This window comes from Triturus cristatus, chromosome 1_2 (genome assembly GCF_964204655.1).
Source record: "Triturus cristatus chromosome 1_2, aTriCri1.1, whole genome shotgun sequence".
NCBI lineage: Eukaryota > Metazoa > Chordata > Amphibia > Caudata > Salamandridae > Triturus > Triturus cristatus.
The window spans coordinates 966,827,058-966,899,146 of record NC_140580.1 but is presented as its reverse complement, the minus strand read 5'-3'; positions in this window follow the sequence as shown (position 1 = coordinate 966,899,146).

Here is a 72,089-nt window from a genome sequence, read left to right as displayed (position 1 = left end):
CAGGTGCAACTGGATGTGGTGGTTAAGACCATTTGCTATTGATGTCTTGGGGTCTATCCTATCATGGGTCTGAAAACTGGGCTAAATACAACTCTTTCCAGACTTGACTTTCAGGGTAGCGACGGCGACCAGTCCAAGGCTTCTCAGGAAAAGACCATGAGGGTCAAGCTTTTAGGACACAGCAATATAGCAACATACACAATGAATGTCCAACCTAGTGCTTGTCTTTTAGTAAACATTATTTTTTAATTGCATAACAAAGTTGAATGCTACACAATCAAATGATGAATAAAGGGTTGAATCCTTAGTTAAGTTCTTCAAATAAAGATTCACCATCCCACTCTATTGTCATTTTCCTATCCATGTGATTTCTAGGTGGTATAATCTTTAGTACATGCTGCAGAGGCATGAATTAGGTACAGGGGCAGATTTCACAGTCACTTCTTATGGCATTGAGAGATTAGCACAGTCACTCAAGTCAAGTCAAATAAACCCCTATTCAGTTTTACATCGGAAAACAATAAAAAAAGTTACACGGATACAGGTGCATAAAAACAGTAATACGTTAAAGCATGATTAAGAAGTCAGAACCTCTTACACGATTTATAGATAAAAACCCACTACCCACCCAAATTAAATCAAGGCCTTAAAGTGCAATGTGCCAAAAAAGCATGACTTCCGAATGTATTTACTTTATACCGCGAGCTAGATCAGCTGGACCAATAAAACATACCTGGAGCATCCCTTGCCTACACATCCATAAGGGCCCTAGATTTGACAGAAGCTTTTAAAAACCCTACTATAAAAATAATGTAGTCCTCTTTCAGCAGTTGGAGATACATAAGGGCAGGACGGGCCTGTCTAAAATTCATTCTTTTTAAAATGGGAACCAGAAAATGCCTACGGGGGGTTTCATACAGCTTACATAAAAACATAAAATGCAGCAGATCCTGCGGAGACTGTCCGTCGCAGCCGCAGGGAGCTAGCACTTGACCTCTCCTGCATCCCTTAGGCCTGGGTAACATGAGGTGAAACAGGTTCATCCGAAACCTAGTTAATAAAAACTTCTCGTGTGTTGATAGAAACCCCATAAGAAAAGGTTCCGTTGTCTGGGTTGTTTTGAGCATTAAAAGCATACGAACACTAGGTTTCAGCATCTCCTGCTCTTCCCTGTCCACTTTCCTTGAGGTCAAGAAGTCTACCCTGATTAATTCTACATCCTTCTTGACAATGGATTCAGGCTTACAAAATAAATCGCCACGCCCTACCCCTTCCAAACTGCTTTTAATGTACTTAAGCCAAGGGATTCGGGCTGCATTGTCGAGAGACATACACTCTCTTATAATTAAATGGTTGAGAGTTAAATCTTTGTTCAGCCAGAACTTCAACCAAAAAAACAAGGGGCACAGTGCAAGGGCATCGCTTAAGTAAGGGACCCCCAGTTCCTCATGGACCGCTAGGTTGGAGGTTCCAAGCGGAACACACAATAGGTGCTTCAGAAAGTCATTCTCCGCCACCTGAAGGGAATCTGCAGCAGTATATCCCCATAGGTAGCAATTTCCATGTTTTTGGCTTGATAGACCTTCAACATAGCTCCTGTTGGTTTCTTCCCTATTTTGGCGGAACAATTAAAAATTGCCGCATTTACCCGGGCCAGGTCCCCCTATTTCCTCAAGATTAAAGGACCCCATTTTAGTTGGTCATCAAAAAGAACCCCTAAATAGGAAACTACGTTAGTACGGGGGATCTTAACAGGGCCAACACAAAATTGGAAACTCTTTGTGGGATGTTGCCCCACTTTCATTACATAGGATTTGGAATTATTTATTGCCATGTCCCGATCAGTCATGAATCTAGAAAATGCTATTAGAAGAGATTGCAAGCCCATTGCAGTTCTGGATATAAGGACGGTGTCATCTGCATATAGCAAGACGGGAATACCACGCCGCCCAACACATGGGTAATCAACTCCAGTTGGTCTTAGTACAGTCTCCAAATCATTGATGTAAAAATTAAACAAAAATGGAGCCAAAATGCATCCTTGCCGTACACCCCTCTTTATCTCAAGGTCCCTAGTGACGCTAAGGTCCTGAGAAAACCTGACATTAGCCTTGGTTGATTTATGCAGGTCCTCTAAGAAATTAACAATACTGTTATCCACCCCCATTGCCCTCATGAACTGCCACAATTTAACCCTATTAATGCAATCAAATGCGGAGGAAAAGTCCATGAAGGCGAGGTAAATAGTGCTGGGGCATGCAACAGTATATTTGCTCAGTATCATAGATAAATTAAGACACTGAGCAGCAGTAGAACGTCCGACCGGAATTCATATAGGACATCCGACAGGATCTCATGCTCCTCCACCCAAGTTGATAATCTCTGCAGAAGAATATGTCCTACCACCTTAACCACTGAGTCAATAAGGGAGATTGGCCTGTAACGGTGGGTACTGTTCCTGTCACCCTTTTTGAAAACAGGGACTATGGTGGAAGAGGCCCAAGACTGAGGACAGCCATTCTTTGCCGCTGCGTTGAACACAGCCTCCAGTTTCGGGGCCCAGAACGGAGGATCGGACTTAAATAAGTCCGGAGGAATTTAGATTTTTCACAACCTGGTGGGCAGAAAATCTGGATTTTGTTAAAGACACGGAGGCTAATATTATGCAAATTCTCCTTTATTGCCACAGCTCAGCAGTAACAATGAAGAGAACATAGAACTTGTGAACATTCTGTAAAACAACATAAAGACCGTGAGCACACAGCCATCATCCTTCTTTGTTCAAAGCTGCGAATCCAAGAAAAGGAACAGCGAATCTCAATTTTCTAAATAACGATGAAGGAGTCATTGCATTAATCCAAAATGAGAGGATTCTATTCTGAAAGAGAGAAGTAAAAAGGTTAAAGTAACAACAGTCTCCTTAGGGAGGGTAGACATAGCAGAGGGATAATATTAGCCTCCATGTCTTTAATAAAATCCAGATATTCTGCCCACCAGGCTGTGAAAAATCTAAATTTTATGGCATGACACGGAGGCCAACATTATGCAAGTTTAAAGTGAACTGAGCACACTGTCAATGACATTATTGATAGGTCTAAAGTAGCATTTTTTAAACATATTTTCATTAGACCAGTCAGCGGCTCTAAGGATATCTTGTAGTCCACCACCAAGCATAAAGGCTTTGGAAGCAGACGCACCTCTAAGGGAATGTACGCCAAAAATAGAAGTATCGACACCACATTCACACATCACCTCTTTCACCCATCTCACGAGGGTAGGAGATGAAACAGGTTTATGAGGAGATCTATAGGAGATCAGAAGTTGTGTGTCAGTACCTCTTATGCCAAAAGTTCTTTTTTCATATTCTTTAAGACATTTAACAACACATAAACATTCATTCTCAGGAAAGAAAGGATAGAAAATGGATGAAGACATAGTTTTAGTCCTCTTTTTAAGATAGAAACAAACTCCCTCAGGTTGATAAGATCTGCAGGAGATATCTAGTGCTTTAACATCTGATGTTCTTCTAAAGGAGACCAAACAAAATAGGACAGTAAGTTTGTAGGAAATAAGTTTGAGAGAAAGAGAAGAGTTATCTCCCCAAGAGGAAATAAGCTGTAAAATATTCCTCACGTCCCATAGTGCTGTGTATTTTGGAGTTAAGGGATTGAGAACCTGCATGCTTCTCATAATCTTCTTTGTTAAAAGAGATTGGCCGACAGAAACACCATCAATTAGAGAGTGGCCAGCCGCAATCGCTGACCTATAAACATTGACGGTTCTATAACTAAGACCGGAGGCAAATCTTTCCGATAGGACATTAAGAAAGTGAACTAAATCAGCTGAAACGGGATCGTAATGTCGTTGAAGACACCAGCGAACCCATTTGTTCCATGCCAATCGATATGCCTTCCTTGTTCCAGGTGCCCAGGATTCAGATATGAGTCTACAAGCATTGAGCGAAAGGCCAGGGATCTCCCATTGTCGCCTGAAATCTTCCATGCCGTCAGGACTAGGATTCCTTGTTCTAGAAGGGGATGAAGTTCGCCCTGAGGACCTAGGAGGAGATAACTGAAAGACGGAATTAGGATTGGGAAGTCTATGGCCATCTCCAGGATGACCGGGAACCATGCTTGAGACCTCCAAAGGGGTGTTATTACTACCATGCTCTGAAGATATCTGTTAGCATGTGAGAGAAGGCGTGGGAGCATTACAAAGGGCGGGAAGGCATATGGTTTCAAACCCTGCCAGCTCTGGAGGAAGGCATCAACTCCCGATGCTAGAGGGTCCGGCTTCCAGCTGAAAAATTCCGTCATCTGAGTATTCAATCTGTCTGCGAAGAGGTCCACCTGGAAGGGGCCCCATTGTTGTTGAATGGTTAAGAATATCCTTCTGTCCAACTTCCAATTGCTCGGGTCCCTGAAGTTTCTCGAGAACCAGTCTGCTACGTGGTTGTTCAAGCCTGGGATGTGTTCTGCCGTGACCGACAGTCCTTTTTCCAGACAATAGTCCCAGAAAACCTTCCCTATTTCACTCAGACCTTTCGAACGAGGTCCCCTCATCTTGTTGACATATCTTACCGCAGAGACATTGTCCATGCAGAGCATTATAGAGCATTTGATTGAATTTATTGAAAAACTCCGAACCGCAAAGGAACCGGCTAGAAGTTCCAGGCAGTTGATATGAAGTTTCTTTTCCTTTAGAGTCCACCGCCCCCCTGTGGAAAGGTTGGCGCAAGTTGCACCCCAGCCCTCTAAACTCGCATCCGACTCAATAATACGGTCTGGTATGTCCCCGAAGATGGCTTTGCCATTCCACGCTTCTGCATTCCTCAACCAAATAAGTTCTTTCCTCGATTCTTCGTCTAAGTAAGTCATCTGGGAGTAGGAGAGGCTCGACTTCAATGCTTTCGCCTTCAGTCTCTGTAGGGCTCTGTAATGGAGAGGGCCCGGGAATATAGCCTGAATGGTCAAGGAGCCCAGAATTCTCGCTAGAAGTCTCAAAGGGAAACATTTCAGGGAAAGGATCGTTTTGAGTTCCTTTTTGAGTTTCTTTAATTTCTCCCTTGGTAACTTAATTCTGCCGAAATCGTGTTTACCATGAATCCCAAGAATTGGGTTTCTTGTAGAGGGATAGTGCATGATTTTTTCGTATTTATAATGAAGCCTAGATGCTCCAGAAGGTGAATGGTAAGGTTCATATGTTGATGGATTTGGGGTTGGACTGGGCCATGATAAGGATGTCGTCCAAGTAGATTATAAGTCTCACTCCCCTTTCTCTTAACAAGGCTACTACCAGACGTAAGACCTTGTTGAAGCACCAAGGGGCTGATGACAGACCGAAAGGAAGACTTGAGAATTCCCATAGTTTTTTCTCCCAGGTGAACTGGAGAAACTTCCTGTGAGGTGGCCAAATCGGAATTGTGAGGTAGGCGTCTTTTAAGTCTAGGCGTGTTAGCCAATCCCCTCCATCTTGAAGTGGTGATAGGAAACCCAATTGTTCAAATTTTTAAAATTTATTACGGGTCTCTGGGTTTTGTCTTTCTTTTCGACCAGAAAGATATTGCTGATGAAACCTATTTCTGAGCTCTATCTTATAGCCCCTTTGCTTAGAAGATCTTTGACTTCTTGAGACACTAGTTTTCTCTGTTCTTGTGAAAAGACTATTTCGTGTGGAATTCTCGTTTGGAAGGGGAAGTCTATAAAATCAATTTTGTAGCCTTGAACTGTTTGTAGGACCCATGGATCTTGTGTTATTAGTGTCCAATTGCCAGAGAAAAGGGCTAGTCTCCCTCCCACTTTTACAGGGGTATCTGAAGGGTCTATCGATGGACCTACCTGTTGAGAAGGTTCTGCTCCTCCTCTCGCCTCGAAATGGCCTTGTTCTGAAGCGTTGTCTTTGAGGGTAGAAGGAATGACTCCCGTAGAAATGTGTTTGCTGGAACCTATTTCCTCGTGCCAGAAAGGGTCTTGAAGTGGATTGTCCACGGCCGGGGAATCTACCCCGCATTCTCCCGGCCCAGCCAAAAATGTTATCCTGAAAGACTTTTTTGATTTCTCATTGAGATTTTTGTATGGAGCTAAATGCTCCCACGTATTTTGCCATATCACGAATAAAGTCTTCTCCAAAAAGGAGACCTTGAGAGCTTGGTCCTGCCTCTTGGTTTGCCAGTTCAATAAGTTTGGGGTCTATTTTGAGGAGTATACCCTTTCTCCTTTCAGTAGAAATGGCAGTGTTTGCATTGCCGAGAAGACAGATGCACCTTTGTATCCATTCGCGGAGTTCCTTCACGTCAACAGGGATGCCACCAACATATGCGTTTTCCGCCATGTCAAAGATTTTGGTTAGAGGACCAATAAGGTCCAGTAGGCGGTCTTGGCAAGATCTAAGACTTTTATCTATGCCTTTCCTTGGGTCCTTTGCACCTCTGGCTATGAATGCAACGACTTTAGGGTCAAGTTCGGGTGTGAAGGCAATTTTTTCTGGGAGAGATGGCCGAGGGCATTCTGATCTTAATCTTATTATTATTATTATTATTATTTGGAGTTTTATATCGCGCACGGTTACCCTTGAGCATCCCAGCGCTGTCCATAGATCAGACCACCACCCAACGCATGACACCTTAGACCGGGAACAAATGAGTTTTTAATAGTTTGCGAAAGCGCAGAGTATTGATCTCTGCCCCAACCTAAGTGGAAGCGAGTTCCAGGCGGAAGCCGTATTCACTGAGAACCTTCTCCCTCCGGTGCGGGCTCGCCTTACTCTAAAAGACTGGAGAAGAAATTTATGATCCGAGCGAAGAGCCCTTGATGCTTTATAGGGTCGGATCATGTTCCTGAGGATCGCTGGACCCTTCCCCTGCAGACTCTTCTGTGCCATGCAGAGTGCTTTAAAGGTTACTCTTTCCCGCACCGGGAGCCAGTGCAGCGCCTTCAGAGCTGGTTTGGCAGACTGTCTTCTGGGAACATTGGTCACCAGTCTGGCCGCTGCATTTTGCACCTGCTGCAATTTCTTAAATGTGGATTCCGGCGCGCCCAAGAAAAGTGCATTACTGTAGTCCAGCCTCGAAATGATGAGCCCCTGTATAAGCAACTTACGGGAGGTCTCAGGGAGGAGTGACAGAATCCTGCGGGCTGACCGGAGCATACCAAAACATACACCGGCGGTCTTTTTGGCGTGTGTTCTGAACGTCAGGTCCTGCTCCAGCCACACCCCCAGGCTCTTAATCTCCTTCTTCGGGCTGGGAGGAGCTCCCATGCAGTCGGGCCAACTACTGGGGGACAGGGCGAAGGAAGATTGACCCAAGATCATGAGCTCGGTTTTTGAGCCGTTCAGTTTAAGGGATGAATTACACATCCACCCAAACACTTCCTCCAGGCAGGAATGAAGCGCCGCAGGTTCTTTCTCTAGCTGAGAGAGCCCCACCACCATCTGCGTATCATCCGCGTAGCTGATGATGTTAAAGCCAAACGGAGACACCACATCCTCCAGGGGGGGCATATAGACGTTGAATAATGTAGGGCTCAACGACGAGCCCTGGGGAACCCCACACTGGAGGGCAAAGGGGGGAGACTTCTCATTTCCTTCCCATACTTCAAATGACCGTCCTCCTAAAAAGGAGGCAAGCCATCCCAGAGCCATCCCTGTGACACCCATCCCTTCCAGTCGCTGGAGTAGTACCTGATGATTCACGGTATCAAAAGCCGCACTCAGGTCCAGGAGGATCACTGCCACTGACCCTCCTGAATCCAGAATGCATCTGGCTTCCTCCACCACGGCCAGAAGGGCGGTGTCTGTGCCCTGTCCAGGACAGAATCCCGTCTGGGACTCCCGTAACAGACCGTTGGCCTCCAAGAAATTCGAAAGTTGGTAATTGACCAGTCTTTCAGCCACCTTGCTCACCTCTGGGAGCAGGGAAATCGGCCTAAAATTAGCCAGGTCAGTGGGGTCAAGGCTCGGCTTCTTCAGGAGGGCCTTCACAACCGCTCCTTTCCATCCAGGTGGCACCACCCCCTGCGATAGCGACAGGTTAATCAGCTCGGTCACTGGAACCACAATGGTCGACGCAACCTGTTTTAAATATCGCATCGGAACAGGGTCCTTGGGAGAGCCACTCTTCAGTCTCCCAAGCACACTCAACACTTCCTCCGTGGTCACAGGGCCAAAAAGATCCAGCTCCGCTACTCCTACCCTTTGCTGAGCAGTTGGCTCTGCCACTGCAGCTGGCTGAGGGAGTGAGCATAGGATGGTCTCAATTTTGGAATAGAAGTAAGTAGCCAACTCCAGACATTTCCCTTGGGGATTGTCGTGAATAACCAGTGGGTCGGGGGTTTTTAACAACTCTTTCATTACTTTAAAGGATTCTCTCGAGGAGCTAGTGGCTTTACAAATTCTATCATCGAAGTATTTGATCTTAGCCCGCCTTATCGCGTTCTTGTACGATCTCATAGCTGAGCGATAGTTGGTCTTACTTGTTGTCCCCCAATCCTTCCTCCACCCCCGTTCCAGCCTTTTACAGCTCTTTCTCAGTACCCTCAGCTCAGGAGAGTACCATGGGGCTGAGCCCGCTCTCTTATCCCTGATGAGCATCTTTTTCTTTAGGAGAATGGCATCTAAGGAGCTACTCAACCAGGTCTCCAGGCTGGCGTCCTCATCCACCGGGTCAGAGACCCCTTGGGGGCATGTTGACTTCAAGTGAGTCACCCATTTATCCATAGGGAGCCTCGACCAGGCTCTATCCGTCCTAAATGTCCTAGGTGTGGGGAAATCCCAATCCGCAGGGGCCCAGCTGACTAAGACCAAGAAATGGTCTGTCCACGGTAGGGCAAGGGGAGGTAGGGCGGTTAGATGCTCCATATTTGAAAAAATTGGGTCTAGCAGGTGTCCCTTTTCATGGGTCGCACCTGAGTTAATTCGTCTCATCTGCATAGTGCTCAGGTCACATTGCAGGTCAGTGGCCGGCGAGTCAATTGAGTCCTCAAAATGGAGGTTCAGATCTCCTAAAACGACAAAATTCGTAGTAGAAGAAGCTAGGCAGGTGACAGATTCCATTAATGAATCAACGAAACCGGCCACTGCCCAGGGGGGCGATAGACAAGGAGACCTGAGATGGCGACCGTGGGGGACAGCCGGAGGGAGAAATGACAGCTTTCGCAGTCCTTGACCCCGGCCTCCTGCGCTTTGCAACTGAGCGTATCCCTGTACAGAATAGCCATACCCCCTCCCCGCCCTATGGGTCTGTCGAGATGAAAAATCACAAATCCCGGCGGGAGGGCTTGGACCATATCTGGGCCAGATGTAGGCGTGATCCATGTCTCCGTTAAAAATAAGACATCAAGATCATGGTTCAAAATTAAAGAGTTAATTTCTATGGAGTGACAGGGAAGTGACCTACAGTTCAACAGACCAAATTCTAACTTTTTTCTAGCCTTATGGACCCCAAGCCCTGGGCGACACACCTTACAACTTACAAAAGGTTGCCCATCCTTCACAATGAGCCCACATGCATCCGATTTAGGGGGTCACAATAACAGGAGATCAGTCGTGGCATACCTGATGCAGCTACCCTGCGCAGATGTACCAACGGGCATAACGGCAGGCCCTAGGCCCGTCTGGGCCCGGACGGGCCCAGACGGGCTTTCCTCTGGCGCTCCTCCGGCGCGACGCTGCACGCGTGCGCGCGTGCGCTGCGCACGACCATCTCCTGCCACTAAATAGCGTATGGCAGAGGGCGTGACTCCAACCTAGAGCTCTGAGCCCGGAAGCGACGTGGGAGCGCTTCCGACCCACACCCAAGATGGCGGTCGGGGGTAGGACGGCGAGAAAAACACCAAAATGGTGAGTTCAGTGCAGTAAAGTTTTAAGTGCAGGCAGTGCGGTCGTTTGGGGAGGCAGAGGCGGTAAAAATACAATTTACAACACTTTTTAAAAACACACAAATTCAACAAACAATATTCAGCTAAAAGGCTAAATGAGGATAGCCACGAGCAATGTTACGTTTCTAGCGGGCGCGTTGATGTAACAGTCTTATCTATTGACCAGCCGGACACCAACTAGGCCCCTAAATAGAGTTTGCCAGGGGGCGTGACTCCAACCTAGAGCGCTGAGCCCGGAAGCGACATGGGAGCGCTTCCGACCCACACCCAAGATGGCGGTCGGGGGTAGGACGGCGAGAAAAACACCAAAATGGTGAGTTCAGTGCAGTAAAGTTTTAAGTGCAGGCAGTGCGGTCGTTTGGGGAGGCAGAGGCGGTAAAAATACAATTTACAACACTTTTTAAAAACACACAAATTCAACAAACAATATTCAGCTAAAAGGCTAAATGAGGATAGCCACGAGCAATGTTACGTTTCTAGCGGGCGCGTTGATGTAACAGTCTTATCTATTGACCAGCCGGACACCAACTAGGCCCCTAAATAGAGTTTGCCAGGGGGCGTGACTCCAACCTAGAGCGCTGAGCCCGGAAGCGACGTGGGAGCGCTTCCGACCCACACCCAAGATGGCGGTCGGGAGTAGGACGGCGAGAAAAAGACCAAAATGGCGAGTTCAGTGCAGTCAAGTTTTAAGTGCAGGCAGTGCGGTCGTTTGGGGAGGCAGAGGCGGTAAAAATACAATTTACAACACTTTTTAAAAACACACAAATTCAACAAACAATATTCAGCTAAAAGGCTAAATGAGGATAGCCACGAGCAATGTTACGTTTCTAGCGGGCGCGTTGATGTAACAGTCTTATCTATTGACCAGCCGGACACCAACTAGGCCCCTAAATAGAGTTTGCCAGGGGGCATGACTCCAACCTAGAGCGCTGAGCCCGAAAGCGACGTGGGAGCGCTTCCGACCCACACCCAAGATGGCGGTCGGGGGTAGGACGGCGAGAAAAACACCAAAATGGTGAGTTCAGTGCAGTAAAGTTTTAAGTGCAGGCAGTGCGGTCGTTTGGGGAGGCAGAGGCGGTAAAAATACAATTTACAACACTTTTTAAAAACACACAAATTCAACAAACAATATTCAGCTAAAAGGCTAAATGAGGATAGCCACGAGCAATGTTACGTTTCTAGCGGGCGCGTTGATGTAACAGTCTTATCTATTGACCAGCCGGACACCAACTAGGCCCCTAAATAGAGTTTGCTGGGGGGCGTGACTCCAACCTAGAGCGCTGAGCCCGGAAGCGACGTGGGAGCGCTTCCGACCCACACCCAAGATGGCGGTCGGGAGTAGGACGGCGAGAAAAAGACCAAAATGGCGAGTTCAGTGCAGTCAAGTTTTAAGTGCAGGCAGTGCGGTCGTTTGGGGAGGCAGAGGCGGTAAAAATACAATTTACAACACTTTTTAAAAACACACAAATTCAACAAACAATATTCAGCTAAAAGGCTAAATGAGGATAGCCACGAGCAATGTTACGTTTCTAGCGGGCGCGTTGATGTCTTATCTTGACCTTACTTCCTTCGGGATCTCTCTTCTTAGCCAAAAGCTAATGTAGTCTGCCACGTGCTGTGACGGTATCCATTCGGGAGATAGGGGGTGTTTAATTAGTAAAGGATCGAACATGATTTCTCTAAAGGGGTCAGTAATACCCATTTTCGATCCTGAGGCCTTGTTTGCCTCTTCTGTGTTGACAGTTGAACTCTTTTCCTGAACATCAATGTCCGAATCAAAGGACGAGGAGCATGAGAGATCTATCTCCGCCTCGTATTGCTCATCGCTGTCAACTTGTATAGGGGTTTGTAGGCCTGATTCTTGCCCTTCTGAGATGCCCTGGGCATCGTTCTGGTCTCCGCCTTGTAAGCGAGATCGATCCATATTTAATGAGACCTTTATTCTTTTAGATTTTTGATCTGGTTGTTGTATCCCGGATCTTTTCTTTGGGACCTTTACTGTCCCTTCTTTGGGGTTAAGATTATGTGCTCCGCTAGTAGAGGGCCAAGTCTTTGTGAGAATGTCAAATTTTTTATTTATAGTTTCAATAAATTTTTTATTAATACGTTCGCTGAAAGAGTCTATGGCCTTGCCCATGGCTTTAGAAACCATTAGGTCTAATTTGGTTTCTAGCGATGCGTCAGAGGAAGACATAATGGAGAAAATAAGACAAGCTTATTGAGATTGTCTTTTCCCCTTTGTATCAGACAATTTAATACTGTATTAAGAGTTAAAGAGTTGTTAAATATGTCTTCCTACCGTAGTTCTCCTCTTTTCCCCCCTTTTTTTTTTTTATATAGTGAAAGTAAACACGTGCAAAAAAATAAGGGTCCGCGTGTAAGAAATTCCTCCAGTGAACTTCAATGATACTCGTCGCTGAGGAGAGAAAAATCTTGATGACAGTTGCACTTTACCGAAGCGATACTTAGGAGCAACTGACAAGTGTTGTTTGTGAAGCTATGACAACCACGCACGTTTTTTTACGTGCGTGGTTGTTTCCAAGGGGCATTTCTCTAATTTATTCGTGCTCGTGCGTGAATCAATGCCGGCAACGCAGGGGAGGAAAGGCGCTAATGGCGTCTTCTATGAGTCGGGAGAAGCACCACAATTGCACCGGAGAGAGAAGGTAAGACCGGAGCGGTCTTCGCGCTACATGGTAGGCTTGGGAGAGGGATAGACGGGTGTACGCATATAAAAAACGGGCCCGATCGAGGCGTTTCTAGGCAACGGTTAGCGCTCGTGTTAACATTTGAAACTCGCATAAGGGAAGGCGAGAGAAAGGCTAACAGTATGAAATTCTTGCGGCAAGAGAGTATAAATGGGGATCATGACAATGACGCTTAGCAACTTTCGAAAGACCGTCGTTGACACGGAAAGAACACCCAAAAGGAAATGAAGCCCATAAGGGAGATCCAGAGAAAGAGAAAGAAAGACATGATAGGGTCAATAGGACCCAGTCATGTACAAGCATCAGTTACAAACAAATAATCATAACATTAGTCGTAAATACTTATGAAAGTAAGAGCGAATGAAATGAGGTACTTATCTCTGTGAGCAGCAGCAACAAAGAAGGATGATGGCTTTGTGCTCACGGTCTTTATGTTGTTTTACAGAATGTTCACAAGTTCTATGTTCTCTTCATTGTTACTGCTGAGCTGTGGCAATAAAGCAGAATTTGCATAATGTTGGCCTCCGTGTCATGCCATAAAATCCCATCTGAGCCCGGCGCTTTTTTAATGGATAGCCGTGCAATACCAGCCATAACCTCAACCTTTTCAAAAATTATTACGGGGACATTTATTACGGGGACATTTGTGTCCCGACTCTCTTGGCAACTACGCTCAGTAGGGCAGTCAAACATGGATTTAAAGTGAAGCACCCACTCCTCCTCAGTGATGTGTGGGTCTAAGGCCCCCTCCACTTCCTGACCAAAGAGGGGTCGATTCACAACGTTCCAGAACCTAGAGCTGTTCCTAAGAGTGCTTGAATCAATCAGCTCCCTCCACGCCTCCTCCTTCAAGGCACCCTTCTGTCTGACCAGAGCTGACTTATATTCTTTGCGACAAACGCATACCTCGGGTTGAATTCTTGGTTTGGCTGACAGAGCTTCCCTCAGCTTCTTTGCTGCCTTGGAGCACTGAGAGTCAATCCATCTGGGGCTGTGAATGGCAGTTCTACTAGCCGGGACACTTAAGATTTCACCAACTTTACATGCTATTGATTCGTATGCACCAATAATCTCATTAGGGGAGGAACCTACCGCTGTGCATAGTGCTAACTCGGGGGCCCAGGATACATTTACTTCGCTGTAAAATTTATGTGGGGAAATCTGAGACCATTTAAGTCTTCGCTTACCATCAGTTGGTCTCAGTGCACCCCTGGTTGAGACATCGCCAATTGGTAGTGATAATGGACCCAAAATGTGCACACATAGTGGGTTGTGGTCACTAAATTCACTCTCCATAATCTTAAAACCATGAAATAATGATTGCAAGGGAGAGGAAATTAGAATAAAATCTATAAATGACCCCCTACCACGCCCTTTAAAAGTTGGCACAGAGAATTTAGTTTGCGGGGCAGTTAAGAACATCAAGGCCACCATGTCCAGTTCATTTATCATATTATTCAGCAATTCCCCCTGGGCATGATGTTCAAAGTGAAACCCCCTCATACGGGGGCAACCCAACTCAGAGGTACAGGAAAGTACTCGGTTACCACAGGGATGTATGTTAAAATCACCAGAAACCAAAACATTATGAAGAATAGGGCCAAAAGATTGTCTAATATATGCTCCCAGGGTGATAATGTTGCAAGCACTGTAAGGACAGGCCACCGAATTGTAGAAGTTGACAAGGCCCCATCTAATGTCCCCTCTTTTGGCTGACAATGCCAGAATTCCTGGGTTTGTGGATGACAGAACCTGAATCTGGCAATCGACAGCCACAGAAATGTATACAGTTGACCACCCTTGGGTCTTCCACTCACCGAAGGGTTGGCTGGGACAAAAAAAGCCTTCCAAGAATAGATCGCAATCCACTGACCATGTTTCTTGAAGGCTAATTACTGAAAATTGCTTCACAAATCGGACCCACAGTGGGTCTTGAAGCTTATTAGCCAGCCCTGTGATATTCCAAGACAAAAAGTTGTTAGGTCTCTCACCTGTGGGCCTCTCAACTACCTCTACTGGGGGCTGGGTAAGTAGAACAAGCTCAATCTCGGAGGGCATGGAGATCCTTAGTCAGTCACACTCTTCCAACCCGGTTAAGACAGAAAATCTATTATTTAGTTTCAGTGAGGGATCGACACCAGTCTGACCATCTGTTACAAAGGATGAGTGGGCCATAGAAGTAGGCTTTTGCCTAGGTGCTGTTCTATTTGACCACCCACCTCGGGGAAGTGCCCTGGGTGTGTTATCAAACATATCCCTGAGAGGGACTGGTTTGTAAAAAAAGCCCAGAGGAAAAACCCTGATACCAGATCCAGAAAGGGAAGCGAGGCAGGTGTCCCTAGATAAGATCCTGCCCGCAGTGTGGGGGTTGTCAAAGTTTACAATAACACAGTCACCCTCCCATTTTTCGCGTTCTCCCAATCCAACTCACCCTGCGGGCCATAAGAAGGTTTTTAGCCACATGGGCACCCAGAGTGGTGTTATATGTGAACCAATAAGTTAGTTTGTTTATCAGCTGACCATACTTCTCGCTAGCCCCTTGGGGGAGGGAGGGCACACTCCCCAAAACCACTACATAGGGGGTGGATTCCGGTGGGAGGTCGATAACTGGGAGACTCGTTGGCTGTAACTCCCTTCTTTCTAGCCTCCCAACCCTTGAAGGCACAGAGGACCCTGCTCTTGTGGGGGACTGGCGGATGCGAGCTGGAATATCAACACTACTAGGCATAATGTTGTTGGAGCTACTTTTATCTGTCACATCTCTAATTGCAGCAGAGCTCGCAGATGAACCTACCCCCGTACCTGTTCCCCTAGTAGCTAGTTGAGCTCTACTAATATTAGCACTAACTGCCGGTGTAACCGGCGCTTTGCAACTAACCGTCCCTTCTAGTTTTAATAATCTAGTTTCTACTGAGCTTATTTTCTGCAGAATAGGATCCAATAAGGTAGACATCATAGTTTCAAGCCTGCCCCAGAAGTTCCCCTCCTGGGTGCTATCAGAGAACTGCCCTAACGTCGTCTGGATCGTAGGGGTGGGGGGGCCCTCTTTGGAAACATTTACAGAGATGACAGGTGTAGTTTTCTTTCCAGTTGTTCTCTGAGCAGGTTTACTTGGTTTCAATAATCCTCTGCACTCCCTTTTTTTTGGGGGGATTCATTAGTACGGGTTGGCCTCAATTTAGCTTTCTGTCCTCTGGTCGTAACTTTAGGTTTAACAGGGCTGGATTCTTGGTCAGAAGATTAACAGGAGACAAGGTTTGTCACTGAATGCGGAGCAACATATGTGGACTGACTAAGCCAGGAAGGGGATACATCATGGTTGGATACCACCAGAGATTCAGGGATTGCAGGAGTTAAAGAGAGTCTACCTTGCGAAGGTTGGGGCTCAAGAGATAACCTTCGTTCCGTAAGCTTTATCTCATTAATGAGTGCTGATTCTGGACTCAATATGAAAGCATCTAAGGTTTCAGCCACACTTCTACCTATACTCGGCTTGCGTTTACTCATGTTAGCCGTATATGTACACGCTGTTATATTATCAAATCCCTGCTAAAGTGCTTCACAGCTTACAGGACAACGTGCAATATGCAAAATACAATACAGTACTAGATCACAAACCATAAATTGCCAAGTATTAATACTATCAGAAAGCCTTATATTATCGGTTAAAGTGCATAAAAGTTTTTAGCAGCAATAACAATAAAGGCGTTTGGAGAAAATAATGTCACTAAAGCGCAGCGTGCGGTACAGTGCCCTGCTTCGAAAAAGGCCGGACCCAAAAGCCCAATTAAATCAAATTCAGTATAATAAATTTAGTCACACCTAATCCGTTAGACCATAGTACATGTGGGTTTTGGTGATAGCAGTAGGGTACAGTTGCTGCAGGTAGGTGCAAATAATAGAGGCGGCAAGATGAGAGAGCACACAGTACCTGTTTGCCGACTCCAGATACGGAACATGAGCCCAAGGCCTGGGGCGAAAGGGGGGTGGCCCTGCCTCTTCCTGGCACTGATGGGCAAGGACGGGCCCGCCCTTGGACCCGGGCTTTGCCCGGGCGCGGCCCGTGCACGTCCTGCGCTGCGGGAGACTTGCGGCATTTAAATTGCACCTCCAGGCGCGCTATTGGGCGTCAGGGCAGGGTGCCAAGGCAGGGAATGCTGGGGGATGTAGTTTTGAAGAGCCGTTCCCCTCACGGCAGGTGAAGAGAAAGGAAAACCCTGCAGCGATGGCCGTTTCCCTCACGGCGACAATGGTGTGCTGCTGGTGCCCCTTTCGCTGCTGCCCAGAGCATAAAGCTGCTGTTTCCTCATCCCGCGCTGGTTGAGACTTGCGGCGTTTAAATCGCACCTCCAGGCGCCCTATTGGGCATCAGAGCGGGGCGCCAAGGCAGGGAATGCTACGGGATGTAGTTCTGAATAGCCGTTCCCCTCACGGCAGGTGAAGAGAAAGGAAAACCCTGCAGCGATGGCCGTTTCCCTCACGGCAACGATGGTCTGCAGCTGGTGCCCCCTTCACTGCTGCCCAGAGCGTAAAGCTGCTGTTTCCTCGTCCTTCACTGCGGGAGACTTGCGGCATTTAAATCGCGCCTCCAGGCACGCTATTGGGCATCAGAGCGGGGCACCAAGGCAGGGAATGCTAGGGGATGTAGTTCTGAAGAGCCGTTCCCCTCACGGCAGGTGAAGAGAAAGGGAAACAGCGATGGCCGTTTCCCTCACGGCAACAATGGTGTGCTGCTGGTGCCCCCTTCGCTGCTGCCCAGAGCGTAAAGCTGCTGTTTCCTCGTCCCACAGTCACTCAATCTAACCCAAGGTCTCCTTCTGGTAGCAAGTCTCAGGGCTGGGTGCAAGCTGTTTTAAGTGCCCCTTCCTACAGCAGCTCCAGTTTCTAGGCAGCCTTATTATACTTGTGTGCCAGTTCTGTTAAGTCGGGCAGAAGGTAGGAATCAGTCCGCACATGCAGGGGCTGCTTTTGGGCAGAGGGATGATGGTACTGGAAGAAGGCCGCAGGGGTCATGATACTGCCTCATCCACAGAGGCCATCCCTACGTGTGGACAAGTTCTCTTTCGTGGTGTACTAACATGGTCTCTTGGGCTGATTAGGCATTTAATGGCGATCTACAGTAGCAGTCTGCCTTGGTGATTAGACATCCAATGTCTAAGGTTATTTCCCAGGCTGATCAGGCAGTCAGAAGTAAGATGCAGTTGTGCCACATGATTCACGGCTGTGGAGGAGTATACAGCTGATGTGTTTGTTTTTCATCAAGAACTGCAATGAGAACCTGAAGAAGAACCCTCACGATATGGGTCATTCCTGTCTTCACTCTCTGTCAGTGTTTGCTTATTCTGGGTGCTCTGCACTCAGGGAACATGCTGGGTTCTCTTCCTCTGCAGAGGCGTCTCCTGCAGGCCCAGTCAACACCTTCCCTCTTTGAGCAGACAGGTATCTAGGCACTATGAAGGTCCTCCATTCCACCAACAGAAAGTGTAGATTTCATGGGATGTCCAATCGCCTATGGGAGACTGCTTGTCAGGCAGACACCAATCCTTGTTACACAGCTTTTTGAATACTCAGCGTAGCATCCCTCTCCTTGGTCAAGAAGAAATTGGCACTGGAACAAAGTGGGGTGGTTTAGATCTCACGTATATGCACATTTTCTAGACAGAAATATGCATCTTCTGTCTCAAACCTCAGAACCTGGTTAGGGTGGTTCTCTATCATTTTTCCTTCTCAGGCTGCTCTCCCTACACAGCCTTTGTGTAAAGAATGCTTCTTACAACAAGTAGCTCTGAGGCTAATTCCAAACACCCAACACATGGGCATAATGAAGTGTGAAATGTCTGCACCTGGATGTCATCAGCCTTTCTAAAACAGTAATTAGGGACAGACAAAATGGCAGGCCCGGGCCAGAAACCTGCTCACCTTAAAAAAAAGAAACTGCACTCCCAAACTTTACCTCTACCATCTACTAAATGACAGTGCCCAGGAAGACCTAATCAGAAGCTCCTTGACTAATGAGAGTTAAGCCAGTGTGCAAGCAGAGCCAAGCTAATGCTACTAACCAAATTACCACACAACATAGCAACCTTTGTTGATGATGGAAATCATGTTTGGCAAGGGAGTAGCAGTGGAGGCTCGTCTAGAAGAACCCTTCCCACAGTAGTCCCTTCGCAACCCAACTATATGATGACATCAGTATGATGACAACAACCAATTGCTAGTGATGATCTCTCATCTGTATAAAAGACTACATGAGCTCCTACAGCATGTCAGATGGTTGGGGAGCAGCAAATGGCTGCAGAGGTGACCAAATAATTTTCCATGCATTTCTTCCTGAATCCAGTGAGGAAATGGTTGACTTTTTACCTGCTTAGAGCAGATGCGAAGTGTCAGTGGAACGGGCTGTAGGAGGTGGATGTTGGGGGCAATTTGTCTGGACAGGCTTCCTCCTTCTCCCCCATGCAGGGATTGGGTGGAGTGTTGCTGCTGCCCTCAGTTACTGTTCCTAAAGCATGAAACAGAGGTCCTTTGTTTCAAAGACTAGAATTATCAGGTCTGGAATTTGTGGAACCAATATTTCTGAGCCCTCAAGATACTTGGAGATGCGGGTGCTGAAATTTCACCCAGGTTTTAGCTCCTGATGAAATTCCACCACTGGGATTAAATGCTTAATTATTTTACAATACATAAGATTCTGCAATCCCTGTACAAACAACAGACTCTGATTTCTTTATAATCAGCGACTTGTGATGCCAAGTCGCTGACTGCAAAGAAAATAAGTTTATGGGTTATTACAGTTGAGTTCTCACCTCACAATGCCTGCTGCCAGAGCCAGCACTCGAGGTGAAAGGCTGGTCAGGTCACGGAGCATAATTGAAGCAGCTGTTTAAAGCAACAGAAACAGAATGTTTTTTTTTTCCTTTGCTCTATTTTTTAGCTTACAATGACAAGCAGAGACAACAGGTTTAATTTTTTTCACTCATTAGATAGTTAGAGAAAAGCTAGCATTTTTCTGCATGTTTCTATACATTTCGAGCGAGTACAGCTTTTTTTTGTTTGTTAAAAATGACTTCTGGTGAACTGTTTCTAATATCTGTTTGCAACAAATAATACACCAGTTTTTGATGTTCATAATTTTGTTCTAGTGGTTCTGTAGAAGGCGTGTGGTGAGGGTAGATGGGAAACTACTTTATTTTCCTTTTACATCACATTTTGGACTTTCTTCAGTGCAATGGCATCCCTTCCTATAGAACATCCGAAAATAAGCTTTCTTTGAGCGGCAGTTCACCACATGTAATACATCACTTATGCCGACTTGGAGTAGGTGTGAGTTTAGAAAGGCAATGAGATCAAATGGAGGTTTTACAAATGTTTGTGAATACCCACAAAGTTGCAACTTCATGATTGTTCACCACATACATTCACAATTCTCTAACCATGGCACTTTCATTTCCCTTGCAAGACATCCCCTTCCCCTGCTTGACACGACTGCAGAGAAACCCCCATTCAATTGGAAGATGTTTGGGAGGAAGTGCCCTTCACGTATGAAACTTTTTCACAAGCAAAGGCCATGCAAACTACCTGTGAACTCTGGGTAAATGCACAGTGTGTATGTGAAGAGAGAAATACCCTGTTCTGAGGAAAGCAAAACACATGCAGTGAATTCTGTTCATATAAAAAGAAAGAAAAAGACGATTCAACTAACCCTGCGCGTAGCTTCGCAAACTGCGTAGTGCACTGTGCAAGACGCTGTTCGCACTGATTGCACAGTGCCGGATGCATGTCCGCACTGTGCAATCAGTGCAAACACCATCTTTCACAGTGCAAGCGGTCATTTTCTGCTGCTCGAGTAGATTTCTACTCGAGCGGCAGCTTTCTCATTGCGGACTGGTAGTTTCTCATCGCGAGCGGTCACGAGCATACGCGACCACTCGCAAGGAGAAACCTGACCTCCCCGCGTTGAGAAGCTCGCCGAGAGGATTATTTTCCAAGCTCGCGATCGGCAACTTGATGTTGCTGATTGCGAACGAGGAAAAAGTCTCACCGGGATGTCATTTTGCTTGCTCGCGGTCGCCAACTTGACGTTGAGGACCGCGAGGAAGCAAAAAATTACCGCTGCAAACTTCGCAAACTACGCGAGCGTAGCGTAGTGCTTTGCCCAGGCTTAGATTCAACACTGGCAAATCATTTCTTGGCAATAAAACTTCATTTCTAAATGCAAATAGTTTAACATTTTACCACTAACTGCAAAAAGAAAATAAACCACAGCATATTAGCATCATAAGCAAATTATCACTTCCTCCCTTTTTGTGGACGTGTGCTCTGAAGGTGGCAGCTTTTGCTTACGACTATTAACTCCCATTCCTGATGTGAGGGAGGAACTATGGCTCTGCTGCGTACTATAGCTACGCTATCGCTAGGAGGCAAAGCAATGAATGAAAAATAGTATACTTAATACACGTGTTGGTTGCATCTGTGTAGTTATAGTTAGGTCAGACTTTCTATAGGAATATCACTTTTGGTTTCGCTAATGACTTTGATGTCATGTGACAAATCTTCACAAAACTTTCCATAAAAAGTTCATCCACCCCAGCTCTTTCCTGGAAAGTTTCGGGGTGATCGGTCAAGTGGGGGCCAAGAAAAAGGGGACTTAAAAGATTGTTTTCCTATGTCAATATTGGTAAACTATACAGCAAAAACTGCTGAATGGAGCTGCACCAAAGTTGGCATAAAGTTAGAACTTTATTAGGAAAATGTGCTTTTCATGATTTGGTGACAATCATTCATCTGTTTTCTAGTAATTTGCAGTTAAATAGAAGCTCAGGGTGGGCTCGAAGGGTTACAAAAATAGGTTTATCTAGACGACTGCTTCCGTGGGACTGCCATAGTATATTAAATAAATAAAATAGAGCAATCTTATTAGCCAAAGGAGCTTTTTTCCTGTCTGTCATCTAGGTCCCATGGGACTGAGTGGATTGATTGGCTCGGATCGGAATTGGCCCCATAATGTTAAATGCATGACACATACCTACATATATTTTGTCAAATAGAATAAAAAATAACTTTCAAACAAAAAAATATTTTTAATTAGAAATTATTTAGAAACAAAAATATTGATTATTCCATAAGTTTACTTTTTCTATTTCCTACCCTATAGCACCACACAATTCAGAACTATCATCTAAATTTTTAAAAAACGTACTTACATGATTTACATAATTAATTACCAATGAAAGAAATATTAATAATTAAAAAACAAATTAAAACTGGTAACTATTAATAAACTTCCCACACTTTACCCCTATAACCCCCCACAAACCACAGGTAAAATTAAACTGTAAACAAATTAATTACACAATTAACACTTATTTTCAATTAAAAAACTAATAGTATTCAACAACTAATTATAAAGTAAGTAAAATTAATTTACTCCCTACCCTTTACCCCTATAACATTAAAACCCACACACAAAAACATTTAAACAATTACCCTAATTAAATATCAATTAATTATTTAATAATAATGATCAGCTAAGCTTATAAATTAAAAAATATAAATTATTTCCCACCCTTTACCCCTATAAACCCCACAACCCACACCTAAAATTAATTACAGAATTTCCATAATTAATATTCAATTAATTATTGAATATTAATTCATCAAATAATTAATAATTAATTAAAAATAAATTACTTCCCACTCTTTACCCCCATAAATATTAATAATAATAATAATACGGCATTTTATTAAGCGCGAACAGCTACCTCACGAGGAGGTGTCCCGGCGCTAGGACAAGAAACACAGTTAACCCAGAGAACAGAAGTGGGGAAGCTTAGCTTGGTTGGGCAAAGAGCCAGGTCTTTAGCAGCCGCTTGAAGCAATATTCAGAGGGGGCTTGCTTGCTAAACCCCACAACCAGCACCTAAAAAATGACACAATTACCATAATTAATTAGCAATTAATATTGCTTAACAACCAATTAATAATAAATTACTTCCCACAATTAACAATATCAAATCTCAATTAAATAAAAATTAATAAATAAATAATAATCATTAATTTATTATAATTTAATTACTCCCCACCCTAGTCCTCTATAAACCCACAACCTGCTACGGAACTAAAAAACGCAAAATGTAATTAAAATTAAAATTAATAACTACTAAAAATGTCATACATATATTAAGAACATAAAGAATTCTGATACAAAAAAATACATCACATACATTTAAAATATATACTAAAGTACATAACACTAATAAAAGCAACTATATTTTTGAAAATGATATTAATGACTTCTATATTTTGTTTAAACTATATTTCTTACCTTAAAATCGACATTCTTGACCACGATCTTCTTGCTGTTGATAGTTCTGACTCATGATGTTTAGGACTCAACATTTCTGTAGGTTGACATTTCCAACTCGATATTCTGCCTGCACACCATCTCCGCTCAGGCTTAGTGGCTTAGATGCTAGTTAGTTGGACGATTGGCCTGGGAGGGCAGGTGGCATTCGGGTCCTCTTCGTGTCTTCCAGTGGATGGTTTGGCTAGGGGGCAATGTAATAGGGGTTGCTCAGCATTTTGGCTTCCTGTTGTGACATTCTGGTTGTGGTGCATCTAGGTGTGAGGCTGTGATGAACGTATGAGATGGTTTGGCAAGGGGTGAGGGATGGAGGGCAAGGTGAGTGTTTGTGGCAGGATATGTGCTTGCCATAGATGTGTTCAGTTGGGGCAGTATGCGGCTGATCTTTGGTTTCGTGCATAGTGATGAAATCTCTCCCAGAATAGCATTGATTTTGTGTTCCAGATGGGTGTTCCATGGAGGCACAGAGCTCAGAGACGAGGCGATCAATGATGGTTAGGTTTTGTGCATGGGCTTGGACTAGTATGTTTCCATTTCTGGAGATGGTTGTGGATAGTTCTACGCTGAAGGTCTGGGATGGCAATATAGTGAGCTTAGTTCCATGCAGGATGTTGGTAGTAGTGGATACGTGCAGCTGTTGTAGGAAGTTCTTTTTCATTTGGCGGGCTTCTTGGTGTAGAAGATGAAGTCAGTTTTTAGGTCTCCATGTGCTAGACTGTTGTAGATGTCTGTTATTAGTTTCTCTGGATATTTTCTGAAGATTTTGTACTTGTAATTTTTTGCAGCAGTTTTTGAGAGATTTTGTGCTATTTTGATGCAGTATTAGTTGGGGCCATACCTTTCTATGATGGTGTTGCAGTGTGACATTATTGTATGGTCCTACTGTGGTATTGGTAATCTAGGGCCCTTCCTGGGGAAGAGGGTCTATCAAGATTGTTGCCAGTTGCAGCAGTGTGTTTTTCAGTGGGGTTCACTTTTTTGGGAGATAGAGCATCAGTGATCGGGGCGCGTTGAAGGGAGGAAGTCAGAAAGAAATTGGTGGGATACCTGTGAGGTAGAAGGGGCCTTTGATGCAGAGGAGTAGAGTTGATCCTGCTGAATTTCTCAAGTTCTTAGTGGCCATGGTGTCTATGAACTAGTGGTTATGGTAGGAATTATGGCCAATTTGTCTTAGATGCCTACGCAATTCAGGAGGTCTATGTGCTATGTATGTGCATAACATGAGTAAGTATCAGAGTAAACACGGACTAATAAGTATCAGACAGGTAAGCTCACTCCTGCTGACACGAGGTAGGATGGGTAAAGATCACAGTATAGGCAATATATTAACAGCATCAACATCCAGTCACAGTGCTATATGCAAGCATAGCATGGGCAAGGTATCACAATAAACATGGCCTAGTACACATCAGACAGGCAGGGCCACTACTGTTGGTATGAGGGAGGCTAGGTAAAATCCCAGCTTTGTTAATAGATAGCAGCATCAACATGAAATTAGAGCAACTGTACTTACAAATACACATTGACACATATATTACTATAGTACAAAGGTGAAATTCACATTTATTACCACAGTGTAGCAAAATAGATATTAGAAAACACTGTTTACTGCCTCACAGATTACATTAAACAATTACTTTACACAGGGAAAGAACTCTCCAAATAGTCATAAGGCCTCTTATACCTTACTGCACAAATGTAACCCCTTGATACCAGGTTTTGGTTCAAAATCATTTGGTAAAATGAATACATATGAAAAAATATATAATATGGTATGTATTACTGTTACCATTGTAGCGGAGGATTGAAGGTTTACCTCGTTTGAGTCATGGCCCTCCTCCCACTCCACAACGGTAACACATGGTACATTGCACAGTGGGCTGCTTCTGCTGCTGCTTAATTTAAAAAGTTGACACGTGATTACAGATTCAGAGGAACAATAGCCCTCGCTATAGAAACACCGCTCACTGGTGAATGGCACGAGATAAACCGAGCCGTTGGCCCATACATGCAATGAGCCTGAGGCTCACAAGAGAGCACCATGCCTAAGAAGTGAGCCAGATGTGTATTTGGGAACGTTTGACGCAATGAAGAATCCTACAATCTGAACTTCAGGTCTCAGATACCAGATGTCCTCTCTCCTGCTTATTTCCCCCTTCAATAGAGCCCCCCTTGGAGTGAGCTGTGCAAGCATGAATATCCTACCAACAGCGTCATTTTTATTATTTTGGGGGCCCTGGGCAAGACATAGTTAGGGACCACTGTACGCAACAAATGTGATTTGTTTTACCCATTTCCGGCGAATTCTAGTCTGCATCATGCCAAACAATTCTAAATTATTATGTTAACAGGGTCAACCAAAAACTGCTGGCATCTTGCTCTGGACTTCAACAATCCTTAAAAGGACAGTGACTCACAGGTAGTGGTGGAGAGAGACTGAGAGAGCTTTAGGATAGAGAAATAGGATGGACAGAGATCAATTAAGGAGAAAATTCACCCCTTTGAAGGGGTGGGGCTGTGTAAATACCCACTTTGCACATCCCTTAAAACGCCTCTGCCTCCTGAAGGAAGTACGGCTGATTAGCAATCTCCTGTAGTAATGAAAAGTGACAAAGACCTGGATGTTCCCTAAAACCTGTTTTCAACTGGTCTGTATATGCAGATTGCGTTACTCTCTCTCACACTCTCACTCAAGCACAGAATACTACTACATGCCTGTTGCAACAGAGAGCACCTCTGAAACTTACATGGTATTAAAACATACCACCCATAGGACACACCTCAATCAACACTTTTCCAAGTTAGGGGGGATCACTATATCACAGTTAAAATCTAGCAACTACATATGCTTACATTGACGATATATTGGTAGTTGATTCAATGTTGTTGTAAGTCTATATTTTGATTGCTGTATAGTGACATACAACCCTCTTTCAACTAATCGCACGACATAGAGTAGCCATCTACTCAACCATCTCGAAGGTTTTTGGGATCTTGTTGGAAATAGGAAAGCACTATACACATGCAACTACATTACAAAACAGTAGCAAACCCTAAGCCAAATACCTGTACAATGAGCAATAGCCGATGGAAAAATGCAATAGTGCTGCTTCAGCGATTACTTCCAAAATATAATCCTGCTATTCACAACACATAATCCACCACTTGCAGTGTAATTTGTAGATTTTAACAACTCAATTTTGTTTCTTGCTCAAATAGATGAAAAGTTATTAAAAATGTTGAACACAAGCTCTGATGACTTACTGTGAGAGAGTCAGGCACACAGTGAGATGTCTGCATAATGACCAGGGGTGTAACCAGACCCCGCCAACCCCAGCAGGCAAGTGGTCCACAACCCATCAGGGGGCCAACAACCTCCAGGCAACCACCATTCACCCTAACCCCAATGAACATATGTGAGATATGGAGGAGTCAAGGTCCCCTCATCATGTTCTGCAGGGAACTGCCTTACACCACTGATAGCGAGAAAGTCACTTCGACAGAGAAACTTTATATTTGTAAACATACGATGAAGACACACACTGCCTTGCCCAGCACGTGAGTTGTGGAAAACATCATTGACCCTTGCTTCAACACCCTGAAAATATCAGAAAATCAGAAAGTCTCTGCTTCTCTGTCTCCTGCAACTGCATAGAAACCATGGACGTCATTTAAGGATTGCCAGGGGTTACACCTGCTAATCCTAGCTAGCCCCTTGGCATTGCCTATGCCACTCCTGGCCTCAGAAGTGGCAAAATCGGTGTCTGGAACACAGAGGCAGTTCATACTTATGAACATTGTTTGAGACTCCACTTTCCTGGATGTCTGTCGATTTTTTAAATTAAAAAAATAGTGAATAAAATTATTTGCTACTAGGGTAATAAAAAATGGAGTACAATTAGCTGGAATATGACCCTATCTGGCAGTTAAGGTAGGAGAAAATGCTTTTAAATGTCTGTTGTATGCAAGCTACTGTATGGGAGTGTGTTTAGGTAAGAGGGAGAGTGTGTGAATGTGTGTGTATTTGTAAGCATTTGTGTGAGTCAAAGTAAAAGTCAAATGGCATATGATGTCATTTTCGTTACCCCTGACTTTTTTGATGAATTGACGTCCATGATTGAAACTTTCACCTAGGTGCTCACAAGTCAACAGTCAGGTGCTGTAATTTTTTGTTTATGGACCCAACCTCTAAGCCCCGCAGATCACCGAGTAGTCAGCCACCAGACTATTTTAGACAAGTCACCTGCGAATCAATATAGAACTTCTGGGACATTCACGTAATTTTTTACTCGTGTTCAGATTCAGATTGTGAACTATTAAAACAAGTTCAACAATACACACTTCCAATAGGGTTTGCTGGAATGTAAAGTGTGATTGAGAAGAAAAAGTGCGACAAATAAAACCCAATGGGGGATGAGTTAAAGTGTAATGGACAAGTAAGGCAGAAGATCTCAATTTTGCTTGCAGTAGGACAGCTCCTGGGTTAATAATCCTGCTGTATGTAAGTCTTTGGTGGCCAGAGCATTTACGGAATCCTGCATCCCACAAAGTCAGCTATTCCTCAGTCACAATTGCGTCTTAAATGTGCTACAACAAATAGGAAGAGCAGCCACACCTTGCTCTTCAATAGGAGGTAAAACCTCAATCCTAATTACAAATTCTGTAAGCACAATGAGAGAGCACTTGAGTAGTTCATAATGGATAATAAATATCAAATTCTGTATTCTACTCCACTGAGACAAACCTTCACATTCATCTGTTCTTAACTTTACAGCAACATGGTTGTTTCCAACTTTATAGATCCATAGCGAACACAACCGCCATGACTTTCTCAAGTCTAAGGAACATATACAATATTTACAATAGTTATTCTCACAAGATAAGAACACTACCCCCCTCTTTCACCCATTGTTCTTACACTGTTGTCACTTCCAGAGTTTACAAAGCAAATCCAAGCCGGCGGTACAGAAGGAACCAAAATAGAAAAAACACCAAACAATTGCACATCATCATCAGAGAGACACCAACATTGTGCAATAACACCTATCTGTGATAATATCCATTAAGTATACCCTGGACATTAATCTAAAAGGGAACGGTGCAATGAGTTATAATGTTACCAATTAAAGTGCAAATTTATAGTCCAACTCCAAGTAGTAAAAAAGAAAAAGAAAAACATCCATTAGGGTATTCATCTCAGTACATGATGCACATTGTTACCTGAAACCAATAGGTATATCCTCTGTACAGTATGAGGCATCAAAATCAATCCTTAGTCTAGAAAATTACATACATAATAGTTTGTCTTTTGAAAACATGTATTAGCCAAAGAAGCCTTTTACTACTTAATATATTCTATTTAGAGAGGCGTCCCATATATTCAGAGCTGTGGTTACACACATAGCAACTAGATCCTGTAACCCCACAAGTAATTAATCAGGGCAAGCACCCTAACAGGTCCACAACCTCACAACAATGGACTAGCACGCATAACCACCAAACATTAGCAAGTTTATTAATTACACTGTATCTCAGCTCATTTGTTAATAAATTATATTTATCAACTCCTGTGTGCCAAAATCTGTACGTTCCCCTCTATCATCCAAGTGATCACTCAAACCGAATTAGTGAAAACATCTCACCCAAATTAGAAGAGTTATTACTTTCGCAAAAGTGCATTTAATATCTTCAAATATCGGTCATAGTGTGGGTCATAATCCTGTATACCGCAGCGGATTAGTAAATAACAAATGTAGGTCCGCTTGGCACAAACCACAACTCATATCTACGTTACTTACCCTGGGCTCTTGTGATGTCATCCCTCTCAGGACATCATGTATCAGCGTCTAAGTTAACCACCATCTTAGATCCACAATGTCAATGTTAATGCAATCTCATATTCCCTAATGTGTTTGTAGCTCCAATCTTGGAGTGGAAAGCAGCATCATTTAACTCCTTTTTTTTTAAATCTCTATAAAGACACTGTACTTGATTGTTCTCCCCATGGCAACCCATTCTTACAGATCCATCTCTGGATTATCCTGTAAAGTACCAAATGCACCCGTATGTGCAAAACTGCCACAAGTCATAAGAAAATGAACCCTTCTCCTTAAAAGCACGTTCTAACTAAAACTTGAAATTCGCAAACTACAGTCATCAGCTTCCCTCAAAACACGCTATAGTTTATTCCAAGATGAATAGTGTGTTAGATAAGTGAAAGAACAAAAGGGAAGTGCAAGCTAAAGATCCATAAACTCCTAGCTTCAGAGTATGTTTGGTGAAAATCACATAAATATCCACTTGCACAACTCAGGTGGATATTGCCATCTAATGAAGCAGGTTATTGACATATATTGTCACATTGCGTATGCATCCAAGCTACCCAGTGCGATGACAAGTTACCCATGGTAATGACATGTATTGACACATGGTACAGAATCCAAATCAGACACATAAAAATAATTAAAGCCATGGAAGGATACAAATCATTTGTGTCCAGTTCTTAAGAACATAGATCAAATTCAAATAAATATTTCAACTTATTCATCAACTGACTAAGTCTCAATTTGTATTGGATACTTCACTAATTCCCCCCAAAAGTACTGCATTTCATGATCTGTGTTCAATCCTTTTCCCACCATTCTGAGTTCCTTAAAGCGCCATAGCGCCTCAGGTCTATGTAAGATCAGTTCTCTATTCCCATGTCTCGGATCAATTGACATATTCTGTATTCCATGAACCTTGATCTTCCTCATTGGGTTTTCAGTACGGGAATGGCAATGCATGGCTAGAGGGTAACGTTCATCTCTCATCCTAATCACCCCAATATGCTTTAATTTTCTTTCACGTAAGGCTCTAATTGTACTGCCCACATATATTAATCCACTTATCACACAATAATGTACACTACATATTTTCAGCACTTGCCAAATTTGTAAAATTCGATAACTTGTTGCCTATTTATATTGGAATATCACTCTGTAATCTTCTGCATATCTACATATGCTGCAGTTGCCATATTAATAAAAGCCTCTACCTGCCAAAGGGAGCCAGTTAAGAGGTACTTCTGTGCATGGGTAGCTAGGACTAAAGATGTTCTGTAATGTCCTTCCCCTGCTAAAGGTAAAGCTCAGCTTCCCTGTGACCCGTTTGAGCAACAAAGGATCACTAGTTAGTATGTTCCAATGTTTATAAATAACGTGACTCATTTTGCCCCCAGAATTACCGATTACATCATTAATCTAACAGCATCATCATTATGTACACCCTTCTTTTTATATATACTGAATTTCAGCGTGTCCCCTCTTTTTAGGTCTTTAGGTCTCTGAGCAGCATTTTCAATTAATCTCTCATCATATCCTCTGATCTTAAACCTGGCTTCCGTATCCCTGAACACATCCAAAAATGCTTGATCCTTACTACAGTTTCATCTTGCTCTAACCATTTCTCCGTAGGGAATGGATTTAAGTTATGTTTTAGGATGGGCACTACTTGCATACAGTATAGCGTTACATGCAGTCTCCTTTCTGTAAACCCTGCATTCAATTTTATTAGCTTTAATATAACTCTCTATATAAAGAAAACAAATTTTATCCGAGTTATAATTAGGAGTCAAGGAGAGATTATAGGGATTATCATTCAAATACTCTGAGAACAGTGTCAATTCCTTGATAGGGCACATCCAAATCATAAAGCTATCATCTTTAAAACATCTCCAATAGAAAATATAATGTATCCATTTTGAACCACCAAGTACCCAAACATGTCTTGCTTCGTACCATCCCATAAAAAGACAGGCATACGAGGGCGCAAATCGCTAACCCATCGCTGTTCCACACTGTTGCATTCACCAGACATTTTGACACAAAAATCATTATTTGTCAGAAATAAATAGGACATTCATTTTTCCAAAATCATTGACATATGTATATATGTATATATATAAAAATTGGCTAATCTTTTCCTTAAATGGAATCCCAAGGCTGCAAGCCCCCATTTATGCTCTATATTTGTATATAAGTATACAACGTCAAGTGTCACCAACGTCATCCCTGATTCCCAATTAAGATCACTGAGTATATTCAAATGTATTTGATGTCTTTAAAGTAGGATGGTATTCATCACATGAAGTCTTAGAAATATATCTATGTTCTCTGCTGCACAGATGAGTGTATAACATAAAAGTTACAGTGACATACAATTGACAGACAACATTGACATAACAATAAAGTGACCGTGGCATATTAGACAACTAAATAAATTAAGATTTGGCTCAGAAAAGATATGTGTGTGTAACTTGCAGATGACACATCCCAGACCCACTAAAATAACTCAATGGGTCAAGTGTCTTCTACTAAAACCTTTGTCTGTGCAACTAGCTGCGAAGAAAAAGGCAACCCCATCAAGATAGCTCAGTGGGTTAACACACAAAGATATCAATGTGTAAAGAGACAATCTGGTTTTCTATCAATGAATGGAACCTGTGGGTCAGCAATTTCATGTCTTTGTGATAGGTGCACAGCTGACTGAGCTATTTAAATGATTGTTTTGGGTACTGAATGGTAGTCTGCAATTTTATTTTATTTCTTGCAACTTGCAACAGTGTCGCAACATCCATGACACTGAGACAGTTTTCGGTGAAAGCTCCAGGCAGGAAATGCTGTGACTTTTAAACCTGGAGTTTCCTAAAACTTTTACATGTCACAACATCCTCGAAATTCATAACTCAAATTTCCCAAAATGGTTAGAAACACAGGAAAATCACAAAACCCATGGGTAAATCTACAACTGGTCAAAATAAAGTAATGCGCCCCCGAGATTGTAACTCGGCAACTATAACAGTTGCACCTAGACGTACCGTCTGTACACCATGTACAACATGGTGACATCATCATGTAAAAAAAGCATTTTATAAACAACAATTAAAAATAATTAAAGGTATAGTTGTGCCAGCTCTAGGCGAGAGGATATTTCTATGCCTGTGCAAGTCCTCTGGACAAAACAGCGTTGGCGCTACCAGGGTCCCTATTCATGTGTCATACCCCAAACCAAATCCAGCCCTTGAAGCCAAATCCTCTGTATCTTGCTACCAATGCCGTTAGAACAGGGCCACTGGAACTATATGGCTGGGAAGGATCAAATTACGCAGCAGAATTGACCAAATTATGTTGCAAGAAAAGGCAAGTTATGTGGAATAATGTGGCACATTTTCTGATAGTATTATTTCAGTATTTCGTCATCTTTTACACATAGTAACACTGTCTGGGCAAAGGTTTCACCTCAATAGTTGCAGCTTAACACGCAAATACAGCAATAAGTAACTGAGGGGCATATTCACAAGGATCTTTCGCAGCCAATGTAGCGATAAACTTAGCGCCCTAATCACAAGCTGGTTTTAACATCCCACAGCACCAGTTTACCCGCGATAGCAGCCGCAAAAAACATCGCCACAGATGACCCCCGCAACTATCGCTAATGAGATGCAGAGTAGGCGTTCCCGTGCCAAAAGCCGCGACAACACCACTCCACAACATTCACAACGACCAGCCAGAACTGCGATAAGAACACAAAACAGGCGATAAAGCACGTTAGCAGCAGGAAAATAACACCTGCTCTGACCTGTTGCAAAGACGGACCACAGCCTGCACCACAAAAGGGAGCCCAGCCCAGAGCCACACCTGAAGAACAACAGATGCACCCGGGCAACTGAACATGCATCCCGGAGGGCCGAAAGGGCAACAACACCTGCCGCCACCACACTCAGTACCCCCCCCCCCCCCCACTCCCCGGCACTTCCCTGACCAAAGACATGCCACATCAGCTACACCTAAACATGTACAAAATAATCCGCATGATGTCGCACAATCACAACTAGTGACATGCATGTGTCACAAAAATGAGCATCACACATTCACTTTCGAAGCAACAAATTAAACTTTATTAACATGAACTGAAATGAAGACACATGGCAGCACCTCTTGGGACAATCCATAGGTCACAGCCTGCAAGACAAAAATCATGATGAGAAGGTGTGTCCTGCACACATCAAAGGACAGAGAGAGAGCGAAGGGGAGAGATAACAAGAGAGGGGGAGAGAGAGAGAAGAAGAGAGGGGGTGAGAGAGAGAAGATGAGAGGGGGAGAGAGAGATAAGAAGAGAGGGGGAGAGAGAGAGAAGAAGAGAGGGGTAGAGAGAGCAAAGAAGAGAGGGGGAGAGAGAGAGAGAGAGTGCCGCCCCTGTGCACCCAGGCCACACTGCTCACCTGCTGCCACCGGTGTGTCTCCAACCACTTGCTGGTATGTATAGCAGTGCACCAGGTCACACATCTGAGACAGACCCATCATCTGGAGTGCAGACAGGAGGTCCCACCACATGCCGCTGCAAGCCACAAGCCCGGGGCCCGCAGACAATGCACCCTCCACATCATGCAGCCCTGCTCCGCAGGTCACCAGGTCTCACGTTTGGTGCCAGGTCTTGATTAATCCATGGCAGAGGACATACCAGTGCACCCGGCCTCATCCCAGGCTGCACACCCACTCAGCCCAACAGGTTCCATTAACTCTGGGATCCCAGAAGCAACGCCATATGGCAGTAGGCCCACACTGCCCGCTGGTTCTGGCCTACACTGCGGTCCAGCAGGGCACAAAAAACTTGAGTTGTCCGGACCGCCGGGACGGGACATCATCGCAGGCTGCACACCCGCTCAGCACTTAAGGTGCCCCTACCTCAGTGCACCCAAAGTCACCGTCCTGTGGTGGGGTGCCTGTGCCGGCTGCAAAGCTTCAGGTGCCACTAACCCTGTGCAACCCAGTCAGCGCCACGTGGTGGTAGGCCAGTGACGGCCGCAAGGCCTCGGGTGCCAACAACTCATGGGCCCCTTTATGATTGAGAACCGTGGAGCATCCGTCATCTAGTCACCACCGGCAGAGGGGAATGTGACGTCGTCGGCCCCTTATGTTGGCGGAGTCACATGGCCTGTGACGCCTGTGCCGGATGGGTGTGGTGTGTGTGCAAACCTGCCCTCAGGGAGTGGCTGTGACATGCTGACAGCTAGACCAGTGACCTGCACACCACCAGAGAGTACGCCTGCGACGGGTAGCAATGAGGGCCCCCCTCGGAGCGTAAGTGGAGTGGTCTGGCCTGCCGTACAATGGACCAGCGCAGGGCTTGCAAAAGTGACTCGTGGGCTCTGGGCATGGTTCAGTCCATGTCCGGACATGGAAGTGACTGATGCGTATGTCCCTGTTGTAGTGTCCACGGCACCAGGAACACAATATGCAATGTAGCACCCTCTGACTGTCATCCCACAGGATGAGCATCATTGACGCAAGGGACATCACTGTCCCTACATTCATCCACACATTCATACATGAATGATGAAAGACATAACACAGCAGTGCATTACTGGATGTTTATTGCACATCCAGTGCAGTTTTGCAGCTGGAGTGGTACAGGGCAATGTCATGCACACTACACAATATGGGCCCGTGGAGGGCCAGCCAGAGTCCATCCGGGGATGACAAGTACTGTGGAAGAGGAAGGACCAGTCCGCAGCCTGGTCGCTGTGTCATTGGTCATCAAACAGGATATGGCAGTCCATGTCGCTGTCCAAGATGAGTGCTTCGGAGTGTATCGGGGGTCAGTGGAAGGTCATGGGATGGGGCCTTGTGCGGCACCAAGCACAAACAGGACAAGTGGCGGAAATTAATGCTAGTGCCTCCTGATCACAAACCCATCCACGTCCTCGTCCCTGGATGTGTGCTCTGCCCCTCCTATGGGTGTTGCAGTACCGACTGAGGCACTGTGTGCCACTGACACATCAGGTACCGGAGTGGATATGTCTGCCACACTGTGAGGTAATGGCACACCAGGGGCGGAGATGTGGATGGTGTGGGGGCAGCAGCATTCATCATCACCATGCCTTGTGGCAGCAATGCCATGATGAGGATCTGCAGGGCATGGTAGATCCCAGCTACATTTCGCTGGTGTGCAGCGGTGGCTGCCATCCTTTCCGCCTCTATCCGCACCACGTCCTCCATGAGCCTGTGTTCCAGCTCACGGTTGGTATTGCTGGAGAACCTCTGAGCGGAGAGGTGTTCTTCTCTCTGCGTCATGACTCCAGCGATGTCAGTCAGGGCTCGTTGTAGACCATGGAGTGGACCTAGACACCCATGGATGGCATCCAGTTTGGTAGCCATGAGGTCGAATCCCACCGCACCTGCTCAGCCGTCTCCCTCTGGCCCTCCAGCACATAGTGTTGGAAGGTCATGTGTTGTTCCTGAGGGTCTTGGGAGACTGCCGGGGCTGTGGGTGCCTCCTGCTGGGTGGTTTGGTTGGTGGGTGGGGTCTCCTCGGTGCAGCTGGGCAGCCCTGGTCCTGGAGGTGAGTCGCGGATGATGTCAATGATGTCTAGGAGGGCTTGTACATCGATGCTGGGGTTGTCCTCCTCGTCATCAGAGAAGAGTAGCTGCGACTGCTCTGCAGGGAGTGTTGATGGTGGCCCTGCAATGTGAAGGGGAGCTGGTGTATTGCAATGTGTCCACATGTATGTAGCCGCATGTTACATGTTGACATTCAGGCAGCATGGCATTTTTCATTGTGACAGTCTGCAGATCTGTGCGATGACCCAGAGTCATTGAGGGTCTGCACTGTGCTCGGACTGTTGTGCATGTGTGCCATCGTGGCCATCTCCACCCGTCCCCCTAGTACCTGGTGGTCACTCACCCTGTTGCGGTTGTGTCCTGTCGAGCAGTGTCCAGGCCCCCGACTCCGGCCACAGTATCCACACCAGCTCCTCCATGTCATCCAGCACGAGCTGTGGCACTGGGCCCCCACCTCCAGTCTGCATTGCTGCCTTCTGGTTGGCTACAAGTTTCTCCTTGGTCTTTCGCTTGATATCATTCCATTGCCTCTTGACCTCGTCCATTGTCCTCGTGTGCTCTCTGATGGCATTCACCTTGTCCACGATGTCCCACCACATTCCAGTTTTGGTGCCCAATAACACGTTGGAGGTGACAAACAGTTGTTGATGGTATTTCATCACCTCCGTGACTATGATCCTGTTCGCATGCGAACTGAACTTTGTCTTCCTCTTCTTCTTGTCCTTGCCCTTCCCTGTCCCCGGGGTCCCAGGCTGGTTGTCCGGGGTGCTTGTGGAGTTGCGCTCGTCCTCTGCGCCTGTTCCGGCTGCCTCCATGGTGCTTGGGTGTTGGTCAGTTTGTGTTTGGGTGTTTTTTTACCTTTATGGTGAATTTTCCCGCCTGCCAGGTGTGTGTTGCAGGCCCGGCGCTGCTCATCGCTGATTTCCTCATCGCGCTTTGGTCCAACGCTGGTATTTTTGCGTTGGGGTTTGTGTTTTTATCTCCGTCGAGGTGGTTGTATCATGGGCATTGGCCGCGGTTTCGGCAAACTAGCGCATGGGGCCGCCTTGTTGTGAACTCCACGTTGACACAGGTTTTTTTTCTCGCGATAGGCTGCGATGTGTAAAGTTGTGTTAACATTTTTGGGTGATGTTTAGCACACGTTCTTGTGAATATACCCCTAAAAGTTGACAAGTTAACAATTGCGAAGGGCCTTCCATTCACCCCAACTCCAATGAATTTCTGTGCCATATGGGGAGTCAGAGGCCCCTCATCACATTCTGCAGGGGCCTCCATCATTTTGTATTACATGCCAGATTTTTGTAACTTTTCATCCGTTTGAGATAGAAACATTTTGTTTGACGTTAAAATCTGCAGATTATGCAGCAGGTGACTGATTATGTAGCAAATGCAGCAAATCCAAAAATATGTGGAAAATGCCATGGCCACACAATCACATAAATCTAGAGACCCTGTCTTAGACCCACAGTCCTACAGGTTAAATGCTCTCTTTCAGATCTACATATGATATTCATGTGCCTATCGCTCAGTTATCTGCCTCTGGACACTATGAGATCACCTTGGTTTCTTGCTCATGAAATATCGCATACACCCTAAATAAAATTAGCGAACATATATCAGTGCATCTTGCCAAAGGCTAAATCAGTTACCTGAGTGTTCAGAGAATAAACTTGTGTGAACACAAAGGTAATGAGTTTGGTTCCCTCCAAAGTTTATAAAATGAGGACCATTGAGTTGGTGCTATCAGCAAAGTCATACTCGTGATATTCATGCAGGCAGAGAAACAACACATTTCTGGGAAAGGGCACTCTATTTTTAACTTTTTGCATGCATTCACTAAACAAGGGGTGTATAATGTAACTATTTTTAAGAATGTTTAATTGACCCAAAATCACAAAATGGACAGTAGCCTAGTCCTAGTTATGTATTTGCCATTCTAATAGTATCTGATTAGGACAGGCTAAGGAAACCGCCCACACACCCAAACAATAAATTGCAATGCCATTTTGAATACCTATCCATTCACATAACTCATTGAGGGGCATATTATCAAGCACGGCGTTAAAATTATCGCCGCTGTAGCGGCAGAAAACTGCCGCTAAAGCGGCGATAATGGGCCTGATAATATGCCGCAGAGAATTCCAATAGAAGCCCATGTTGACACCAGAACATGGGCTACTATGGGAATTCTCAAGGGCATATTATCAAGCCCATTATCGCCGCTTAAGCAGCAGTTTTCTGCCGCTACAGCGGCGATAATTTTAACGCCGTTTCTTGATAATATGCCCCTTAGATCTTGAGCAGGATAGAACTAATTTTATTTTCAATCAAATCTTTAATTATTTAATAAGAGTTATTGTTAAGTCAGTAATTAAACAAAATCTACTAGCCATAAACAACCCAAAACAACAATTGACAACTGGGTGATAAACCCTTAGAGACATACAAAACTGCTAGACTGCCACATGAAAGATATAAGCACTACACAAAAGCCGATATATTATGATATATAGTATGTGCCCTTTGATAAATTTCGAATTTTTAAAAACAGCGCTATTCCCAGCAGGTTCCACATTTGTACGCGCACATGATTTAATCCTCAACTGTATTCTTTTTATTCAAATTGATTTAAGAGGACTACTGCAAAGGTGAAGGGTTTAGAGTACCATAAGAATTCTCTAAGGGAAATGAGAAATGCAGAATCTGTGTCTCAAGGGACCTCTGTATGGAGAGGGCCAAACACCATCCGCATAGCACTGGGCCTGCAGAATGATGAAGGGTAACTTATCATCACAATAGTTATTTTGGCAGCAGAAGCTTTCACACGGTTGGAAGATTACAGAGTTGATGGGATTTTCAAATGTTAGAAGCAATCATAGCTAAAGAGCAATGTTGTTGTAGGTTTGGACTTCCTATATAGTAGTTCCGGACTATGCATTAATATGTGTGGGGGTGTGTATTGAGGCTAGGAGGAGCAGAGAAAAGGAAGTCTGGAACGTTCCTGATGTGGTGGGAGGGATGCTGACTGGTGTGGTGGAGAGATTTCAAGAATGATGTGGTAGATGAGAGCAACAAGGGAGTGGTGAAGCCTACTGTTTTTCTTCAACAACCCACTGTAAGTACCCAGGTCCAGAAATAATAATGATAAATAATATGTCTGCTCTAGGTGGTTCTGCTAATGTAAAAAAAAACATGACCGCCAGAGACTAATTATTCTCTTATTTTCAACGTTGCTAAAACAGAGAAACATACCACTTTAAGCTGGAACACTAAATCCTATAGGCCTGAGTTTAAAGCTGCACGGTTACTTATTAGTTGCACCTCTTTTGATTGATCTCTGAGTGTCACATGCTCTTCCGCCAAATTCTATTGTGTTGTATGGTGTAAAGTTCTTCAACCCCCTGACAGGGCCCAGCCATTTAACTGCTTTCTACATTTCTGCCACCTCAGGATGAGCAATATTAAAGAATGAGGTTCTTTATATGACCACACAAATACAATGTGACATACAATATTATTTTTACATATATTAGGGATTTTTTATTCCATAAGAAACATGTTCTTTCTCAAACCACATACCTTATTTCATCACTTGTGGTCGTGCTCCCGCTTAGGTATGCTGAAAAAATACGTGCAATCATACAGCAATGTGAAATAAAGTAAAATGTAGCCTTTGTATTACTGTTGCAACACTTTAACCTAGTTTCACTGCTGGATGCCTGTTTTAAAATATTTGACTGGCTGAAAGATTTTGTCAATGGTAAAGCTTGATGTGCACCCAAACATGGCATCATTGTGCTAGTATTATTATCTAACAGGGAGGGACAGGGGGTTGGTAGGTCCAGCACACAGGCCTGAGTTACCTAAGTCATAAAAGAAGAGTATGCTGTTTCTGGGGGTGGGGAGGGAAGGAGAAGGGGGAGTTCTGGTGTTCCTTCGGACGAAGGAGAACTGAAGGTGGAGTAGCTCCGATTAGGAGCAAGGGCCCTCACACACCCTGCAGGGTGTCATGCTTCATCATTGGGCAGCTCCTCGTTGGGCCGGCACTGCAATGCCCAATGGGCCCCATGAAGGGGCTAGTTGCTGGAGTTCTTCTCTGGCTGCCGATGTGAAGCTCAATGGATGTGGTGGGTGTGTGTGTCAAGAGTAGAGGTGGGAAAAAAGGGAAATTGTGCTGCCCAATGATGAAGCATGATACCCTTGTGTGAGGGCTCTTGCTCCTAATTGGAGCTTCTCCCCCTTCAGTTCTCCTTCGCCCGAAGGAATACCTGAACTCCCCCTTCTCCACCCTCCCCCAGGAACAGCATACTCTTGTGTTTTTTATCGTTGTGCTAGTAACACTGCCGCAAAATCGGCTCAGAATGGGTTGAGAGTGAAAACAACCAAAGATGGCAATGGGCTGACAAAATACAAGGACTAGCGAAGCCAATAGGGTACACTTTTAAATTTGTGTGTGTGTGTGTGTACGCGCGTGCACACCTGTGTGTGTACCAAAGTACAATTTAGGTGTGGAAATAAATCACTTTACAAAAGGAAATTCCCCATCTAGATCCACAGATTAAAGCCTGTTGAAACGTCACCCTGTATACTCTATCCTCCATTGGGAAAATTGTTTCTTTCCTGTGGAGAAATACTTTTCCCTACACACCTATTAAGTTTAGGAGTGTCCCTTCTTTATTTCCAGCATGGATACAGATTTATTCCAGCCCTTGCTTATGTAGATTTGTCTTGCACAGCTTATCATCCATGAGGGTATCCAGGCACTGGAGCAGGAGTGTAGGTCTAGCAGTGCTCCTGGCTCAACAGACAGTACTTCAGTTTTTTGCGAAAGTTGAGAAGAGAAGTGGCAGTGGTGATGTGTTCAGGAAGTTTGTTCCAGTTTTGGGCGGCGATGAAGGATAAAGCAAGCCCTCCTGTCTTGCTTCTGTGGATGAGGGGGGATACGTGTGAGAGAGAGAGAGGTGGAGAGTAGCTGTCTGGAGGGTTGGTAGAGTTGCAGTTGGTCGTTGAGGTGCACTGGTCCTATGCTGTGAAGTGCTTTGTAAGACTGGATAAGCATCTTGAATTTGAAGCATTTCTGGATGGGTCATTGAGGTAAGGAGTGATATGAGCGCTTCTGGGGTGTCGAGAATGAGTCTGCTCTTGACAAGAGTACATTGCTGACAAATCCATTTTGAGGCTATATCATTTCATTTGGTCTTTATTTCGATAAAATTTCATCATAAAAGACAGTTTACAGCCAAGAAGAAAAAAAATACAATCAAAAGAAGTATTTAAAAAAAACATGAACAGTGAAACACAATGGATGGAGATCAAAATCACAACATCTCTCTGGTAATCAGTTGCTTCCTATTTCTAATTATGCAGACCCAGCCTAGAAATTTGGCCACTGCGATTACAACACTTTCACCGGTATCAAATCGCAGGATGTTAAGAGCAACAAATCCCTGTCTAGTTCCCAGAGTACGACATATAGGTTTGAGCCATTTGGCCCTAGGTGCAGCATATGCCGGGCAAGCAAAGAATATATGCCCAACTGTGTCAACACAGTCTGAGCACCAACTACAGGAGTCGCAGGCCCCACCCTTCCATTTTTTTGTAAATGATTTGGTAGGTAGGGAACCGACCCTGAATTGGTGATAAAGTTTCCTATCTCTGGGCCTAGTGATAGTGTCCCAATAATCTTCTAAAACAGGGACTGTTTTATGTTCAAAAAACCTGCCTGACAATGACTCAACAGGGACTAAAGAGGCTATATCATAACAAACATTGTCTTCATCTGCTCTCCAATGCATCCCGCCCTGGAACGCCCACTCTCAGCGAGTGGGTTGTTTCTTATGTAAAATTACACTATAGTCATGTCATTTTACTAATGCATAAATCACTTTATAATTTCCGGTTTTGTTTTGTTTTTAAAAAATTTCAATTTAGTTGAGCAAATTACTTTGAGGAACAGACTCTTGGAGTGTGATTCACAAAGCATTCTGCGAACTAAAGTACAATTTAGGTATGGCAATACATCACCTTTCTAAAGTAAATTCCCACTCTAGAGTCACAGATTAAGGAATGTTCACGTATATCTTTCAGGCAGTTTCCCACCTTGGAAACACGCACACAATTGCTCAACTCAGAGGCATGGTTAATTACATTTTCAGAGTGGGAACTGATAGAGAAAATCCTTAAATGTTACAGGCATGTAGGGGAATGTTTTTCTTTCTGGAGAAAAATATTTTCCCCATGGAATAAAAAAAGTTACATGTGCATACGTGTCAGGGATGTATGATGATACCGATGCCCACCTTGTGCCCCCTGAAAGTCTCAATGCAAGCACTAAGGAAAAGTGGCTAAGTATAAGACCGTAGAGAGCAATTGACATGTGGACTCGTTCTCACCACTTTAGGCTAGGAGAGGAGCTTCACAAATAGTGCAAACACTCCTGTTTCAGACTATGATGAAGTGAAACAGGATGGAGAAGTAAGACTTTATAAACTGGAATAAGTACAACTGGCTGCATGGTCTGGGAGGTAAGCAGCAAGGGAACCAAATTCAGAATCCGAAAACAACAAATGAGCACACCTGGGGTTATATTATACTAAAGATGCATTTTCATTGTTTGCGCCGGGTGCACCTTTTAAAAGGTGCACCCTGTGCAAACAATGAGAAAGCTATTACCAAGAATGCACTGCCCCCAGTGCAGCCGTGAATACGTGCTGCCCACTAGGCAGCGCATTCCTGTGAAAAACCGTGCGGCTACTTTGAAGCCGTTCCGTGTTTTCACAGTGCCGCCTGCGCGTTGAAGGGGGATTAGAGATCCCCTTGCAGGCGGGTGCAGTCAGTGACTGCACCCGCCTGCAAGGGGATGTCTGTGGGGATCCATGGGACCCACTTACCCCCCTCCATAGGGCTGCCCTCAGGGGGCGCACTTATAGTGCACCAGACTTTAGGTGGCACACTGTCAGTGCGCATCCTGAGAGCATCTTTGCCTCTGCTCACGCTGCTGGTATACGGCGAGGGTGCAGAGGCAAAGGGATTCCCTCATTTGCATGGGCCACACCCCCATGCAAAAGAGGGAACGCCCTCTGATGGTAGTGCTGGCGCTTTAAGTGCACCAGAGCTATCAGTATTACAGCAGGGGACGAACAAGTGTCTGCGGCGTCTGCTGTAATACCAAAGTGCCCCGGTGGTGTGCAAAATGGGCACAAACGCCTGTTGCGCCCCCAGGGCACTTTCATAATATGGCCCCAGTTGTGAACTGGTACACTATTGAAAGAGCCCAACAAGACTCACATTTGCCAGGCAAAGCGGATTTGCTTCAAATTGTTTACAGAGTGATACTGCAATGCTCAACTTAGAAGTAATACACCCGCCATCTTAGATAGGGAAAGTCTCATTCTCCAACCAGGAGAGACATGGACATGATGGAATAGGAAGGACCCCAACAGTCTTTGACATTTGTTGGTACAGTTTCCAGTGTGCGGCTGGCATCCATAATCTTCAATTCTTTGAGTGGTGCAGTGTGTACCTCAACCTTAGATGTTTCTAGTAAAAAGTGATGTCACAAGTGCACGTGAAGCTGCGAGGACGGCATCCAGTGGAGTAATGATGGTGAAAATCCCTTTCAGCTCTCACAATAGGCACATGTGTAGTACATTTATGCATGAAGATTTTTGTTCACCTGGAAGGAATTCGGCCTGAGTGACTAATATGCGTTGGAGTACTACATCAAATCAACAACTGTTTTAGATTTCCAGAACTACTCCCGGGAACCTTTTTTGGACACTTGGAAAATTGTAGAAAATCTGCATCAAATTAAGAAGTTGGAGCAAAGGAGAGCACCTTTCTCACTTTTCACCCTGGCATTTCACTGTTAGACCCAATTAAAAGACCAACTAATGGAGGGCAGGAAGTTAGCATGTTCTTATCTCTTACGCTCCTGACACCACCCCTAACTTCCTCCACCAATCCAGAGTGAAAAGGCGCGTTCATCATTTACTGTATTGTCCAATCGCACAAGGTCTTTCAAACGTCTGCCTCTAGTCTTTTCCACACCCTGTCTCGGGGTGGCCCCAGGATTCGACTGGAGACGAGCCATGTTTTATCCTCCTTCCCTCTCCCTTCCCCGGCAACGAAACGTCGAAGACCTACAAGGATTCGAAATGTCACCACTTCAAGAGCAGAAAATCCTCCTAATTAGTGATTAATTATTAGTTAGTTTAGGAACTAAGCAACAAGTGCCTAATTTGATTAAGAACGGCGATGTGAGATTAGAAAGGCATCTGCACTAATTAAGGGCTGATTACTTCTGAGCTATTTCATGACTAATTTAAAGAACTTGAAAACGAGTACTAAATGTGGAGTGTGTCTTTAGGCCCAGGAAGACGCGCAGAGCGGGTCTGTCGTCTCCAGGTCATAGTAGAAAAGATACACACGCCTTGTAATCTACAGACCAACCTGAAACAGCCTCTAGGCCAAGGATTTCACCATAAAAAGGAAGCAGGATCCAGGGTCGTTTAGGAATGAGACAGATTTTGCCTGCTCTGGAGTCTGTGTGATGTTCTTTCATTGGGAGTATATCTTTCCACTTCCCATAAGAGGGGCCTTTCAGTCTCTTACTAAAATTCACCTTATCAATGAAGTGACCAGACAAGGGCGGGAAGTCAAATTCCCTGAACAACATCTGTAATTTTTCTAAGGAGTGGGCAATGAATTCCACTCCAGAGTTTGAGGAGTTTTCCCTCTTGCGCGCCGTGCCAACATTAAGTTGGTGAGTGTGAGCAAGAAAAATAATATACTAGACCACCTCCAGGTGAGATTTCTCAATGCGGGCGGTCTCGGCAGGTCGCTACCGCTCGCATTGAAAAACCTGCCGCTCACGTTGAGGAAGGTGCCACTCGAGTAGAGCATATACACGAGTGGCAGAAAAACAAGCAGAGCACTCTTACGCTGTTCGTGGACAAACTCCCGGCATGAAAAAGCAGTGTGAGCAGCGCGATTTACCACACTCCACCACTCGTGGAACTCCGCGGAGCGCGGCTGAGATTTTTTGGCACTTCACAGAGTTCCTTGTAGCAGAACTTCGCAAACTGCGCCCAGGCCTAGATTTTTCCAGCTTCTTTCTGTGTTTTGTGCCTGATGCATTTCTATACCAATGATAAGGGTGAGAAGTATAACACGCTTTGACGGAGAGAGGTAGGTTTGGCATTAGGGCAGTAAGATCTACAGTAAGACATTAAGAAGTGACAAAACAACCACAAACATCAATGCTCACAGACACTAATGCCTACAGATACCAATGCCTACAGACACCTCTGCTCTAAGAGTAACATAAATATGGTTATCAATGAACACGATTCAACATACAGGAACATATGCAAACACCAATAACAGGATAATTCGGTTGAATGTGGTTTCTCCTGCTAAGAGTAACATAAATATGGTTATCAATGAACACGAATCAACATACAGGAACATATGCAAACACAAATAACAGGATAATTCCGTTGAATGTGGTTTCTCCTGCTATGCCACGTATTGGAATTATGAGCTGTGTGGACTTTATGTACTGTTAATTACTGGATGCAATAAATAGCATGGTCATTGCACCCAAAAAAATCAGACTCACCCGGGTTTAAAATTTATCAGAAGCAATAAACCTGCACCTACTCAAAGTTTTGGGGAATAACGTGTAGTTTGGTGTTTCCCACACCAAAATCGATGTAACGTTAAATACAGTACTACATTAAGCCTTTAAATACCTTCAGGTTTGACCTGCCAAAATAAAATAATGTATGAGTCCACCTCGCATCCGGTAATTACCAAGAATAGCAAACTGCGCACAATTGAGAATTTCAAGCCCTATGTAAACAGGGGTTTGCCCAGAGGTCAGAAAACTCTAGTCCACTTATAACCAGGGCCTTGCAGCTGCCTCTGTATACCGAAAAACAGACAATACACAGTAGATGACACTCAGCAGGTTCCTGGCAGGGTTGAAGAGATTTGTGAAGGACCCATGCAGTTATGGGGCTCTGCCCAGTTGTGCATGGGGGGGTGGGGTTAATTACCAAATATACATACACAGTATACGTACATATGGAACTTTTGGTCAGAAGGCTTCAACCAGTAGCAGGGACATCTTAAGTATTCTGGGGGATCTGGGCCAAAGTGTGTTTTGGGGGGCCCTGTTCTGATCAGCTTTGAATTTATGATCAAGTTTCAGCTTTTCATGCCCTCTTTAGCCACGTCAGACAGTGCAAAGGCACACTTGTCTAAATTCTAAATGTAAATAATCTATGTGACACCCTCCCATTTCTCATATACAAAACCCTGTTTGGATGTAAAAGGAACTTTTTTATGGATGTTGTATGAAAAATAAACACATTTGTCTGCAGAGTATCTGTAATAGACTCTCACACACCACCCACATTTAAAAAAATAATAAAGCAAAAGCTATTTGCAACAATCTGTTTAAGAATTATACAATGTCATCAGGGCAAAGATTCTCTGCAGAACAGAGCAGGCTGTATGAGGCGGTCCCTGCAATGCTGGGGCCTGGGCCAGAGCCCACTTTACCCATGCCTGAGTCCAGTGGGGTCATTCTCGGCTGCTTACCTCCTCTATTTGCTCAGTTTTCTCTAATGACTTGGAAAACACACTGATGCTCAGGCGAAGGTGTTTTTAACCACATTATTTGTTTCAGCGCTGCTTTCTATTGCAAAAGCACCACAGCGCTATTCTGGACGTATGACACACTCCCTTGTTGCAGGCGGGAGTTCACGATTCCATAAAGCCACGTGTGGGACCGCAGCAGCTCCTGGAATGTTCTCGATAAAAGCGCACAGCAGCTCCATTCTGAGAAGGTGCGGCTGCGGTTTGCAGCTGTCCGCGCTCTCGCTGGGTGCGCGGGTGGCACAGGAGGGATGCTGAGGCCAGCTGCAGCCTGGCCCGCCAGGCCCACCCAGGCTCCAGTCCGCTCCCCCTCCTTCTAAGGAAAATAGTTCAGCACCTCCCAGGAAATTAAAAGCATAATTTCCTTCACAAATCCTTACTTTAGAGAAGAAAGTTAAAAAAATACATTTGGCACATTGCAGTCTGACTGCAGCCTCACATAGCCAAAGAGTACAAAATTAATTTGCTTTTTGCAAGATCAAAGATTGAGCAACAAGAAAAAGATCAAAGCCATACTTTTAAATAAGCCCTACAACAATTTGCATAATGTATAACATATTATTACGTGCGCATTTGGAATATGGCAGTAAACTGTGCACCAAAGTTGACTAAAGTACGTGGCTAATAAGTGGCAAAATAAAGGCCTATTATAATGCACGGAAGTCCAACTAAAGGCAAATGGTATAGTACGTTTTATGTCATTCTTTCACCTGTTGACAAAAATTGATTCAAATAGATCATAATGCTGTTTAAAATACATATTTTGTTTTACACATTTGGCAGGTCCTAACAAATTTCTATTTAAAATCAATTAATGATTTTGTCTTGCAGGGAAGCACAGGCAATAAATTAAATTAACTCAACTCAGTCCTAGCTATCTCCTAGACTAAGGTGGTCATTTGGAGTTTGCAGAATAATGCATTTACCATAAAATGGCACATGCACTGTTCCACTAAACTTGTGGTTCCCTGGTCCCATTTAGAGGAGAGTGGCCGATGGATTTCCATATGTGGAGCCTCAGACAGCTCTTTTTGGTAGAAACACTTGATCTGACAGTCCATCTACCATGGGACTGAGTTCATTCTTGCAGAAAAAAAGACTTCAAACATGGCCCCCTCTTGGAAAGTCCTAAATAGGGTGTGTTTCCCTGGAACTCATCCTAAAAAGTTTGGATGAACATAGAGGGCCTGATTACGAGTTTGGTGGTGCTGGATGTTGGAAGGGCGTTCTCCGGGGGGCTTCGGAATGCGTTCCTGACCACCCGTTGACCCACCTCTCCCAGAGTTAGGCCGAGCACTGGCGGGGAGGCCCTTCCGGGAAGGGTCTCGTTCCTAGGATCGTACACGCTGAACTTACACTCTCTGACAGAGGGACACCACACAGTAGTTCTTAGTAAGACAGTATACTTTATCGAAAGGTCAGGGGATCTTTATGAGCCGTGATACAGCCGTTGGATCAATGCCGCAAGCGGCGGCGGTCTCGGGATGGGGGTATTGGGGTAGCGGGACAGTCTTTAAGTTCAGTGTCTCTGCGGAGTATCCTTCGCACAGCTCTCAATGCTCGAGCCGGGGGATTTGGGTTCACTCGGCAATCTCCGCCGATCTTTCTGGATAGGAGCGCCGCAAGTCTCTCAGCAGGCACAGGTGGTTCCGGGTTCTCGGGAGCCGCGACGGCGTCAGCAGGGCTCAGATGGTTCAGAGTTCGGGGAGCCGCGACAGCGTCAGCAGGGCTCAGATGGTTCAGAGTTCGGGGAGCTGCGACAGCGTCAGCAGGGCTCAGGTGGTTCAGAGATCGGGGAGCCGCGACAGCGTCAGCAGGGCTCAGATGGTTCAGAGTTCGGGGAGCCGCGACAGCGTCAGCAGGGCTCAGATGGTTCAGAGTTCGGGGAGCCGCGACAGCGTCAGCAGGGCTCAGATGGTCCAGGTCTTCTCTGCCTCCCGTCCCTTCAGCACCCCTTGTTATACTCCCCCTCCTCTTTGAAGTCCGGAGTCCTCGCGGAGAGGGGTCTTGGTGCCTGGGGGCGGTGTGTCGGGATTTCCTGCCGCTCGGCCCTTTGATCTATTCAGGTTGGTCTGGGAGGGACTCCAGACGCCCAGCATGCGAGGCGCCCGCTCACCGGGGGCCTGGTGGCCGATCGAAACCCTCCTTGGGGAGGAGATCAGAGGTGTGACCGAGACGGCGTCTCCTGGTCTTGCTTGGGGGTTTCCCGCTCCCTCGGCCGGGCATGCGTGGTAGTGTTGTGGGTTCGGCTGGGGCCCCGGCCGGCCATCGGGTTTGTTGGGTCATGGTCGCCGGAAGTCTGTGACACCGGGGAACAGGTGCGGTTGCAGGGTTGCTTGCTGGTCGGGAGGGTCCATGCCACAAGGCCGGTCTCACACGTGCCCCCCCCAGCTGAAAGGCGGGGAGAACTACCCATCCACTTGGGGGTTCTCCTCGCTGAAGCGGACAGGCTGTCAGAGTTGGCGTGGTCAGTCCCGGGGCGATGCTCCACAGTGAAGTCCATCCCCTGGAGGGAGATTGACCATCGTAGCAGCTTGGGGTTTTCTCCTCTCATTTGCATCAGCCACCGTAAGGGTCGATGATCCGTTTGAACTCGGAAGTGGGTTCCGAACAAGTAGGGCAGCAGCTTTTTGAGGGCCCAGACTACTGCGAAGGTCTCTCTTTCAATGGTGCTCCACCGTTGTTCCCGAGGTAGTAACCTTCGGCTGATGAAGGCTATGGGCTGATATATGCCTTTGTCGTTGAACTGTGAGAGGACTGCCCCGATGCCGTGCTCCGAAGCGTCCGTCTGGACCACAAACTCCTGAGAGTAGTCGGGGGCTTTGAGTACCGGAGCAGTACATATAGCGGCTTTCAAGGCGTCGAACGCTTTTTGGCACGGAGGAGTCCACTGTATTTTCTTTGGGTGCTTTTTGGAGGTTAACTCTGTGAGGGTGCCTGCGAGGCTGCCATAGTTTTTAATAAACCTCCGGTAGTAACCGGTGAGGCCCAGGAAGGCCCGGACTTCCGTTTGGGTCGTGGGGGGTTCCCAGGACAAGATGGCGTCGATCTTCGGCTGGAGGGGGGCGACCTGCCCGCTCCCCACCTGGTGTCCCAGATAGATCACTGAGCCTTGTCCAATTTGACATTTGCTGGCTTTGATGGTTAGGCCGGCCTGGCGCAGGGCCAGCAGTACTTGTCGTAGGTGCTGGAGGTGTTCGGTCCATTGGGAGCTGAATACTGCTATGTCGTCTAGGTACGCTGCGCTGAACCCCTCTAGCCCGGCTAGTACCCTGTTCACCAGTCGCTGGAAGGTGGCCGGGGCATTTTTAATTCCAAAAGGCATAACTCTGAAGCGGTAGTGTCCATCCGGGGTGGAGAAGGCGGAGCGCTCCTTGGCTCCCTCAGTGAGCGCAATTTGCCAGTATCCGCAGGTCAGGTCGAAGGTGCTGAGGTAGAGAGCGGCCCCGAGGCGGTCGATGAGCTCGTCTGCGCGGGGGATAGGGTGAGCGTCCGCTCGGGTGACCGCATTGAGTCCCCGGTAGTCCACACAGAATCTCAGCTCGGGGGCAACACCAGGGGCGGCTGCTTTCGGGACCAGGACTACCGGGCTGGCCCAGGGGCTGTCAGAGGGTTCAATCACCCCTAGGGCTAACATCTTGGCTACTTCGGTCTGGATGCAGGTCCGGACCCGGTCAGGGACTCGGTAGGCTCGGTGTCTTACCGGCGGGCTGTCGCCGGTGTCTACGTCGTGGACACACCAGTCGGTGACCCTAGGGGTGAGGGAGAAGAGGTCTGTGAATTGTCTCAATAGCTGGCGGCAGTGGTCGGACTGTTGGGGGGTGAGGGTGGATGACAGTCTCACCCCCTCTACAGAGCCATCTTTCTCTTTAGCACACAGGGGGTCCGGAAGGGGCTCTGTGTCTTCTTCCGTCCCATCGTCGGTGGCCAGAAGCAAACTCAACTCCGTCCTCACGAAGTGGGGTTTGAGGCGGTTCACGTGGAGGACCCGGAGGGGGTTCCGAGGAGACTGAACATCAACCAGATACGTGACTTGACTCTTCCGCTCGACCACTTTGAAGGGTCCAGTCCATCTGTCTTGGAGGGCGCAGGTTTTCACCGGGGCCATTACCCAGACCTGTTGGCCCGGCTGAAACTCGACCAGCGTGGCATTCTGGTCATACCAGCGCTTCATCTCTTCTTGGCTAGCCTCGAGGTTTGCCTCGGCGAGCTCCCGGAACTTCCGGGTCTAGTTGCGGAGCGTCAGGATATAGCGGAATACATCGGGAGGGGTTCCTCGGGGAGCCGTTTCCCAGCCCTCTTTGACCAGGCTCAGGGGTCCCCGGACGGGGTGTCCGTAGAGTAATTCGAATGGGCTGAACCCCAGAGATTTTTGGGGAACTTCCTGGTAGGCGAACAGGAGGCAAGGGAGGAGGACGTCCCATCTCCGGCGAAGGGGTTCTTCGAGGCCCATGATCATCCCTTTCAGGGTCCGGTTAAATCATTCGACTAGGCCATTGCCTTGGGGGTGGTAGGGGGTGGTGAATTTGTACGACACCCTGCATTGTTGCCATAGGGACCTCATGTACTTGGAGATAAATGTCGTGCCACGATCACTCACGACTTCGCGAGGGAACCCCACGTGGGAGAAGATCCCCATCAAGGCCCGGCTCACCACGGGGGCCCTCACGGTGCGGAGGGGAATGGCCTCTGGGTAGCGGGTGGCATGGTCCACCAGGACGAGGATGAACCGGTGGCCCTGGGCGGTCCTGGGATCCAGGGGTCCCACGATGTCAATCCCCACCCGCTCAAAAGGGGTACTAACAACGGGGAAGGGTTGTAGCGGAGCCTTGCGCTTCCCACCACTTTTTACGCTGGCCTGACACGTGAGACATGACTTGCAGTGGGCCTCTACATTCGCTCGCATCTTGGGCCAATAGAAGTGTGTCACCAAGCGATGATAGGTTTTGTCTTGGCCTAAGTGTCCTGCCAGGGGTACATCATGGGCTAGGCCTAGGAGGAAACTTCGGAAGCGCAGGGGTACCACCAGTACCCGGGCCGATCCCAGCTCGGCCGACTTCTGTTCGCTGTACAGGAGGCCGTTGTCCCAATATACCCAGTGGGTTCTGGACTGGACGCCTGCTGCCTGGGCGTCGGCCTGCTGTCGGGGTCCAATGAGGGAAGGGCAGGTGGCTTGTTCCCGGCAGAACTCTTCTCGAGCGGGACCTCCCTCGCAGTGCCAATGGGCCATCTCGGGTAGGTCCCCGAGCTCGGTCGGTTGTTCGGGGTCTGGATGCACTGACCCGTTATTGGGAACGGGTTCTTCTTCCGGAAGAGGGTCGTCGGGCTCGGGTAGCGCGTCCCGGTCCTCGGGGACGACGACTGGGTTCAGGGGTAAGGCCTCAACTCTCTCGGGGGAAGGCGATCGGGCAGCCATGGAGCGCGTGGTGGCGCATACCCACTCGGGTAGGCCCATCATCTCCAGATGGGCTCTTCGTTCCACTTGTCCCCACAGGGAGCTCTCGAGGTCGTTGCCCAGGAGGCAGTCTACTGGTTGGGACGTTCGGACTGCCACTCTTAATTTACCGGTGACTCCCCCCCATTCGAAGGGTACCAGGGCCATTCGGCAGAGGCTCTCGAAGTTGTCCGAAGATATGACTGGACAGAAGGCGTCGGGCAGGATCTGGTCTTCGGATACCAGGTGGCAGTGGACCGCTGTGACACTCGCCCCAGTGTCGCGGAGGGCCTCGACTCGGTGGCCGTTGACCGTCACTTGTTGACGGTATTTTTCCGTGTTGGCGGGTAGGGGTGTTCCGGGAACCATCTCTCGGTCTCCTAGGGAGACCAGGGCCATGGCTGCTGGTTCCCACTTCCATCTCTTCTCCTAGGGCTACAGAGGCCATTTGTCAGGCCGGAGGGGCTGTCGCTGTGGGTCGTTGGTACATGGGACACTGGGGGTCACTGGCATAGTGTCCGGTCTGTTGGCAGCGGAAACAGGTGATCTTGACTCGGGGTCCCGGCCTCCCTGGGGGACCTGTGCTGGCCGGAGGTGGGGCTGGAAAGTTCGGGGGTTGGCCTCTGGGGGGACTATACTGGGAGCTCGCCTGGGATTCCCTCGGTCGGCCTTGGTTCCCTCCGCCCCTTTGGCGGGGGGTCCCTGACTGTGGCGACTGTAGTCTCCCACGGGACCCCGGGAGGCCCGGGTGTTCACCCATCGGTCAGCTTCGACCGCCAGTTTCCGAGGGTCAGTGAGTTTGCTGTCCAGGAGGTGCTGGTGTAACTCCACAAAGCAATTTGCGGACAAGTGTTCCCATGCTATACGGTCAAACAGTTCCTCAAAGGTGGAGACCTTGCTGCCCTTGGTCCACCCGTCCAAGGCCCTGCTGTAAAAGTTCACGTATTCCACCCACGTAGTACCGGGTATCTTTTTGCAGTCTCGAAACCGTTGCCGGTACATCTCGGGGGTGAGTCCATATCTGGCTAGTAGGGCCTCTTTCATGTGGCTGTAGGAATTCAGCACCGTGGAGGGTAGGTCCAGCAGGGTATTTCTTCCCTCGCTCAGGAACCGGCCCCACAAGCCAGCCCCCAATCCTTCTGCGGAACTCAGTGGGAGGTCATGGCGACTTCGTAGGCCTTGAACCACTGCTGTATGTCGTCGTTCTTGTAGTATTCCTTCACCACATCCTTGGGGATGTGGACCTTTGGTTCCACGGCGGAGGAGGTCGGTTGGTTTCCCGTGGTTCTGGACTCCTCACTTTTGGCCTTGAGTTCGATCTCTTTTAGGCTGCGTTCGTATTCTAGTTGGAGTTTTCTTTCTTCGTGTTCTCGCTGGCGTTTCTTTTCCTCGAGTTCCCCTTGTAAGCGTAATTGTTCTACGGCTAACTTCTTTTCGACCAATTTTAGCTCTCCCTCTATTTTTAGTTTGGCTAGTTCTAGTTCGTGGTTGCGGCCCCTCTCTCGGTCCGCTAGCTCTTCCGGGGATAGGTCCCCCTCTGGGGCGTTGCTCCTTACCGGGATGCTTCGTGGTTCATTTGGCGGCTCTCTTTCTTGGCCGTCCCCTTCGGTCTGGGGCAGGGAAGCTCCTGCCTCGACCCAGGTTTTCAATGCTTCCTGGAAATCTTCTTTAGTGCTTAATCCGGTGGTAGCGATTCCAAGGTTTTTGCAGAACAGTTTTAGTTCTCGATACGTATAAATATTCCAACCGGTCCTCTCGGAACGTCGGGCTTGTGTTGGTTCCTGCGGTACTCATGGTGATTTCTCATTCCATCTCCTTTCGGTAGTGCGTCAGCCGTTTACTGTACGATCTCTAGGTGTCAGCTCGGATCCCGTCGTCTGCCACCAAATGTTGGAAGGGCGTTCTCTGGGGGGCTTCGGAATACGTTCCTGACCACCCGTTGACCCACCTCTCCCAGAGTTAGGCCGAGCACTGGCGGGGAGGCCCTTCCGGGAAGGGTCTCGTTCCTAGGATCGTACCTGCTGAACTTTCACTCTCTGACAGAGGGACACCACACAGTAGTTCTTAGTAAGACAGTATACTTTATCGAAAGGTCAGGGGATCTTTATGACCCGTGATACAGCTGTTGGATCTATGCTGCAAGCGGCGGCGGTCTCGGGATGGGGGTATTGGGGTAGCGGGACAGTCTTTAAGTTCAGTGTCTCTGCGGAGTATCCTTCGCACAGCTCTCAATGCTCGAGCCGGGGGATTTGGGTTCACTCGGCAATCTCCGCCGATCTTTCTGGATAGGAGCGCCGCGAGTCTCTCAGCAGGCACAGGTGGTTTCGGGTTCTCGGGAGCCGCGACGGCGTCAGCAGGGCTCAGATGGTTCGGAGTTCGGGGAGCCGCGACAGCATCAGCAGGGCTCAGATGGTTCAGAGTTTGGGGAGCTGCGACAGCGTCAGCAGGGCTCAGATGGTTCAGAGTTCGGGTAGCCGCAACAGCGTCAGCAGGGCTCAGATGGTTCAGAGTTCGGGGAGCCGCGACAGCAGGGCTCAGATGGTTCAGGGTTCGGGGAGCCGCGACAGCGTCAGCAGGGCTCACGTAGGTCCAGGTCTTCTCTGCCTCCCGTCCCTTCAGCACCCCTTGTTATACTCCCCCTCCTCTTTGAAGTCTGGAGTCCTTGCGGAGAGGGGTCTTGGTGCCTGGGGGCGGTGTGTCGGGATTTCCTGCCGCTCGGCCCTTTGATCTATTCAGGTTGGTCTGTGAGGGACTCCAGACGCCCAGCACGCGAGGCGCCCGCTCACCGGGGGCCTGGTGGCCGATCGAAACCCTCCTTGGGGAGGAGATCAGAGGTGTGACCGAGACGGCGTCTCCTGGTCTTGCTTGGGGGTTTCCCGCTCCCTCGGCCGGGCATGCGTGGTAGTGTCGTGGGTTCGGCTGGGGCCCCGGCCGGCCATCGGGTTTGTTGGGTCATGGTGGTCGGAAGTCTTTGACACCGGGGAACAGGTGCGGTTGCAAGGTTGCTTGCTGGTCGGGAGGGTCCACGCCACAAGGCCGGTCTCACACTGAAGCAAGACTGTGACACCACCGCCCGCACCGCCAAACCCATGGTGGCACCACCTGCCAGACTATTACTTTTTTAGTCACTGGTGGGCGTTTCTTTTGCGTTCCCACGGTGGTGCCTATGAAATAGTCACTGCAATGGGAACATCAAAGGTAGTACCTGCACGGCATGGACTGTTGCAGTCCATGCCGTGCAGGTACTGAGGTGCATGCACACAGGGGGAACAACATGTGCCCCCCTGCATGCACCCTATGGCCAGGGACAACAGGGCCTGTAGGTACCCCTTTGTTTCCTCTCTGCCACGGTTTTCATAGAGTAGGAACTGCAATGAAAACCGTGGCCAAGTATATTGCGGCCTCAAGACTACCGCACTACCACTGATCCCTTACGGTAGAGGCGGTGCAGTGGCTGTCCGACCACCTGACTTGTAATGGGGCAGTTGGACCGCCGGTGCAGCGGTGGCTGGACCATCACCGTGAGTCTGGCGGTCAGTGGACCGCCCAACTCATTATCAGGCTCAGAGTGACTTATGTTTGAGGCTGTGACCATAGAGAAACATCCCAACACCCAGTATGGAAATTTACCAACATAGACAACTATTGGAAAAAATTTGGACAGTAGTTGGAGATGATTCTGAACCTTCCCCTACTCTCAAGGTGGGCATGGTGCTTCTGGGAGTCTGGGAAAGCCATGATGCTTACAAGGGAACCCTTCCCCAGGAAGGGTTGGAATCTGAAGCACTCCCGAGCGATGAAAATCGTTTTGCAAAAATTCCAACTAAGGTAGTAACATCTTCAAAAATCAGAATTTATTCCTGAATTTATTCTTTCATATTACGTCATATGAAAATTATTCCATCAGTATTTATGCATTCCAAAGATGGTAAAAACGTCTTGACAGGTATCAAAGGGTTTTAACAGGTCACCACATTGAAAATATGTCCCGATGCATTTCGGGCATGTGCCCTTCTTCAGGGAGTTTTCTGTAAAATGAAAGAAGGCAATATATTCGGAATCCAAGTTTAAGCAAAATGCGTAAAGAGAAAAACGGAGCGGGTATAAGAAGTATTGCAATCATGTGTATTAATACGAAGGTGATAAGAGAATGTGGACAAGAAAATGTGAAAAAGAAGATATAAAAAGTGTGAAAAAGAACGTGCACTCGTTAATTCAGAGGTGCTGATTATCAAATATGTGTTGGCTATCAGAGAGTGGTGAAAGAAAATGCGAAAAGGAACATGCATTCGTGGATTCAAAAGTGCTGATAATCAAATGCGTGCTGGCTGTCAGCTATATGCCGTGAAATTAAAATCCGACGTGTGCAGAGTCGTACGTGCGCGAAGAGGTGTACATGCGGTGCCGATAGTATGAAGGTTCATACCGGGGGCTTTAAAGGTTAAACATAGTGAGAACGTCTGGACAGGCGCCCGCAGTGAGAAGAACAAACCCCAGTGCGAAAAAAGAGTATAGAATTTGAAAGCTAAAAACACCCCTGTTCTAAAGTAGTGTGGGTGTCTCCCAATATGGGAAGTGGGGCCCTCACACACCCGATTGGGTGTCATGATTCATCACAGGGCTTGCTCCTCATCAGGCCGGTGCTGCAATGCCTGACGGGCACCCTATGAGGGGCTGTTTGTCGGAGATCTTTTTCCCAAGCCGTATGGGTGAAGTACGGGTGAGGGGCCTGGTGGTGTAGCTGTGAGAAGATGTGTGGGAGCATAAAATGAGGCAAGATGGTGCTCCAATAAAGTGGGGCCCTCACACACCCGATTGGGTGTCATGCTTCATCATAGGGCTTGCTCCTCATCAGGCCGGCGCTCCAATGCCTGACGGGCACCCTATGAGGGGCTGTTTGTCAGAGATCTTTTTCCCAAGCTTTATGGGTGAAGAGCGGGTGAGGGGCCTGGTGGTGTAGATGTGAGAAGATGTGTGGGAGAATAAAATGAGGCAAGATGGTGCTCCAAAATTAGTTTAATCTGCAATCCCACTCGTCTCAACTAAAAACATCAGGGATGTCACTGACGATTATAATGATCAGGGGTGTCTAGGTTTGTGTAGTTGTGGTCAAGATTTTTCTCGCATTTTGTGTAAATAATCACATGGCAATTCATCAGGATCTATAGTAATGCACTATCTACACAGTGGTTGGTTATATAAATGAACCAATCGCTCAGTCAACCTATCAATGAGGTACCTTAATTATTCAAAGAGTAGGACCAACCCAATTTGGGTTTTAATCACGCCTCATCGACTAGCAGGCAGAGGAATGAGCGTTACTAAAGAGTTAACGTCATGAGTTCTCCTGGGAACAGGTGCTGGGAATTAGGAACAACAAGAGAGAGAGGGTGGAGTTACACTCTTATTCCCCCGGGTTAAGTACAAAAAATCAACAACGTAAGAGTGTATATAAAAAGAAGTACAACCAGCCGGTTGAATTCTAAAATACAGTTCTGAGTGTAAGTGAGACAGAATCAATCTAATAATAAAATAAAACCCTCACTCACCAACATAGTTGGTGACATGCTTCATCATGGGGTTTTGCCAGTGGTGCCTTGTGCGCCTCTGGTGTGCTTCGACGCCTTTAGTATGGCGGAGCAGCTGTAATCAGATTGAAGGGGGGTGTGTGATAAACCAAAAGTGAATTTAAAAGTCACATGGCGTCAGCCAGAAAACTTTAATGATGGCGTCATGTGAACAAGATAAAAAAAGTGGTGGATATCAATTCCTACTAATGACCACTTGATCATTAGTAGGATTGACCTGACCAATTTAAAGCTCAGGAATTGATATCCACCACTTTTTTTATCTTGTTCACATGACGCCATCATTAAAGTTTTCTGGCTGACGCCATGTGACTTTTAAATTCACTTTTGGTTTATCACACACCCCCCTTCAATCTGATTACAGCTGCTCCGCCATACTAAAGGCGTCGAAGCACACCAGAGGCGCACAAGGCACCACTGGCAAAACCCCATGATGAAGCATGTCACCAACTATGTTGGTGAGTGAGGGTTTTATTTTATTATTAGATTGATTCTGTCTCACTTACACTCAGAACTGTATTTTAGAATTCAACCGGCTGGTTGTACTTCTTTTTATATACACTCTTACGTTGTTGATTTTTTGAACAGGTGCTGGGAACCTACCCCTCGCTCTGACTTGTCGGGAGGAAGCCATGATGCTGCAAGATACCAGAACATGCTCCAAAACCAGGTTCTGAATGTGGCAAAAAGAGACAGGTATATTTTAAAATGTGTTTTCATTTTCAGGTATACCCTGTGTTCTTGGGAAATGGCCATTGGAAGCACCTATTTGTTTTAAGAAACTACCCTGAACAGCAGTATGGCACATGAAGATTTTATTTTGTGCATGTTTAAATGGAAGGCTCTTTAGGTTTCACGTCAGACCTTGAAGGGAGGTCCCACATGTATAGTCCAGAGACGTTCTTAAAATACCTGGTACTTTGAAAATGGGACCTGTAATGTAAACACGAATATGCAAACCCAAGGAAAGAAAACATTTTCATGATGAGCAAGAAGTTATTCTATCGAACCTTTTTCCATTTTTTGTATTTCCTTCTGCATATAACAATCCTACCCTGTCCTTCAAATGGGTATATTAATATCATCTGGGTGAGCTTGTCACCTCTTTAAATCTGTAAGTATATTACTCAACAGCTGAAAGGCGATCAGTTAACTTTTCAAAATATCTGTCGTGCCACTGTACCCCGAGCATGGCATTTAAATACCCTTTGATCCATTTGAATTAGAAATATTTTTCTAAAAATGATAGTGCATAGGGTGGGCTACTTGGCAAGTGTGTCAATCCATAATTATGCGGAAAATCTGCAACTGTGGAATCAGGTACTTCCAGTGTCTCTGAATATGCCATGAAGTTTAAATTATCAAAGAGTGAGAAATAAAGAAAAAAGAAATGTATAAGAGAGAGACTAATTTATTCAAAGCAATGTACAAGCATGGGAAAATGAGAGCAGGAACACGCTAATGAGATTTTTCTGTGCCACGTTAGTTAAGTGATGCCAGATCCAGTACCTTGAACCTATTCCACCTATATTTAAAACCAAGAAATAGAGACCTGATCTCAGTTGCTGATGCCATGCAAATCTATAGAAACACTATCCCAGCACTCAAAAATCACTAAGGACGAATGGCAACGCATGAATCCCACTGAAACATATGGCTGCAAATATAATGCAAAGGAGGCATCTGGAAGGGTTAGACCAGTGAAGTTGCAAAAGGAGGTATCAAGATGGACTAGACCTGTGAAGTTAATTTTTATGTGGCCATTGACTTTACCTATGTGAAGGGTAATCAGAGGGTAGAAACTGTTTTCTAGTCATCAATCAATACATCATTTTGTAAGATATGATAACGTGTCACCTGTGTATGTTTTACTTTGAAATATGTGCAATTTCAATGTACATTGAAGATGATCCTTAAATGACATGTGAACACACATTTTATTAATACACTGAAATACATCAATAAATGAGATACGCAATTTAAAATAATAATAACTGGATTTTTATATAGCATTGTGAACCGCACTTCTGCCATTTCTTGGCACAGGTAACAACATATGTCTTGTAACCTCCTATAGAATGACTCAGAGCTAGAGGTAAGTTGAAGGAGGTGTATTCAAGTGCAGAGACTTCCTGCAAACCAGAGTGCAGCCTCCCTCACAGCCAGCCATAAAGCTACTGACTTGCTCGGAACGCTCCCGCCATACCAAAAGAACGTAGGGGCATATCATCAAGGGCTGGTGATATAATTATCGCCACTTTAGCGTCCGTTTTCGGGTGAAAAGCGGCGATAATCATATCGCATTATTTGCGAGGACACGCTAGCGTGTGTTTCCTTGATTCAGCTCCTGTTTTGTTCACGCCTTGCTTTGCATCACTAATGAGATGCAAAGACGGCGTGCCTGACAAAACACCATGGGAAAATATCGCTTCCCCAGCTTCGTGATATCATCAACGATGGGTAGCGATATTTGAAATCCTGTTAACTAAGCCTTAAGGCAAGAATTTAACATGTGTTAAATTCCTGAATAAGGCATAACTAACATGGGAGGTGGATTATGGTGATATGACCACAGGGTCGTATCACCAAGGCTATCTCCGTTTTGGGGGCAACATCGCTGGTTTTCCAGCGATGTTGGCCCATTTCCCAGGTTAGCACTGGAATTTTATCGACCTGGAGAAACGCGTTGTTGATAACGCGCTAACCAGGCGATACATTCCAGCGATAGACAGCGACAATTATAAAAGTGCTAAGCGCGCTTTGCGATATTTATCGCCGTCGGTTGCTGATATGCCCCGTAGATTGCTGTCCACACTCCACATTCCCTTACATTATCCTTTACCTAGGAGACGTGCAGACACTAGATTACACCAATATGTTACTATTGCCAGCTCATGGTGCTCAATTTACCTAAACTCTTGAGGATAGGCAGCTGAGTCGGCCCTGCTTGGATTCGAACTCCTACTATGCTAATCACCACATTGTTCGAGCTGCAAATGTTCATCTTCTTGGGCTATCCCTCCCGCTAGCAAGTAGAGAATAAGATATTTCAAATCCTCATGCATGTAGTTGTTCAGTTATTGGAGTGATTGGGTTAGCTCACCTGGAAAAAGAGATAACTGAAAAGTTACAAATTCTAAAGGCATATTTTTAAGCAGACTTGCAGTCTTATGCTGGTCATCTTTTGGGAGTTTGGCCTCCATTTGTAAGAATGCCATCATTTTTCTGCTCAGGTAAATTATCTACTACTCTGGCCTTCTTCAGGAAAAAAACACATTACAATGTCAGTATCTAATGATATGGACCACAGCTCATATGGGCACATTTTCTGCACGTTTTTCTAGAGCTGTGACTGAGTCTTTTTGATAGAAAATATGGGGCTCTAACAGTGCTGCTTTACATGTCAGTATTGTTGCACTGAAGATACATTTTGCCAAGTCCTTCCTTCCTTCTGTGGGCCCTTCATATTTGAATGTCAAAAGAAGCCAAATACACCCCCTAGGTGAGTCCTCCTTTTATTTAGTATTAATAAAATAACTGGCCAGAAACAGTTAGTCTTCGACCTGCTAGAAGATAGGGCAGTGAAAAAGCTGAGGTTTTGAAAAATTGTTTAGCCGCAATTAAAGGCGTAGATTTGGAGGCCAAGTCCATAGCAAAATGGGGTAAATATGAGGACCTGGAAATTACAGCAAATATGTGGTCTACAATTAATACTTTAAATTTTTGTTCAGTCATAGGGGCTAACTGGAGAAGGATGCTATATTTCAGCAAGTGGCTTCTGTATAGAACCCCTTGCTTTGGAGCCAAGGTCTACCCCAATCAATCGGGGAAGTGCTTTCGGTACCATATTCACCCTGCAGCAGCCAACTGGACTCATATAATATTACAGTGCCCCTTGATCCAGAAGTTCTGGAATTATATTTTTGAATATCTGGCAACAGAATGTTTGATATCAATTGGGTTTAATGATCGACTGATAGTGTGGGGCTATGACCCAGATCTGCGGCTACCCGAGAAGTTACATATTTGTATGGCGGTCGCCAGATCACTTCTACTTCAAAGATGGCGATCGGATCCTATTCCGTCTAAATCTGAATGGGTTCAGAAAATGGGCCAGGTTAAAAGAAGCGAACGATCCTATGCTTCACGAATAGGGGGACTTAAGAAATTTGAGAAGATCTGGGCATTGTATTTTGACTGTGATTTTTAAAGTTAGTATATAATCTGCTGTATCCCTTCAATTTGTCCTTTTTTTCATGAGTCTTAGAACCTGCCATTTTAACCCGGATGGTATACTTCATATAATTTGATCAGTCTTTTTGGAAGCAGTGGACATAAATCTCGAGATTCCTGGTGTTCATGTTATCTTAGGGCTTGATAGTGTTTTTTTAAGATCCCCCTGCTTATTAACTATTAGATGTGTTGTTTTATGATCAATTGGTGTTATTTATTACCCCTTTGGATGCTATTGATGGATTTTAAAGGATGTATATTTGGATGCAATTCTATGTATTTTATATGGTTTTCAATTTAAAAAAACACAATAGTATTGTTTGGGTCTCTTCTATCTAAAGAGCTTGAAACCTCTTATGTACTGCTCATACACAACACAGAATGATTCACAATCTTAAACCACTTGTGAATCCCATTGATTATCAAAAAAAAGTCATCTGCCACGAGAAAAGATCAACAAAGAAGGTGGCGTTCACTGCTATTTTGCTGGAGTCTCAAAGGAGAGGGACAATAGTCATTCATGTAGCCCTGAAAGTGAACTGTCAGTACTGGGCACACTCCATATTCTTCCTATTACAACTATTGATAATACGGCACTGAGAAAAAGTAAAAAGTAAGAGACTACAACAGATTCTTAAGGAGCAGCAAACTTTGGAAATGTAGCCCTATTCACAAAGGCATTTTGTAGCACAATAAGTAATACTCCTGTGGCACTCTTTCATGCAGTCTTATAGCCTTTTTGAATAGTTCCTAAAACATCTAAAATTGGAATAAAATGTGAATATTTGGGGGATGCTCATTTAATATTAATACAAGCAGAAAATACTAGGCCTTCGTTGCCATTTTGCTAACAGAGTATGATGTTTCCGGACTGATTCATAAAAGCATGGGAAGAAAGTAAATAGTACACCTGTAATACTAGTTTTTGTACTCCTAAGGCGTTTATGCTTAGGTCCACTATCTTCTTAGGGAACCAATAAAGCTATAATTAAGCTCAAGTGGCATAATTTAAGGGTTTGATCGACCAAGAGTAAGTGGAAATGTATATAAATCTTGGACATGAAATTCGCTGAATAGTTTCAGAATAGAAAAGATCCCTTGCATGGGCAAATGGGTCTTCAGGAAGTTAATTGAAAGATAGCACAACGACACACAAACACACCCATCAGAAAACATCACCAATTATTACACTCAAGCACCATTTGTCGTATCTCGACATTTATGCACAAAATGACCACATCTGGCAAACAAAATACAACTCAGCTAAAAGAGAACTACAAACAGCAGAACTCAGTGCACACAAGCAAACACAGATCCAGAGCGGCAAAAGAGGCAGCCAAATTACAGTCTAAACAAATGATGGCTCACAAGCAACAAAAATGTAAAGCCTGTTCACAAGCATGCTTGGTCGGGGGCGTGTGCACATGTCCACAAGGCCAACAAATTACATGCCAACTGAGAGTCACAGCCTACACATGGCACAGTACAGAGGAAGAAGATTCTCATTATCATTTCAAGGTATTGTCTGAGACAGCACATGAGCTTTCACTTGTGAGACATTTTGTTTATTTACAGGGGCCTTATAACCCACCCATTTCTTAACATTGGTTGGCTTCATCGTCACTCTCATTTCCTTACTTCTCTTTGGTCTGCACATGCTGGCTTCATTTCCTCTGGTCGTGTTTGCCCCTCCCCTGGAGCATGGCCAAAGTACTGCTTCTTTGCCCAGAGTGCGTCCTTCCAATGGTTGCCCTTTTGGAAGTACACTTTTCTTTTCCTTCCACCCATACCCTCCTATGTTGTTACTAGCACTGTCATTGCTTGTTCTATCCCCCATGCATTGCTTGCCCCATCAATTCCCCACCCTCCTGTGTGGCTGCTTGCCCCATTGCACCTGCCACCTCCCACTTTGTTGCTTGACCAGTTGTGTTTGACTGTACTATTTCACCTGGTATTTTGGTGCTGAGACTGTTTTATCACTGGTGGAGGCAGGTTGTTACGCCACATGGGGCAAAATGCTCCTTGAAGGGCACTATGGTCTGCAGCGGCTATTGACATTTCAAAATGGCAGTGACAGTAAGGGCAGCAGTAAACAGAGGTGGTTGGGAAATTCTGACATTGGTTAGGAGTAAATAAGTGGCATGATTTACGTACAGCTAGTAAAGTGAGTGAGCCATTATTGCTCTAGTGGGTTTAGAAACGAGAGACGGTGTGGTCCCTTGAATTTGGAGTATAATCTGTACCTCTTAAATTTGCTAAAGCTCATAGGTTCTGTAGTGTCACTAATGAAATAGTCCTTCCATTGTGAGCTGGGGAAGCCTAACCCGTCACCGAGGCCGGTCTGGATTTACTCTTCAAAAGAAAACTTCGGAAAACTGTGGAACTACCGTGCCTTTTTTTCAAAATCCGTGGGTAATAGAAGCAGATCAAAAATGTTGGATGTTTGATTGCAATTAGCCTAATATTTTTTTTATTGTATACAGCATCTTCTTTGACTTCTATTCTCCACCTCTGTGTATTTTACAATCCTGCATTGTCTCAATCATATGTTACGATGACAATCTAGCTGAAGCGACAGAGTAGAAAAATTAAAAGTTAGACACATTTCACAATTTTAAACTGTGAGCAGCAGAGTTATACAAAATATGAAGCGTAATGAATTACAAACATTTTATTCCAAAATATCAGCTTCTGAAAATATATACACTTTAATATCAGCAATGCATTTATATTTGGGATAAATTAAAATGCTCCACCCACTAGTATGCCATTTTTACAGAAAACACTTTCTGTTCTTTGTTTTTAGTAAATTCAAGTTTGATTTCCAAATATTAGCGTTAGACCCCCTTCAGAGGGCCACATGGCAAGGAAGGGATATTGGGCCCATCATGGGGATGGATACTCCTGATGTCCCACGGCCGACTTATTATGGATTCATGAACAACTGGGTAGTAATGTCGAGCAGTCCAAGGTTCCCTCGGGGATGGGAGGTGCCGATGTGGGAGAGTAAACACGGGCTCACAACCCAAAATATGCGCAGCAGCAATATATCATTGTCCAGCCAAAAATTCACTTTTATGACAAAAAAGAAATATTTTACTTGTACCACATACCACACAATGAAACAATTACACCGACCACCCTTGAGGTCTGGGCTCCATTATTTATTTGGCGATTCCTTGTTCCCTCTTGTTAGTGTTACCGGTTACTCTCCATTCACTATTGATAACATCCAGGGAATGTACCACTAGCATGGTCTCACAAGTCCACTTTGACTCTAATTTAAAGTTAACAGTGTTCCATTGCTACACCTCTAACTTACCAGCAAGTACCCCTGGGCCCACAGGCCCGTAACCAGTCTTACCCACACTGGCAGTTATGAAGGGCCTCATTTACATGCCCACTGCGTCGCCGGTGCGTCACTTTTTTTGATGGACTAGTAGTGCAATGGACTTGCCCACATTTACAAGGCCACATAAAGTCACCCTTCATGACTTTTCATAGCCTTGTAAATATGGGCCCCTTTCACGCATTACTCTACGTGAAAGGAGCATTTCATGGGTGTTGCTGTTGGTGTTCCCACGCAACATCCTTGGAACCTGACACATTCCCAGATTTACAACATTTTGTAAATCTGGAAATATGTCAGTGGTGCTACGAGGAAAAAAAACTTTTTTTCTCCTTGTTTTTTTCCACTTTCTTAGCCTGCTGCATTCTGCAGCACGCATGCAGAGAGGAAAATGCCATCAAGGATTGTTTTTGTGTCCTTTCCTGCACAAAAACAATCATTCCCGTAACGCAGGCACCCTTGCAACATGATGCATATTTCTGGTTGCTCTCTCCATATGGTGTATGTTTGCGATTAGCTGGTCCCTCTCCTGGCTGCTAATACACTGTTCTCACTTCTCCGGCAGGAGGTATCAGATTTGGTCACAGTTCTGGATGCTCCCAGTGACCCATTCTGACATACCGGGTAAACGTATCTCACAGCACACACAGTTAAATTCTGCATTACGCCCCCTCCTGACAAACAAAGTCGCCACCTGCTACCGCATAAGGCCATGGCCCTTACTGCATGACAGTCTTCTTCACATTGGGCCGTCTTGGCATACGGGGACACCAACTCGGCACTGCACACTGGCTCCAGCCCAAGCGGTGCAAAACGGCATATGGCTCAATTCCCGGATGCCCTCTCCTGGCAAATAAGGGCTTGCCGACTCTGTCCTCCACACGGATAATGACCCAATTGGTGAAGCAGTAATTTCCTCACACCTGGCACAGTGCATCCAATTGAAAGGGCAACCCACTGGACCTTGCTCCCTCCAAAGCTCCCCTCTTCCTCACAGGGCACAATGGCTTTGACAAGCAGGCAGGCACTGGTGTGCCAGGCTCCAGGGCAGGTGGTCTTGGATTCTCTCTGTGATGTCCCCTCACCCAGCAGGGACTCTAGCTGGCCCTGGCCCCTGATCCTGGTCACAGGCAGAAGTCTTGCAAAGCTTCCCCTGGTCACACAGCGTGTCTGCCTGCTTGGCAGATGACAATTTTTGGGGTCTCAAACTCCCCTTATTATAGCCCGTTTCCAGACACCAATGTCTGAGTCTTTGAAGTTTTATGATGGCGCTCTGCTTTTTTTGAAGTGTCCACTCCTCTGCCCTCTTTTCCTCTTGAAAAGCTGTCTGACACAGCAAAGTGACTCCAAAGCTGATAGTCCCACAACACAGGCCAAGGGAGTGACTAGAGTTCACACCTGGATTTCAGCCACAGTGATATATGCTTCGAAAGGTTAGCCCAGGGCCCTTAGCCCTGCTCCTTATGATTCTCTTATCAGCCCTCTCTCTTTCCTGAGGATACCCAGGCCCTTTCCTTGTGACCTCTCACTGAATCAAAGAGCACCATTTGAAGTGTGCATGGGAAAGTGGTTCTCCCCTCACCAGTGTGTGTCCCACTCATCTTTCAGGAATGCAACAATACACAAATCTGTCTTATTGTGTAAACTGAGTCTTTGGCTCTGCTCTACGAGGTTTGTTTTCACGCCTAAGGGTGACACGGGTGAACTTGGTTCAATGCACCAGCGCTGAATGTGAACAGGTTATTGTAGCCCCGCCGATCCGCACCCAATACATACATGAGTTGTTGTCAATGCTTTTGAGTTACTAACAGGGAGCAGTGGTAATCCAAACAATCACTCATTATTGGTATACACACACAAGATCACTTGAAATGGAATATGTATTTCAGCATATGTGTTTTAAAATAGTTATTTTAAAATGCTGGTGCACATAATATTGGTAACATCACAGATAAAAATAAAAAGCAGCTAAGCTTTTCATTAACAGTGAAAGCAGGGAACAATCATAACATAATAGTTTATAGCCCTTACACTTCACTATGCTATTTCTAAGCGCTATGCTAGTTCTATCAAATGAATAAATAATAAGCCTGAGTTCCAGAGGTGGTGCGCATACCTGAGCAACAGGGATTGTTGTCTGTTTGGAATAGCTTGTCAGCTATTTCAAGCACAAGGCCAAGAGCTAGGAGATTGCGTCTGTGCCAGAACACAGTCCTGGCACCAGTTTGTGAAGGAAGAATGGAATGCTTTGCAGAGCCTTAGGGAGTCTCCAACGGGCTTCTTCTGTCAAGATAGACTTTGATGCTGTGCTCATCTGGGTCTACATCTATGACCTGAGTGAAGATTTTCTCCACTCAAGGGGACGTGTTGTGGTCGATAAATAGTAATAATAGTAATAAATAGATTCAGGAATGTTGGATAAAGATTATGGGTGCCAGAATTAGTGTCATAGACACATCTTTAAGAAAATGGGAGAAGAAAGGATGTCAATTCGGACTGCATCCTTTTGATGATTCATTTATGGATGGTCTTTTGATGGCCTTGATATTATGATATGTGAACACTTATCCCAGACTGAGTATTGCAGCAGGGATTATATTGAGGCTGTTATATAAACGAATTGACACTTTCTCAGTTCTAGGAATGATAAGAACGATATGGACGGATGACATTAGTGTTATTGTTGTATATACCAGATATGACAGTGATTCGGCAGAAAATGGGAGAAGTGTTGTCTGAGATGGAATTGAGGACCTACCCGGAATGGAGTTGGGCCTCGTGGACTTTACATCAGTATGGGGGGATTTCTCTACCTCCTCTCCATGTTTTTTCACCATACCGAAATAGGTCTCCCAAAATGAACCAAGAGCCCCCCCATGTATAGTACCATCAACAGGCACACATACTCCCAGTGCATGTATACAGTATACACACACTGTATAGCACTGTATCCTTCATGTGCTGTACCACTCATAGGCACACATACATTTAGCCTATGCATGTAATACACAAGCACTGCACTCTTCATGCATTGCCCCACTCACAGATGCCCACACACCCAGCACATGCATTTATCCTGCATGCACTACACAGCACTAGATCCTTCAGGTATTGTTCCACTCATAGGGCACAAATACATCTAGCATGCACCAGCACATGCACACACTGTGCAGTACTGCATTATCTCTGTATTGTACCCACCCAGGCACACAAACACCCAGTGCAGATACACCACTCCTGCCCTGTTTAACACTTCACACCAACCCTATGTAGGCCAAGGGTGAGTTAAGCAGACAGCATTGGAGATTTAGAAATGAATGAGCCTGTATGTCTCACTCCAGTGACACAGGTTAAAAAGGACCTTTTCACTCCTACTGATACACTACATGGTATGCAACCACCACCAACACACATGTGCTGCTTAACTCCTGGTGAAGGCAGTAGCCTTCCGCCACTATTAGGATAGCGCTTTGGGCATGCCCCCCAGTCCAACAAGACAGTAATCTGTGAGACAGGCCTATGTCATGGCATACATGCATGATTCGTGTTTGCCTATGACAACAAAAATCAGCATAGGGATCCAGACTTCAGTACAGCTGGGGACTCAGAGCAGGGGTGCACATCCATTACCATGCAGAGAACTTTTCAGTCCTAACAATTAGTGTCTCACTGTTTTTGCATGCATCATCACATTAAATGTCAAATATTTCCATCACCATTATGTCAGTGGTGGCAACATCACATAACAGATGTCCACATTATGCCATAAATGCTGCTACTGTGATTGAGTAAGGGTTCTACGAGGGGTGGGTAGAATTGTGGTGCATATCATGCATATAAACAACACGAGAAGAATGACCACCATAATGCCGCGGCCAGCATCCAACTATAAATGGATACAGATCCCCACCAAAATATATGAAGAATTTCCACTGCCTTGGGCCATGCTTGAATGCCCACAATATGCAAAGAATTACCACCATTATTCCATGGCCATCAATAGATCAGTGTTGGATACAAATGTGAGATCCATCCTCACAATATGACACAAAACAACCAGCATTATGGCAGGGTAAACTATATGGCATGGTTGGAATTTGTGTTATGCCAGCATAATTAACATTTTCATGTATTTTTTTATTACTCTATTTAAGCAAAATTGCCTTCCGAAAATGGCACTATTATGCCATATCACATGATTACGCTTTGTTCATGGTAAAAATGTATCACAACTGTGACATTTGCTCTAAAAAAGAGTGCAGGTGGCTGCTGTTCGTGGTGGTTTTGTTTTTTTGAACTATTGTTTTAGGACTCTAAATACAATGCCAAATGCTAGTTTTATGTTTGGTATAACTGCATGTAATTTTACAGAAATTTTGCGTAATTATCCAAATTCGAATTATGCTAATTTCCCATACCCCTAGTGTGCACATCATGTTATGGATGCCCACAATATGCCGAGATTTGCCCTTATTGTTTCAGGGATACCCCACATCAAGTTTGAGGTGGCCCCAAACTAACTGGCACCTGGCTTGAGAGGCTAGAGGTCACTGATAGAAGATGCCATAATGTGGAGGGAGACTGACACGCACTCTTTACACACTTAGAAACTGATACTGACGCAGACACATACACACAGCCCACCACACACACGCACACCCAAACAAGTCCACATGGCTGGAGGAGCCACAATATAATGCAGAATTAGAGCGACAATGAGAATGTTTGACTAATTCAAAGAGGGTTTGGGCTTCCCCTCCAAACATTGTCTTGAAAAGTTGAGTGAAACAACATTTCCGATACCTTTATCGACAGATTTTGACTGACACAAACATAATAACAATGACACTCAGTTCTCATGTTTCTTATTGAAAGTTATGTACAGTAAACAGGCCCACTAGAATTCTGCTGATGTGGCATTTTCCACATAAGTATTTATTTGCTACACTTGCCACAAAATCAATAATCTTCTGCATAGGTTAGAGAATTAAAAAAAAGAAATTGTTTGTAGCTTAAACAGATCAAATTTGACTAAAAACGCTAGCTGTGTTGCCTCGCAGTGAGTGGCCTTTTGACTCATAGAGGCACAGCACTTTTCAGTTACTGATTGCTGTATTTAGATGTTATATTGTTATTAATGGTGTGAAACCATTGCCCATACACTGTTGGCATGTGTACAAATAACTAAACAGAGAAGTACTACTGTTTCAAAATGTACCGCATTACGCCACATAACTTGTCTTTTCTTGACGCTCAAGTATGTCAACTATTCTGTATAATTTGGTCCTTCCCCACCACATAATTCCAGTGACTGACAATAACTAAGCACGGTCCTTAAAGAATGCTACAGCCCAAACCCTGCCAATACTTGTACATCCTGACTTCAGCATGGCCTTAGGATAAATGCAAAAAACATTTGAAATTGGAAAAAATACTTTCTTCATCATAACCTAATATTGGGATCTGTACAATGCACTTGCTGACATAAAGATTGTAGGTCCTGTGCTGGCTTAGCAGAAAAACAGATTCATGTTGAAAGTAAGATAAACAAACTCCCGTGCCTCTCTTTGCAAGCATTTTCGTAATACTGTTTGACAGGCCAGTCCAGAGAAACTCTCAGATTCTAGTAGTCAATGAGTGAGCATGTGCAAGCACTCTCACCCCCTGAATGTAACAGGACTGTACAGAGGGAATCTCAGAGCCAGGATTTCTTCTGGCTGGCACTGCCACACTAAAGGTACATGAAGTGGGCTAGCCTAGGTCTAGAAGCGGCACTACCGCTCTATCATGCGCATGCATGCTCTGACCACTTGGTCTGCAGTACTTAATTTGAGCCGGTGGTTGCAGGTGGGGCCCGCTGGCACTCATTTTGGGGGACTGTCCCTTTTCCTCATCAGACTTTGATCCAGTGCAAGAGCAAGACGAATAAAGAAAGAGGGAGAGAAAGATAGAAAAATTGTGACAAAGAAAGAAACCAGGGGTGAAAAATACCATGAAAGCGTAAGATTAAGGGGTGCAGGTGAAAATGGGTAGAATTTTGCCCCAGTTTACTCCAGCAATTTAGCACTGTTTTTGTGCTCGATTTTCATGTTCTGCAGCATATACAGCTATTTCTTAGTGCAAAATGCATCCTTGCATCCATTTTAGATGCAAGGGTGCATTTGGAGCTAAAAAATAGCTCTACATGCTGGGAAAAAGTTGATGAAGAATCCTACTCCAAGAGCACCTGCTCACGCTTGCTAATAGGATTTGTATCCCCCAAATTACTCTTGATTATGTGAGCAGGAGTAATCACATTATTATCTCTAATTCTGTGTGAAAGAGTAATGCAGAATTATTTAAATGACTTCACCAGCATGATTGAAATCCCACTCAGAGCTAAAAGGCACAGGAACCAACCCAGCAACTTATGCTGTGTCTAAGGTCAAAAACAGCTGAGGAGTGGCACTACTAGTAGTCAACAACATCCAGATGAGAATGATAGTAAAAAAACACCTTGTTAAGACACAGACATGCAAGGACAGCTTCAGAGACATGTCAGAATGGGAAAACATTGTGGTGAAATGATTAACTAAAGCAGTGATTTAGATGAGAAAACAACATGTGCAGGTGTTCATAAACGTAAGCAATAAACTAGTGGGAGGGCCCATGCTGGAGTTAAGGGGTGGGGCTAAGAGACAAACATTTATTGGGATTAAAATGTTCTTGGTGTTCGTGATCACCGAGTTTTTTTGCCCCTACAGTTGCGTAAGGAAATATTAAATCTTTTACAAATTTTAGGAATTCAGGCAAGAGAGTTAGTTTGAAGTATGGTGCAGTTTGATACCCTGGGGTGGGGCTAAATGGGTACTGGGTTGACTGATAGCATGTGGTGGACTCATATAAAGGAATGGGGTGGCACACTGGGTGACTTGAAGAGGCAGAGTATGAGAGTCAGAAATGGACTGGGGTGGGTTAAAGGGAGAGAGATTTTTGTATGCTGGGGAGAAATGCAGTGGAAGTAGTGGAGTGTGATATAGGAAGCACTGTGGTATGAGGTGGTAGTAACAAACATATGCTGAAGCTGATGTTGAATAATGAATGGAGACATAGGGTGCCCAGTAGTGCAAGAAACCCATAGCAAGCCAGAGCAATCTTACTGGAGAGTGGTGCGAGGCAGACAGGAAGGCATAAAGGGACACCTTATGCAGTCAAAGGTGCAACAGTTGCAAAGGATGAGAACGTGAGAAACACAGAACCCCAAGAAGACGCAGTCAGTAGGATGAAGAATTGAGACTCTGGGATCTGAGGTGAGAGACAGTTGGAAGGATGTGGGATGAGGCCCACATATCTAAAGTGAATGGTGCCTCCAATGTCCCGGTAGGCCCCAGACTGCTTTTTTTCAATATTCTGCTATGGCTGCCTCACATAACTCTCCCTCTATACATGAATACACATGGAATGTTTCCTCCTGTCCTGTAAGCTCATTCCGTTGGGCTCCTGCTATTTGGAACT